Source organism: Equus asinus, chromosome 3, assembly GCF_041296235.1.
Source record: "Equus asinus isolate D_3611 breed Donkey chromosome 3, EquAss-T2T_v2, whole genome shotgun sequence".
Lineage (NCBI taxonomy): Eukaryota > Metazoa > Chordata > Mammalia > Perissodactyla > Equidae > Equus > Equus asinus.
This window is the reverse complement of record NC_091792.1, coordinates 67,962,117-68,034,205: the sequence shown is the minus strand read 5'-3', so window position 1 is coordinate 68,034,205 and position 72,089 is coordinate 67,962,117. Positions and strand designations below refer to the sequence as shown.

Sequence of the window (72,089 nt, the reverse complement as noted above, 5' to 3'; positions counted from 1 at the left end):
TTTTCTGATAATTGGCAGATTCATGTACTACTATTCTATTCCAGGTTTTTGACTGTGTATTTTGTCAAAGAGATTGTTTTGCAGCTGTGTTTTCAAGTGGTCAGATGTCAGAAAGAATAAGTGTCACTTGGTGAAATGAATCACCAAGTAACGTTCCATTGTTTTCTATAGTGTAGTACATTTTAAATAGTACAGGAAGGGTCTTTCCCTGAAATCTCAACAGCTTTATTACTTAGTAAAAAAAGCTTCTAATGGAGTCTATAGGATTTTCTACATATAAAATGTCATCTGCAAACTTCTTCCTTTCTAATTCTGATGCCTTTTATTTCTTTTTCTTGCCTGATTGCTCTGGCTAGGACTTCCAGGACTATGTTAAATGGGAGTGGTAAGATTGGGCACCCTTGTCTTGCTCCTGATATTGCAGGAAAAGTTTCCAACTTTTCACCATTGAGTATGATGTTAGCTGTGGGCTTGTCATATGTGGCCTTTATCATATTGAGATACATTTCTTCTATACCTAATTTTTTGAGAGTTTTTATCATGAATGGATGCTGAATTTTTCCAAATGCTTTTTCTGCATCTATTGAGATGATCATCTGATTTTTTTCTTTCGTTCTATTAATGTGATGTGTCATATTTATTGATTGTGTGTGTGGTGTAAGTGCCTGACAGTTGGCTTTTTTGATTGTAGTACAAGTGCACAACATTAAGCTTTCGATTGCTGAGGCATCCACTTCAAAGACAGCTGTCTTGAGTAGACACCCTGCCAGCCAAATGAGGAGCCAGGCCCACCCACCCTCAAGTTTCCTTTGTTTTAGAGATCTCTGAGTGACTTAGATAACTGACTGACCACACTTTTTTCCTTTCCAGTGCTTGAATTCCTGCTCTTATGCTTTAAATTCACCAACAGTGAACCCATGAAAATCTAGGCACCCCACTCTTGATCCCAATAAAAGTAGAACCCCACTCTCTCTCTCTCTCTACCTTGAACCTTACTACGTGGTCCCAGGTATGCCGTGTACTCTCCAGGATTTGTGAGTAATAAAATCTTGGTTTTTTTTTTTTTAACCAAAGTTCCCAGGTGAGTATTGCTGAAGTGCATCTTGCAATCACAATAAGAACCCACAAGGGCCTATCCAGCCATGGCGTTGATTCTGAAAGGGGAAATATCTGTGGGGGCTTGCTGCGGGCCCAGGTGACTGCCGCTGGGCATTTCTAGCCATTATATCACCATAGATAGCCTGAGACCAGCACAAAACAGTATGTTGAACCATCCTTGCATCCCAGGAGTAAATCCCATTCAATTATGGTGAATGATCCTTTTAATGTGCTTCTGAATTCGGTTTGCTAGTATTTTATTGAGAATTTTTGCATCTGTATTCATCAGGGATATTGGCCTGCAGTTTTCTTTTCTTGTGTCCTTATCTTGCTTTGGTATTAAGGTAATGCTGGCTTCATAAAATGAGTTTGGGAGTGTTCTCTCCTCTTCAATTTTTTAGAAGAGTTTGAGAAGGAATGGTGTTAATTCTTCTTTAAATGTTTGGTCAGATTCACCAGTGAAGCCATCTGGTCCTGGGCTTTTCTTTTTTGGGAGATTTTTCATTAGTGATTCAATGTTCTTGCTAGTAATTGGTCTGTTCAGATCTTCCATTTCTTCTTGATTCAGTCTTGGTAGGTGTATATTTCTAAGAATTTATCCATTTCTTCTATGTTGTCCAGCTTGTTGGTGTGTAATTGTTCATAGTGGTCTCTTATGATCCTTTGTATTTCTGTAGTATCAGTTATCATGTCTCCTCTTGCATTTATAATTTTGTTGATTTGGGTCCTCTCAGAAAATATTTTAATGGTGTGAATTTCCCTCTGAGAACAACTTCCCCCCTAACTTTTTCTTAGTTATATAGTGCTTGTATCTTGTTATTTTTCCAAATAATTTCTGATTGTGGTTTGTATTTACAATAGTGCATAGAAAATTGCTCCAAAGTGTTTTCTAGTTTCTAAATTGGTTCCCCTTATGAATTAAAATGGTTGCTATAATTTTATTTCTTTTTTAGAAATGATATTGTGGTTATAGATTTTCGTCTAGATCAGGGATAAGCAAACTTCTGTAAAGGGCCAGACAGCACGTCCTGGCAGGTGTATAGTCTCTGTTGCAACTTCTCCACTGTGCCGTTGTAACAGGAAAGCAGCCATAGACAGGATGTAAACAAATGAGCTGTGTTCCAAATGGTCATGTTCCAATAAATCTTTGTTTACAAAAGCAGATGGTGAACAGAATTTTGCCTGTGGGTCATAGTTTGCTGACCCCTGGTGTAGACTACTTTTTTTTTTTAAAGATTGGCACCTGAGCTAACATCTGTTGCCAATCTTCTTCTTTGTTTTCATTCTTCTTCTCCCCAAAGCCCCCGAGTACATAGTTGTATACTCTGGTGGTAGGTCCTTCTGGATGTGCTATGTGGGACATCTCCTCAGCATGGCTTGATGAGCAGTGCCATGTCCGCACCCACAACCTGAACGGGTGAAACCCCAGGCGGCTGAAGCGGAACTCTCGAACTTAACCACTGAGACACGCAGCTGGCCCTTAGACTACTTTTGATCTTTTCATTTTAGTGACTTTTAAAAAATTTTAATGTATGATTAACTTTCTATAAATAATCCCTGGTCACTAGAAAAGAAGTTGTATTCTGTATATGTATGGTACAGTTTTGATCTCGTAAATCTCATTGCATATAATTTAGGCCATTTTAGCCTTTCTTTTTTGTCAAGTTTCTCGGCCTTTGACAAATTTCTATCAAATATAACATTTCTATCAAATATAACAAATTTTATTTGGTATAAGTAAAATTGTTGCCAGTTGTCCTCCAAAGAATTCCAGGAGAGTACTAAAATGTCTCTCTACACAAGGTTGTGAACTGGCAATTCATCCATTCATTCCAGTTATTTTTGTTTGGCCTTCACAGTTTTTTATTTTTTGCTTGAATTAGTTGTCAACATTTAGATATATGGAGATTTTATATCCCATGCTCCATAAAGTCTGAGATGCCAGAATTGATTTTAAGATATGCCATTATCTTATATAGTAGCAATGAAGAAAAAAATTGCTGCCAATTATAATTGTAAGACACCATTGATTGTAAGACATATCCTGATTTTAAAGATGTTAAAATGTGAAAAAAATGTGCATCCTAGACTCAATGAATTGTGGTAAATATTTGAATTTGTGACTTCCTCCATGCATGGGAAGATCTAGCAGCATTGGGAGCGCATTGTCACATCACAGCAATGAGGATGGAGTTGGGTACTAGCTGCTCCTTTTGAGGGCTCCCAGCTTTGCATGTTTCACAGTCCCCGCCTGGCCCACTAGTTTATGAAGTTACCTGTAGGTGTGACCCCTGCTCTAGGTGATAGACTCAATCAGAGGTCTGCTTTCCCTTCCCCATGGAAACAGATGACTCCTTGCAATATTAGAGAGACTATTGGACGTCTCATTCTGCAGCATTTGAATTGTGATGACTGCCAGCATCTGGAGCTTCCTCGGTTACAGAATAGTACTGTAATAAAGTACCTCAGCGTGATGACGGAGACTCACCTTGAGGCGCCTCCGAGAACAAAAAGTGTCTGCCCTTTAGCTTTAGACAGATTCAAGCTTTCAAATAAGAGTCACAGGAAGCGTGGTTCTGGCCTCATATTCACTATCCTACCCATTATCCTCTGACACAAGACAATAAGACCCTTGCTGTGACAACTTTGCCCCTATTTCCTGCTACTAAGTGATCAGAAACGTTGACATCCTTTCTCAGTGTAAGGCTGGAATATTTCTTTAAGTGATTAAAGAAATGGACATTTAGGTGTCTAGTAGGCTTTATTTTTAATAAAGACAAGAAGCTAAAATATTTTACTATTCTCTTAATACTAAACGCCTAGCAATCCCATTTACATGCTCATTGTGGATACTACCCTTTAGCACCATAACGTCAGCCTCTTTGGAATGCTATGCTTTTGGTGATGAATTCTAATTTGTCTATCATGACTATAGCTATCCCTACTTTATTTATTGACACTTACTTGGATATCTTTGCTGGTTCTTTTATTTTAGAACTTCCTGGATCACTTTGTTTTAGGGTTATACCCATAACTGATGCAGGATGGGCAGCATGGCATTTCCCAGCATGCACTGCTTGTAGGGTTCTCTGCTCTCTCTCCAGTGTGCAGTGCTTCAGGCTCACTCCTGGCAGGCGGTGACCTGCTGCCTCCCTTCTTTCAGACCACTTATTTCTATCACACATCTTTTCCTAGTTGTTTCAAAAAGTGAAGCCTGGTTTTGCCATGATGAAAAGTCTTGATTGGGTATTTCCATCCCGCTTCTCCTCAGTGGAACTCACTGGCAGAGTCTGATATCACATTGTCTCTGAGTCTTAGTGTTTGGAGTAGTAAGTTTTCATATTTCTCTGTCCCCTCAGTGATGTTTTCGTGTGAATCTGGTAGAGACAGTCATCATTTTAACCAAGAAGGCTTGTTTTTCATCACTGATCCCTCCACGGCTAGAAAGGGAGTTACCAGCTGTGGGTTAATGTTTCTGACTTCAATCTTTTTTTCTGTTCAGCATGAATAATTTGGGGGAAAACAATTTTATTTTTTTTCTTAGTATTTCCCTTTCAAGAAACATCAAGTACTTTATGACCATTACTTAGAAACAATGCATAGTTTGTTTGGGTCTTGTGTGTTGGGTATGAGTGTGTTTTTCTAAACAGATGTTGAGCAAAATCTTCAGGTCATGTGTGAGGCAGAATACTCAGAAGAATGCTTCAGAGCTCTGCCGACTTTAAACAACTTGTTAAATCCATTGTTTATTAAAGTGAAACAATGGAAAAGAGGAAGTGGTGGAAAGCTGCTTGGTTAATATTAAATGAAAGTCATCTCTCTCCTCCACATAAGACATTTCAAACCACAATGAATTATAAGCTAAATGAAGTTTTGAGAGCTGGTTCAGAAATCTTTGAACCAAACCAAATCAAAACACGGCCCTAATGGCATGAGTCTCATGTGAAATGTTTTGCAGGTTGTTTTCTGCAGACCCACAGTGAGTGCACAAGAGGCGGGCTCTCAGGGTCGACCTCGGGCCTCGTGTGCCAAGCAGGAGAAGAGGTGTAGCTGGCGCGAGCCTCAAGAAAAACGGATCTAAGAAGGCGGCAGATTTTCCTGCTGAGATGGAAGATCTGGCTTCACTTTGGGTTGACTGAGTGCTTGTTTTTTAACGTTTCTTCAAGTAAAGTCAAACATCCACTCCAAGCAGGCTGCAAACTCCCCAGGACGCTGAGGCAGCAGGCAGAGGAGGCAGGGCTTGAAGGGTAAGAACGATACAGGGCTCCTTACTGTGATGGTTAATTTTACGGGTCAACTTTTCTAGGCCACAGTACCGAGATATTTGGTCAAACACCAGTCTAAATGTCACTGTGAAGATATTTTTTAGACGAGATTAACATTTGAATGCATAGAACTTGCATAGAACAGATTACTCTCCATAATGTGGGTGGGCCGCAACTAGTCAGTTGAATGCCTTAATTGAGAAAGATTGAGGTCTCTGAGGAGGAGGGACTTCTGCTTCCAGCCTGCCTTTGGGGTTAAGTTACAACATTAGCTCATCTCTGAGTCTCCAGCCTGCTGGCCTGCCCTGAAGATTTCAGACTTGTCAGCCTGCCATTGGCAAGAGCCAATTTTAAAATAAATCGCGGTCTGTCTACCTATCTATCATCTATCTATCCTACTGGTTCTGTTTCTCTGGAGAATCCTGACTAGTACACTTACCAAAGTATAAAGAAGATACATTACTCCATAGGCTACTTAGGCAAGTGCCAACTCATCCTTTCTCTGGTAATAATTCAGCCACCCTCCCAAGCCATGTGATCAGTCCACCCCCGAATCTGAGAAGTCCCTTGAGTGGCTCCCCAGTACCCACAAAGTCAAGTCCAGACTTCTCAGGCTTTGAGTTAGGACCTGTTAAAATCTGGCCTCATATTCACTATCCTACCCGTTATCCTCTGACACAAAATCTCTGCCCTAGGCTGACGGTTTGTCCTACTCTATCTGCATTTGTCAGAAGAATTTCTTCTGGCACCTTGACAGTCTGTTTCTCATGCTTGGAATGTCCCGTCTTTTCTTCTTCAAGTCTTTCCACTCTTTCAAAGCACATCTCAAGTTCTGCCTCCCCCACGCAATGTCCTCTGACTGTACCCGTCTCTCAGCTCCACTTGTAATCTCATGTCTGCCTCACATTGCAATACCTGTTCTCCAATAATCATTCAAGTATGTGTATTAGCTCAGCTGTAGGCTCCTGGAAACAAGACACTGAGTGTTTCACTCATTCTGCTTATCCCATGGTGCCTATTAGAGTGCTGAGTATGTGGAGGCATCACACAGCCCTTGACAATTAATGGCTGAGAGAACGTCATCTGGGGTTATGCAAATTGACCTTATGTCGCCTAGACCCAAAGCTACATGTTAAATTGTACAGTCTGCCACATACTTGCTCTTAGGAGGAAATGGTCCTGTTGTGATGTGGTTTAAATGGGAACAGTGCTAATGACTTCCAAGCAGTTATTGTCCATCTCACTCACTAGTAAATTGCCGTTTGCTGCCTTGTGCTAACTGCTGGTATTATTCTCTTTTGAGGCATTGTTTTCTTATCCTGTGCTCTAATATTTCATCAATTTATATCTCAGAGTTCAAGACTTACTATGCCCCAAGGTGCCCGGCACACAGTAGGTGGTCCATGATCCACGCCGTGACAGAGAGCACGTGGGGTATGTTCTACTCTTTGCTGTGAGGTCTACCATGTCATCCTCATGCCTTTGTTCGCATAGCTTCCTTTGCTTGCAACACTCTTCTTCCTCTTCGCTGTCTAGAAGCTCCATCTTATCCTTCAAAGCTCTGCTCGAATATTACTTTTCTGTGATGGCTCTTCACTCAGGCTATATTAGTTACTCCTTCCTAGAGGTCCCCCATAGCCCAGAATCCTATTGTGAGTTGTGGTTGTCTGTTTCTTTGTATTTCTCTCTGTGTCCCAGCTCTCAGGAGGACATCAGGTTCTTGAGGGCAGAAACTGCATTTTTCATCCTGATATCTCAGACTTTGGCACATAACGGATAATAAATTCTTCATGAATGAATAAAAGAATGAATGCTAGTCAAAATAGTTGAATATGCTTTTGAAGTCTTGACTTGTGCAGAGGGCAGAAGTTGATATGGTACAGTTTGAGGAAGTCTTCTCTCCTCAATGATGGTCCTTCAGTAGGGGACAATGACCTTCATTTTGCTATTCCAAAGAAGACTTAATATATAATTACCCTTGGGAGAGGTCACAAACCAACTGTCACTCACCTTGAATGGTCCTATAATGAATACTAGAATTTTTCTGTATGTAGACTTTGGTGAATGATGGTGAGGAAATCGAGGTGGAGCATTAGGGTTCTGAATGCTTGATGAGTTGGGTAAGACATCATAGAAAAGGATGCTGGAGATTCCAAGATGGTCTCATTCAGTGGTGCTAGGGACACTTCTGTGGCACTTTAAGATCACTGGGGGAGAGATCTTAGTACCCCTTGTAGGTAGGTGTTGACTTGTCTTGGTTATACTAACTCTGCTACCTTCTATATACACAGTCTCATACAAAGTATTGAACCTCCCCAAGTCTCAGTCACCTCATATCTAAATGGGGTTTAGAATGTACAACTCAGAAATCAGTTGGAGGGACTAAATGAGATCATGTACATGAGAAATGGAACAGACTAGTATGTTATTTTGTATTTTTTTCCAGTAAAAAAATATTTTTCTAGTAGCGTGTCTGGCGTATAATGGGCATATTTTTTGAATGTCACATATTGCACGTATGTAGTGCACAACTAGTGGCCATGGTTAGAATTTCTGGAAGCCCGTTTCATGATTAAACCAGGAAAAGGGTTTGCAAGCAGAATGCCTGAGCCACCTTTTCTTTCTCCCAGTGAGTATTATATTCCCCACTTCTGACGACCAGACCCAACCCAGTTGACCTCATTTTTACCTTTTTCCCATTAGTGCACACGCCTTATTTTTAGAACCCTCTATTGTCACCTGTTGGATAAAGGAAACTTGGCATTGTTTACTCAAGTCCTCTGCCTGATGACGATGCAGACTAGAATGACCATGGCCAGGGAGGGCTTCTTGGAGCACAGTTGTACAGCATATATTTTCATCAGCCTTTGGGGACTGGCTATGTTGTGGCCTCTTACTACACAGGAGAGTCCCCTGACCTGACGCTGTGCCTGCTCTTGCAGCTCCTTTCCCATCCAGACGTGGTTCCACTACTCCTGAGCCCATATAATTATTCATTTTTTAATGCTCAACTGATTTTTGAGAAATTTTCCTCTTTTCCTGAGCTATGAGAAGAGGGGGGAGTTGAGTTTAGGGACGAAGAGCCAGTATTCAGGGATAACAATGGGCTGGAGATAAGGTCAGAGCCTATCCTTCTGCATGAGCCCTTGGACACCATGGAAAGGATCCCACACTGAAATCAGCCATCTTGTCTTGGGCATGTGCCATTCTGCCCCACCCCCCTGCTAGCTAGTGGTCTCTTGTAGCCAGTATCTCTGGAATATGTGTTGGGCAATGGTCACAAGGTGGCCCACAGATTGTAGATAATCACATTGAGAAAGTTTCTTCAGGAAGGAGGGGATCCTACAAAACAGGAAATGCATGGTGGCAGGTGTTAGGGTCTGTTAGATTTTTGGTACTTTGTCTCTGTAACTGAACGGCATATAGATGTGGTTGGTGCCCTGGTGTGATGGTTAATTTTATGTGTCAACTTGACTGGGCCATGGGCTGCCCAGATATTTGGTCAAACATTATTCTGGGTGTTCCTGTGAGGGTGATTTTCAATGAGGTTAGCATTTAAATTGGTAGTTCTAGGAGAGCAGATTGCCCTCCTTGATGTGGGTGGGCCTCATCCAACCAGTTAAAGCCTGACTAGAACAAAAAGGCTGACCCTCCCTTGAGTAAGCGAATTCTTCCTGCCCATCTGTTTTTGAATGGGATATCTGCTTTTTCCTACCGTTGGCCTTGAACTGAAACATCAGCTTTCCTAGGTCTTGAGGCTGCTGGCCTTCAGAATGGAAGAAGGCTATCAGCTCTCCTGGTTCTCAGGCCTTTGGACTCAAACTGAGACCAAACCACCAGCTCTCCCAGGTCTCCAACTCGCCAACTCACCCTGCGGATGTTGGGAATAATCAACCTCCCAAATCAGGTGAGCCAATTCCTTATAATAAATCTCTCTCTATATATACATCCTATTGGTTCTGCTTCTCTGGGGAGTCTTGACTAATCAACCTGTTGTCTCTGCACAGTCCTGAGCTATGCCTGAGATCTGATGATGGGCCAGGACAATTGAAAAGGACGTAAAGTTCATGGAGAGGTTATTCAACCAGCTCGTGTGGCCCTGTCTGGTGCTGGGTTACTAGCTCCTGTCTTGTGTTTCCAGTTTGGCAGGATCAGAATTTCTGGTTCACAAGCATGGCCTGACCTAGGGCCAGCTCCTGCTGTGTCCGTGCCTCCCAGAAGGGGATTTTCTAGACCACTGGAGATCCTGAGGCCTCTCTGACAAAAGGGCTGGAGACACTCTGCCAGATGGGCCTGGAAGGTGGCACATAAGTATAAGATCAGGACTATCCTGGGTTTGAAGGGAACCAGGACAGCTTTGTGACATAACAGGAGACCCACTGGATTTTCTGAAGTGCAATTTCACCCCGTTTACACTTCTTGGTGTGTGTCCGATAAACAACAATAAAATGTTCTTTTTGACTCTGAGTCAGTATTCTTAAGTGTGAGAGGTTCAGAAACTTTTGCCAGCTGTGAATGGGGAGAGAGTAAATGGAGAATTACTTGTTGAGTGCCGTTTTCTTGAATCATGAGGGTACGCGCCTATAACAAGTCTTGGCTAGCATGGGGGTCAGTGGAGTAGCTCCTACTTCTATTTCTACATTTAACTCAGGGGATGACCTTGGGAAAGTCACTTACTTGCTCCTGGCCTCCTATGTCCACTTGCCTGTGAGAAAGTGGTCCTGTTAGCAACTCTCAAGTGTGTTAACTATACTGTTAGCTTTAGTCACCATGCTGTACATTAGAGTCCCCAGCACTTACTCATCTTACAGCTAACCTGATTGTGGAAATCATCCCGTAATATATACATATATCAAATCATCATGGTATATACCTTAAACTTACACAATGTTCTATGTCAATTACATCTCAATAAAGTTGGGAAAAAAAGAAATGTGAAAAAATACATCAAAATAAAAAAAAAAGTGGTCCTCAAACCAGTAGTCTCCACATCGCCTGAATGCTAGTTAGTGCTTCGGAAGCTCACGCCCTGCCCAGACCTACTGAACCGGAAGAGCACTTGAACAGGATTTCCAGACCACCTATTTACGTGTTAAAATTTGGCAAATACTGGTATGGAGGAAAGAGCACCACATTTTGGACTTACCTAGAAACTACTGTTTTCTTGGTCTGGACACTTCTGTGTGACTTTTGACATGTCACTGGAATTTTCCGAGCCTCAATTTCCCTATCTGAAAACGTGGGATAAAAATATCTGCCTACCAATCTGATGGAGTTTTCACAAATATCAAATTAATATAAAATGTCATGCACATGTACTGAGTGACTTCTGTGTGCCTGGGCCTGTGCTAAACACTGCAGGGCAAAGAGAGAAATAAGACAGTTCTGATGTCCAGGAACCCAGCCTCTAGCACAATGGGAAAAGATGTATGAAAGTACTGTGTAAATGCAAAAGGCTACCTAAGTGTTAGCTATTATTAGTATTAATGGAGATAATAATACTTGCCCTACTTATGCTGCATGGTTATTATTAAGCTCAAGTGAGATAAAGCATGTCAAAGCCATTTGAAAAGCTGAAAAGTACTGACGTAAGAACTTATTATTAGTATTATTATTGCCATCACTGAGTGAATGATAATTAAATCTAATGGGGGCAAACCTAGATTTAATTACATTTACTCAAGCTGCAGAGGATCCTGGAGTTTAATACCAAACTTGGGACTCTTAGTTGAACACCCAAGGGGATTCTCATTTGCTTTTGGTTCTTTTGTGGAGTTGCATCGAAAATTAAAGGTCTGTAAGTACTTCTGCTATTTCAGGCTATCTGATCCTAGAAGCAGGGATTTCTTTGCAGTTTATTGGCGACTCACTGAAATGCATCCACCTGTGGTGGAATGTTCTATCTGATGGGCAACCCGACAATAGCACTACCCTGCCGATAAGAATGTGGTCAAGTGGAAAAAATACAGGAGGCCTGTGCTCTGTGAGGCCCTCTGTCTGGGCACAGGCTCAGGGGCAGTCTCCTGCTCTGGGTGTTACTGTCTGCAGAGCCCAGGGCATCCTGCTGAAACCCTGGGTGCTCACGGTGGGCAAAGGATGTTGGAAATCCTTCAGTCTTCTTCCAGCGAAGACACTGGCCTAGAGAGTCCACCTGGCATATATAACTTGCTCCAAACCACACTTCAAGCTGATGGAAAAGGAACTTGAAAACTCTGTTCTCCTAACTCCCAGTCCAGTGTCCTCTCATTACCTCTTGATGCACAAGAAGATGATTTTTTTTTTTTTGCTTTGAGTAGCGAACACACCGGCAGGGAGACATGTCTCACTGCAGTTTTGATTCGGATGTGGCTCACATGTCTACCCTTTGCTCTTCATTCTTGATAGTGTAGATGCACTCCGTCCTCTTCTTCCTCACTGGCTATAGATCTTCTCTCTTAATACCACCTGTGACATGGTCAGTGCAAATTTTAATGAGGCAGAGAAAGGGCAAGAATAGCATTTCCCTCCTCTTCAATCCTCATGAGTGTTGTTTATTCTTTTTTTTACATACTTACCATGGTCTGCTTGGATTTTGAGTTATTCATTTATGTGTCTACCTTTCCCACCAGATTATAAGGCTCTGGGGCTCTGGAGATGGCAGCTCCACTGTTGAAATCCTGCTTTGTCACTTGGTTGCCCTGTGATCTTGGGCAAGTGGCATTATCACTCTGAACCTCTATAAACTGAGATCAAATCACATCTACCTTATTGATGGTGAAAATTAAATAATACGTGTGAAGTCATTGATCTGTTGTAGTTACTGCTAACTCCATCTCTGCTGTTCTCAGATGTGGTTTGGGGGGTTGGGGGGGGGACAATGTCTGATTAACCTCAGCCACCCTCTCACTTCCCCATGCTACACTCATCCGAGTGGACTCTTAAAACGACAACTGCCGGAGCTCCCAGCATTCCAGAGCTTTCAATCACCGTGAGGTCACCTACTCTATCGGTTCCTTTCCGAGGAGTCTGGATTGGCTTCTTTGACCTTTAACTACCGTTGCCTATGATCTTTTGTTATTGCTTTCCAGCTCTGATGTCTCTCATCCTGTCACTGCCAAGCTTGCTCTCATTTTGTTTTGAAGGATGGTGATGATTCGTTTGGGAGAAAAATATTGTCTGTTTACCTACACGTGGAGTAATGTGTGCTGAAGTGAGAATAGATGAATGTCACCTGGCTTGGGACTCTTCCCTGGGCCCTGGCTCCTTATTCATGGCACATTTGCAATCATACGCTTTCTCCTCCTGAAGCTCACAGCAGGAAGTGACCTTTTCCTCCTCTGAACCTACCCACCCAGACTATGGGCATCTGAAGAGGAGGCGTAACTTGTACTGCTCTAGCCATCCTTAGCACCTTGCATCTAGTAGAAACTTAATACGGAGTTGCTTGATTCCTACTTCATGAACTTGATGCTCCTCCTTTAATTAAAAGATGTTCCCCTTAGCAGCAGGTAATAGAATTCCTCTGAGAGAGTGTCTCAGCTCCTCTCCTAGGAAAATGCCTGTGCTAGCCCACTTGGAGTAGAAACTGAGCCTCCAGGGCCTGGCTGAGCTGTTGGTGCTGAGGCTTCCGAAGGGGAAAGATACTTTGCATAACAGAGAGAAAAGAAATTTTGCTGAGAAATGGGGTATTCGGGAGAAAGGTGGTGAGGAATGGGGAAAGGGAGAGATCTCAGCAGACAGGATGAGCATGATGGCAGAATGCTGTGTCCTTGATGTAATGACCCCTACCCAGATCTGAAATAATTGGAGAAGCCTGGTGTGACTGGCTCTCCTGTGGATGCTGGGGAAAGGCTGATTCTGCCTGTGAGTGGTTGGGAAGGCAGAACTCGAGACTATACAGCTCTGTGATTTCACAGGAACCTGGGGAGGATTATAGCTAAGAAACAAACTTTGGACTTCTCCAGACATTGGAAACTGAGGTCCAATGCAATGTGTGTGGGGTGCTGTAATTCAAGTAATTTAAGTCTAGAATGCAAGGGGCAGAGAGCCCTGAGTTGACCTCTAGATTATACTCATGTTGAGCCTGGCACAAAGTCATCCATTTAAAATGATATCCTGCCAGGACTTTGTGTTTCCTTAGAAAGGGGAAAATTTCAAGGTGAAACTGTTGCTATCAGAAGGCCACTTTGGGTCATCTCTGGGAGTCTGTGCAAGCTCCATTATGCCCAGCCATTAAGCTGACTTTAGGCACTTGGGCTACTGCTGCTCTCCCTCCTGCCCTCTCTCTCAACATATACAGGTGGCGGCTACCACTGGCGACCAGGTGCTTGGGGCCTCTTAATCTTGCTTGTGTTGTAGGCGGTTATGGCTTGCTCTGGACACCACCACCTCCTCTTCTCTTGAGAGCTGTGGAGGTAGGCGGGCAGTGGATCTTGCAAACCTGAAATGGGGTCACTAGAGCATCGAGTCTGTGCTCAATTTCCTTACCCGCATGATCAGGAAGAGGAGACAACCAAGCAAACCCATGTGCATATTTTAAGGATGAACAGATGAAGGTTTCTGAGATTCCCAGATTATCCTTTCACAGAGCACCTCAGTAGGCTTTCCTGTGCTCCTGCAGCTGTGCAGCGGACAGCAATTGCTGCAGGGGTACAAGATTGTGAGAGGTGGATCAATATTTTTTTTCAATATGCCTTACCCACAGCTGTTCACATATTTGGTTTCTTCTAATGTTCTTTCTCCCGGACTTAACCAGAGGAGGATTTTCGTGAACCATAATGCAGTATAAATTAAAATTAACAGTAAAAGTTTTAAATTAAAAAATGACCTTAAATAATTCTTGGTTTAACAGGAAAAAATCAAAAGTGCAATAACAGACTCCTTAGAAAAGAACCAACAATGAGAATACTGCATATTAAACTTATGCCACTGTTGTTCTCAAGGGAAATGTCACTGCGCTGAATGCTTTCAGAAATAAACAATAAGAATTGAGAAGAATTAACCTGGGAATTGCAAGATGTTATAAAAAATATACACCTGAGGAAAGCAAGAAGAAAATTATGAATGTTGATATTATTAAATTAGAATACATAAAGCTAATATAATGGATTTATAAATCTACTAGATATTTCTTTTAATATTATAAGATAGAACAAACTCTGGATAACGTAAATTATAAAGGTAGTGAAAATACAAATGTTTAAGATGAGAAGAAAGAGGATAGACCCTAGAGAAAGAAGTGATTTAAAGAGTGAAGGAAATATTATGGACGACTTTATGTTAGTAATTCTGAATATACTACATAAATAAATGATTTTCTTATATCTACAATTCACCAAGTTGACTCAAGAAGAAATGCAAACCCAGGACAAAACAGTAGCCACAAAATAATTGGAAAAACGTTTAAAGACCTACTTCTAAAAAAAGGTCCTGGTATGTATTGTTCTACTATGTTTTTCTTTTAATTTTTTAAGGAAACCCAATAATGATAAAAGAAAAATGGACAGATTTGACTACATAAAACCTAAAAATTTATTATGGCACAAGATATAAAGAAAGTTCGGAGCAAAAGGATAAATGAAGAGGAAACATGAGATTATATAAAAAAAGGGTTACTAGTCTTTGTATGCCAAGAGCTCTTAGAGATTAATAAGAAAAATCGCCTAAAATAAGTAGAGTTTATGAACAAACGAGAAAAAGAGATACAATTTGTCAATAACATGCAGAAAGATACATACCTTACTAGGAGTTAGGGAAAACAATTGAAACACTGTATTTCACCCATCAGATTGGCAAACTGGAAGACATTTAAACCATTAAAACATCGTTTGCTGACAGGGGAGTGGGGAAATAGTACTGTCACACAAGTTGTCAGGATTATGGACGATTACAACCTCTCTCGAAAGTAATTGGCAATCTTTCTTAAAAGTGCAAAATGTTGATCCAGAAAGACTAGTTCTGCGAATCTGTTTCTGAGAAATAGTTATTCCTTTTTAAAAATAAATGTATACGAATATTTATTACACCATTGTCTTAAAATACCAAACATTCTGAAAACGACCTGAATGTCCAATATAGGGAGATGACTGTATGGATTACTGCGGCAGTCATACCCAATTAATTTCTCAAGCCCAAATGTCAGTCTTCAATTTTCATGTATATGCCATATCCAATTGATCAACGAATTCTGTTGGCTTTCCCTTAAAAATGATTCCAAATCTGAACACATCTTTCCACTTCCACGGCTACCCCTTGGTCCATGCCCCCACCGTCCTGTCAAAGACTCAAGAAGGCTCCTACCTGCTACCCTTGCTTCCACTCTGCTTGTCCTGCTGTCTCTGAAGCGCACAGCTGCCAGATGAGGAATTTAAAATGTAAAACAGGTGCTCAAAACTCTCTCGTGTCTGTCCTCCCATTGCACTTGCAATGACAGCTACGGTCTGACCACAGCTTCCAAGGTGTTACTTGATCCCCTACTTGGCCATTGCTCCACCTCACTTCCTCCCCTTGCTCTCTTCTCTACCAACAGGCTCCTTGCTGTTCTGGGTCACGTACAAGGACCTTTGACCTTGATGTGCCATCTGCTTAGAACCCTTTTCCCCAGGTTACTGGCACAACTCTTCTTCACTTCCTCTGCATTTCTGTTGGACTTTGTCCTTCTCAGACCATCCTGTTTAAAACAGCGACTCTCCTCTGATCCTATCTACCTGCTGACACATTCCGAGGAAACGCAAGTCCCAAATCTAAGAAAGCACTGAAGAGTAGTTTAAATCATTGCTAACTTCTCTCAAACAGCTCCTAAGGGTGGGTGACAGCAGTGTCCCCTACACCAATTTAGGTTCTTAAGCACCAAGCACTTTGCACAGATTGTCTCATTTCATTTTCACCAGCACTCTTCTTATTAGTGTTCCTTATTCACAGATCACCAATCTAAGGACGAGCGAGGGTGAACAACTTGCTTGTGATTTTCTGCAGTGTAAGTGGGGGGCCCGGGGGAACCCTGGCAGTGGGGCTTGGCCCCAACAGCCTGCACTGCCTCCCAGGGCACTAGGCATTTCTTTCCTTCTCATTCTTGCACCGTCTCACAAAGCACAGCAGCTGTCTTTAATCTCATGTTTCACTCTCTCAACATTTCCCCAAACTTCTTCCTAAAACCCAGCCCACACTGGCTGGTTGCTCTCCCACACTCTCTTCCCTCCGACCTGGGTCTCCTTCTCCTTGGCCGTGTCCAGTTAAAACAGTCTGGAATCTTGGCTTCCTGAGCTCTGTATCACTATCCACTTTGTCCTTATTTGCACAAAAGACAGCCCAGGTGTGCCATCCCCTCCTACAAAGGGAGGCTGGGAGATCCTTGTCCCACTCGTCTTCAAGCTCCTAGGATTGCCTCTGTGGTCCTTCAGCATTGAACACACACTTGCTGAAAGACTCCGAGTGGACACGATTTCACCTCCCTCCCAATTTCCATAGGACATATTACCAATTCCATTCGTTTCACCCTTGTATTTAGCAATCAAGGCAATTGGTGGCTGTGCTGCCTTGAGCAAGTAACTTTACCACTTTCGATCTCAGTTTCCTCCTCTGTAAAATGGGGAAAATTATATTTACATTTTGAGCTCATTGTAGGGATCAAAAAACAAAGGATACCTACCTGACGTGTAGCTGATACTCATTAGATGTGAGTTGATTTTGAATCAGAATCAGGGTAGACTATGTCTCTTTCCTTGTTCTTGCAATGTTGAGTCATTGTATTAACCCTGAGGAAATCACTGGAAAAGAAACCTAAATTTCACAGCAGAGGTAATGATTTGATCAAGATTACATGGTATATAAAAAGCAAAACAAGCAAACAAACAAAATACATACAAGCATGCTTCTAACCCTCCTGTGCCTGACTCCGGGTCAGACGTTTCTAATGGGAGCCTTCTGCAGAGCCCTTTGAGCAGTGAACGCACATGCATAGCGTGATGGGTAAAGAAATGGACCAAGATAGGGGAGCTGAGTTCTGATCCCACCTGCCTCTAATGACCTGTGTGATCCTACTGAAGGCATTTACTTTCCTTAGGACTCAGTTTTTTTTGTTTTAAAATGGGAAATATCCAAAAAACAACCCACCAACCACCAACAGAAACTTTCTCTGCTTGCTTCACAGAGTGGCTGGGTCAAGAAAGATAAGTATAGTAAAGGTACTTTGTCAATCATAAAATACTATAAAATAGAGATTATTATGATAATTTTATAGTCTTCCTTTCAATTGAAAAAACAGTGCAGCCATAGATGAGCATTTCTCCCCAGCATGGATTGCCAGGTACATTTTGCAGATGCTGAGCAGCTTCCACTTCTCTTTTTGGGGAGATGCTGCTCTAGGGAGCTGCGTCAGCATCAGGATTAGGAAGGGCGTGATCAATCACTGGATCTTGAACTACAACTGACCTCCCTAGGCCATTCGATTGCTTCCTCTTCCTCCGATAGCACTGTGCTCAGCTCTGGGAGCGGGAAGGGGAAAATACCTCTTGGCCATGAAATTATCTCAAAATTTCTCTTTCTCTCTCTCTTATCTATCCATATCTATCTATCTACTTATTTTTTTCAACCATTGGTTCTTGATCCAAACTCTTCTTTTTGTTGGCAAAAGCCAGGTTTATTCATTGTCATAAAATAGGAATGCTCTAGCATGGCTGCTTGCCACACACATAAGGACATATATCTCTCTATTATATTTGTTTCTATTTATCTGTCTGTCCATCCATCTTCCATCCATCTTTCTATCCATCTATCATTCCAAGCTTTTCAACCCATCTGTTCAATACTACCTGCTAGAGTTTATTGTTTTCTTTATCTTTAGCCTCTTTATCTGTTGTCTTTGGGGCCAACCTGGAACGGGAATGATGGCTTCCATCCAAGGAAGCTTCATTCAACTTATTCTCAGCCAAGTGGTGGTCTAAATTTGGAACCCCACGAGGTTTTGAGAATGTCTTTCAACCTTTGGGTGATTATCTGAACCCAATCTAAACCTTCATGCTTGAAGACTCCCCTATTGTTAAGTATGGCTCCTGTTCACTGCTGGTCAGTCACCTGGCTGTTTTCCTTTTGTCTGGGAAATGACCTTGTACAAATTCTCTGGATTGTTTAAAACCAGCTACCTGGCAGAGGGTGGTGGATGATGGTTGAACCATAGAATGTTGATAGCTTTCAACTCAGCTTTCCCTGGACCAGGGCCCAAAGCTCCAGGCTTTGCATAAACTCAAACGTGATTTACCTGAAGAGGAGCTTTCCCTAACAATTGTTTATGGTACAGTCTGAGCCACAAAAGCCTCAGACAACTCTGGGCCAGAAAGCACAGGGATAGGTGTGGCCAAGAGCAACAGTGGGGATAGGATAGCTGATTATACCACACGACCCACCTCGCCCATCACTGGTGTAGCTTTGGTTTGGCGGTTTGATTTTAGCACATCTTGATTTAGTCTCCTCTACACTGAATTCTAGTGGGGGACTTGAGAAAGAGCTTTTATTTCATTCTTGGCTTAAAAAAACATAAAGGCAATATGTGCTTTTAAAAGAGAAAACAGCAAAACAGGTTTTGCAAGGGCTGGATTTTCAGTTCTGGAGTTTCCCAGACAACTTTGAAAGGCCTTGGCCAGGGCTACCCATGGCTATTTAGGGTAAAAAAAGGTAAAAATAATATGTTATAGTTGTGTAGCACTTTATACTTTAAAGGCCTTTCCATCGATCATTGATTGCATACATAATCTCCACTAGCCCATGTGCTAGGGGAACAAAGGAATACGGCAAGGTCCTTACTCTCAAGGTGCTTCCAGCTCAGCAGAGGGAGATCAACACTGACGTAAACTGACGTGATAACCCAATGGTCCCGCCGCCATACCACGCGTCTCTGCAGGGGAGACGAGGGAGGAGGCGATTCTGCTGTGATGAGGGTAGAGCCTCTAGAAAAGTAGGACAAAAATACTGTAAAATATTCAAGGTTGAAGGGAACATAGGTTTTATATAATCTTACATACTCATTCTAAAGATGAGAGAACTTAATACCAGATCTGAGGTGCCTTGCCTGAGGTCATGCAGCTAGATTAGCAGCCAAGCGGGTCTAGGATCTGCCCTCTGGGTTCTCAGGGCAGTAGTGTTTTCTCCCCCACGACAATGTCTTGTACCCTCAGGAAGGGACCTGAGCACTTGGGTGGGGCGCTGGACTGTGCTGGTGAAGACCCCTTCCTCCTCTGTCCTGCATGTAGGGCATGTTCCAGGCCAGCCGGGCCTCCAGCCTTGCTCTCTGCCTTTCGCCCTCTCCTTCAGGAACGACCAACTTTGATGCTCGGGGTGTCTCCAGGAATCAGCTGTTCTCACACACTCTACTGTTAATGGGTTCGTTTTGTGATCTTTCTCAGAGTACAGCATTTAGCAGGTCTCAGGAAGAGTAGCTAATAGAAGATTTTCAGGCATTTAGCACAGACACGCTTAGGGGACAGGAGAGTTTACCTACCTCTGTCAGTCACACTGCACTGAAGACCACTCAGCGGCTCTCATTTTAGGGGCAGTGAAAGTGTTGGGGAAAAACCTCTGCTCTGTTGGCAGAACCATTCCTTAGGCCACGGACGTGAACTGGGAATCCATGCCACCATTCACAGGTGAAACTAGGTAGAGGAGCTGCTGGGGGTTTACAGGAGAAGGCCCAGAGAAGCGAAGTGAGTGACAAGGTCACACGGCTGGAGTGGGCCCTCAGTGCTCACGCTCTGGATGGAATGACTGCCTTCCCTCTTTCTGGCCTCTGGCGGGGTGCCAACTCCGCGGGCGTTGCGAGAATGGGGAGGCCTGAGAACCGGGTTTGGAGGCGGGGGCTCTGTGCGATTGTGCAAATCCGTCACTCTCTGTGCTCTCGCTGTTGCTTCCTCCTTCTTCCCTGCGTTGGTCTCAAAAAGAAAAACAAACAGAAGTGTGCTCCCTCCCCCCCACCCCTCCCACCCCCCCAATATTTGACAAGCACTTTTTGTTGTGGGCTTATTTTGTTACTTAATTCCTGGTCCTTTTTGGCTCTATATGCAGAGCGTTAGCTCTTGGGATGGCTCTGTGAGTGTTTTCATCTCTATATGTCAACACACGAAAATATTAAAGTCCCTCAGTTTGATGCAGGCATCTGAGTTTGGTAATATCTGGTTTCTGAAGGCTTGGATCCCAGAGTATTCTAGACTACAAGTTTTTCAAGTTGTTCAAAATCACAGAGTCTTTATTTAAAAAAAAATCCCAGAATTGTGGCTAAGAATTATACTTATCTATATCTATATATCTATATCTGTCTATTTATCTATATCTGTCTATTTATTTATATCTATATCAGTATCTATATCTATATATATCTATCTATATCTCTCATTAAAAATATAGTGTCTGTCTGTTGCTTTTTGCCATGGGTGTATTGCAACTGGCCCCTACTATATTGTGTGTAAATAATGCTAGAAAGGAATCAAGGGTGAGGAGTAGGTATAGGAAGGGGGAAAAGGAGGAAGACATATATATTAATTTTTCAAGAGAGAATAATTGACTCCTGATTTTTTCTAAACAAAAATTTTTATTTTGCGTACCACATACATGAACAAACATACACATATTTAAAGTATCGGCTAATAAGACAGAATTTACATCAGTTGACTGCAAAGATCTGTGTCGAGGCCATAGGTCCCTAGAGGTCATGTGCGTCGCAGGGAGCAGCATGGAGTGCTGGATGGGAGAGGGGCTGCTGCTAAGGTTTCAAGCAGCCAAGTGCTGCCACTTACCAACACGATAAGCTTGAGAATATAACTTCCTATGGGCCTCAGTTTCCTACTCCGTAAAATCAGGGGAAATGGCATTATCTCAGAGGATTGTGAGAATTAAACAAAATCTTAAATTGCTTGGCACATGGCCTGTGTTCAATAGATGTTGGTTCTCTCATAACCTTAGAACCCTTTCTGTTTACTAAGCACTTGCACGTTATTATGGACTGAATGTTTGCGTTCTCCCAAATTCGTATGTTGAAACCCTAACTCCCAATGTGATGGTATTTGGAGGTGGGGCCTTGGGATATAATTAGGGTTATATAAGCTCCTGAGGGTGGGGCTTCCATGATGAGGTTAGTACCCTTTTCAGAAGCGATACCAAAGAGGTCTTTCTCTGCCATGTGAGGACACAGCAAGAAGGCGGCCATCTGCAAGCCAGGAAAAGAGTTCTCACCAGGAGCCAAATCAGCAGACACTTTGATCTTGGACTTCCAGTCTCCAGAACTGTAAGAGATAAATGTTTGCTGTTTAAACCACTCAGTCTGTGATGTTTTGTTTTAGCAACCCAGGCTGACTAACGCATACAGGATGGTATTTTATTTCTGTAACCCTCAGTCCTGGGAGTGGGTGGGACTTGCATGGTTCCTATTCTGTGGATGAGGAACTAGAAGACTCAGGGAAGTCATGAAGCCCAACATTTACGAGAACAGGTCAGATTCAGGGTTAGATTCCATGTCTCTAGTGTCTAATTTAGCGTTCTTCAGTGATACCATGCTACCTTTCTGAATAACGATAGGGGGCTGTGGCGTAAGAACTGGAGCTGGTGTGGGGTTTAATTTTATTTCATTGTTTCTGATTCGATTCCTTATTTGGATGGCATCAGTGCTTCTCAACTTGGGGTGATGTTACCCCCCAGGAAATATTTGGCACTGTCTGGAGACATTTTTGCTTGTCCCCTTTATGACTGGAGTGGAGGGTGCTACTAGCATCTAGTGGTTAGAGACCAGGGATGCTGTTAACCATCCTGCCGTGCGTGGCACAGCCCTCACAGCTGAGAACCCTGGGTTATGGTGATACCATGGGATGCATCCTTCATCTGTAGATGACAGCACTTGTGTTGTTTGCCTTCTGCCTGGACTCTGCCGAGTTTGGGAATCAACGTCTTGTTGTGAAGTACAATATAAAGCTAGAGGAGGAAAATACAGTCAGTCTTACAAATAAAAGTCCTTGAACACTTTTAAACAATGTTATGGCATAGGAAAAATCATATTAAAATAACAGGAAACATCTAAGGTAAAATATTTCCCAATTTCATGACCTAATTAAATCATACCGTATATACTTAAAATGTGAGACATTCATAAGCATCCAAATCCTAAACTTATTAGTAAATATTTATCTGATTCTAGAAAATGGCTGTGTAATCCTGGAGAACTGACAAAACATGTTCTAGAACCCTCCTCACAAGTCTGTTATTAAAGAAAGGAACTGAAACTTGGATTAATTAGATCCCTGGCTATTTGGAACTGCCATAATCTTGTATAACAGAAAAAATAGAAATAGCGAGAAAAATAAATTCACGAGGAGATTTAATTGTGAAAGGAATTTCCAGGGCATTTTCTGGGGTCAGTACAGATTCCCACAACCCCTCCCCCTGTAGGTACTGGAACAATCTGGTATAGGATGTAAATGCTACTAGGGTCTTGTGGTGCTTCAGTTTTCCTGGACAGCTTTAGCCTGACTTTGCCAAGGCAGGAAAGTAAACCCTGAAAAAATTGCATCGGCACGAAGGATTGGAGGAGAAATGCTGCAAAAATGTTTTCTGGGGGTTCCACGTTAGTTGCCTGGAAAAATGAATAACCCAGTGCTCTAGTTAATAGGGTTTTATTGCAGAACACCCTGGATACGTGAAAGATTGAGTTGACAAGGATGCAACGGAGGTACACGCCAGCACATACATCTTATAGAAGCTAGAGTTTACTGCAAGACGCTTAGGAATCCGTTCTCAAAAGAGCACCCGGGGGTGTTAGGCTGGGGATGTTTGAGGACAGGAGCCTCCGTGATCCTTCCCCCAAAGCACACTCAGATCGTGGCAACAAAATTCTGCCTTTTGAAGAGGAGGTCATGGAAATCCCTGAGTGGTGGCTTGGCAAATCTCTTTTTTAAAAGTAAATTATTTTTTTCTTTAGAAAAATTTGAAATCCACTGAAAACTTAAGGAAAAACCATATAATGTTTTGAAAGCTGTAATGAACACTATGTACTCCTCACCTAGATTTTCCAACTGCTTACCTATTGCGACACCACCTCCATGTCACTTTCTCTCTATAAACACACGGCCTTTGTGCTAAACCATTCAAATCGTTCATCAGTAGGCTGCAAACATCATGACATTCACTCCTAAATACTTCGGCATGCATCTTCCAGGAAAAAGAGAGTTCTCACACAACCACATCATAAACAAACCTAAGGAAATTGGCATGGATTTAGTATCATCGCCCAACACACAGTCCACAGTCAGATATTCCCCATTGTCTTAACAATGTCCTGGATAACTTTCTGCTATGGCATTGCCTTATATGTCTCTTTAGTTTCTTCTGATCTAGAATGATTCCCAAGTGTCTCTCTGTTCTTCATGACACTGAAGCTTTTGAAGGGTCTGAGATTGGTCTGATAGTTTCCTCATTATTAGATTCAGGTCAAACAACTATGGCACCGTAAGTGCCATGCGTAAATAATGTTGTATGTATTCATTGTATCACACGAGAAGGCATAAAATCTTAGCTGTCCCACTGTTGGGCATGCCAAACTTGACTATTTAAACTAATGATAGGGTAGTGACTGCCAGATCTCTCCACTGAAATGCAAATCCCACCCTCCAACTCCTGCCCCTCCCAGTTAATAAGTAATCTGTGGGGTGATACCTTGAGATTTTGTTTTTAACATGCACTGATGATCTTTGCCTGAATCAGTTATTACATTGGAGGGGTTTCTAATTTTATTAGTCCTTTTACATTTACTAGTTGGCATTCTTCTGCAGAGAGGGATTTCCCTTTCGTTCTTGTTTCTCTCTCCTCCCCACCCCTCCCCTTCCTTCTCTCTCTCTGTTTTTCAAGTGTCGGTATGGACTTATGCACTTTTCAATGTTGTAATTTACTACCGTTGTTATTCTTTCCCCAGTTGCCCCAAGTTTGGACAATGAGAGCCCTCAGGACAGCTCCTGTGTTCTCCATCAGTCTTTGAACGCTTGCTTACTTGGCACAAAAGGTGTTAGGCTCATCTTATTCTTTCCCTGTCTGGGCCTGGAATCAGTGTTTCTCAAGGAATTCTGATTCCTGCTAGTGGGGAGTGGTCTTCAGAAATACATAGACACAAACTTCATACTTATATATCCAATTCACGTAGAACATCGTAGAATTTTTCCTGAGCTTCTCTCATTCCATATTTGCATCTCCCTTCTCTCACAGTGAGAACACTGGCTTCCTATAACATTAATTTATTTACGCATTTAGTCAATATTACATCACAAACAAAATAGTTTTAAAATTACCACACTAATACCACTAAGAACAGCACGCCTAACTGTAAGTTTCACAATTTCTTTGCAATTTTTCTTCTTAGATTGTATCCCCTTGTATTTGAATTACTTGAAATAATTATTTTTCATCCTATATATGTGTTTTAAATTTGATATGTAGTGAGGATCGCTTGTTTCTATTTGTATTCCATTTTAGAGTTTGCTTTTTGCATCATTTGTGATTTTTATTTTTTGGATATATAAATCTTAAGATGGTTCAAAAGTCAAAACTATATAAAAAGATACACTCGCAGAAATCTCATTGCTTTCCATATCGCCTCCACCCATTCACACCACTTTCTATAGGCAATCATTTTCATTACCTGTTTTCATTTTCATTCTAGTTTATCCTACCTACTTTTCCTTTCCACAAAAAGAAAATAAACACGTAGACATATTCCTGTTTTCCCATACTTCTTTTACAGAAACCAGCATACTCTATAACCTCTTAAACAGGTTAACGTATAACATGCAAAATGCACCTCTCTCTTCCCTCCCCACTGTACTTATAATTTTTGGAGCTATCCACTGCTCCCAATTTGCCATCTGTCCTTCCCTGAAGAGTTCTAAGTGAGCAATGGGTTCTGTTTAGAGAGCATCTCTGGGCACCAGATTGGAAGCCGTGTGTGATCTGACTGTTCTTCTGTCCTGTGGTGCTTAGAGTGTTTTCAGTAGGATCCAAATTAGTCTCAAGCTCCCCGTGCCTGCAGTGGTTCCTCTTTCAGAAGTCTAGGTTGGCCCTTAATTTTGACACAGCTGTCCATTACCTTGCAATTCAGGACTCTCTTGTCAGGGGTGCTGGGTGAGAGAAAGGCTTGTTAACACAGTCCTCTCAATTAGGATATTTTATATCCCATGCCTTCTAGCATGATGGTGGGGAGAATGACACACACGCATTCCTCATTTACAATGCATGGTTTCCAAGGGGGCTTGTGATAGTTAATTTTATGAGTCAACTTAATTGGGCCAAGTGGTGCCCAGATTAAATATTCCATACTCACGTGAGCCAATTCTTCATAATAAATCTTTTCATACACACACACAATCATGTGTTGCTTAACTATGGGGATACATTCTGAGAAATGTGTCGCCAGGCGATTTCGTCGTTGTGCAAACATCACAGAGTGTACATACAGAAACCTGGATGTATAGCCTGCTCACACCTAAGATATATGGTAATCTTATGGGACCACCGTCATGTATTTGATCTGTCATTGACTGATACGTTGTTATATGGTGCACAACTATGTGTGCTGGCTCTATTTCTCTGGGGAACCTTGACTAATACAGTACTGAAAGTTTACGTTTGGTTATAAATCTAACAACTGGCTGAAATCACCACTATGAACACTATGAATACCTTGAACGACAGCTTAACCTCTGTTAGAAAGAGGCAGGCTAGGTAGATCCCATTAATGCTGGAAAACCCATTTAGAGATACAGAAAAGCGGATAGGCTGAGTAAGTTTTTGAATTTATAACCCTATTGCCTATAAAGGCAGCTGTCTACTAACTCCTCTTTGTCCCAGTTGTATGAGGCATCTCAAATTTCACTTGTTTTCTCCAAGCATAGGCTTTATCAATGAAGCAATAAAACAAACAAAAAAACCCCTTTCACGCTCTGAGCACCCTCTCAGCAGAGGTGCCAGAGCTGTGGCAAGAGTGGCCTCCTCAAGAGACAGTTTACTAATTCCTCAGAGAGAAGTACAGGGTCAGGATGGCTGGATAAGGAAGGGGCTGCTTTGTGAGGTTGGAAAATGCCACATGAAAGCATGGCCCTTTTCCCTAGGGGCTCTTGCAGAGGAAATCATAAACATTAGACTTTGGAGCATACTCCCCTGGAAAACTATTTATTGCTATAGCTTCATGGACTTGGCTTGGGAATCCTGTCTCCAGCACAGCTGTACTTCCAATTTGTTCTGCCCTGCCCAAGCAATTGGATCATGTCCTCACCAGGGTGTTGGCCACTCAGATAACTTTTAGAGACAAAGACAAGCTATTAGTACAAGTCTCTTCTGGCGTCCTATGTATAGAATCCACGTCCTTCCGCAGTGCGCCTGGATGTCAGCCAGAGTCATCATATGCCCTTCTCAAAACCTTCACATCTTGTTCAACAGGGAGCCAATTTAACTCTGGGTCCCAGGCCGAATGGGTCTTGTGATAGCAGTATACTTTATTAGGATGAAAGCCAGAGAGGTTTTGCATGAATGTTCAGACTGAAGATCTCCTGCGACATCGCTTTTATCATCTTCTTCCTCCAAAAACAAAGCAGAATTACTTGATGATTATGAAGGATAAGACAGAGGGAAAGAGTTTATCTTTTTCCAAGCTCCCGTGTACAGAGGCTGGAGATGGTGGCAAGAATGATCATCTCCATTCTTGATGGGGGTGGATGTGTGTTCTGTAGACCACACTTCCACTTTTCCCCAGATCTCTTTGACTTCCTCAGTGCCCTAGAAAGTGGGAGTGGGATTCAAGGACAAAAAGCAATGGGAGAAAGAGGGAGAGGAACTGAAATTTGTTGAGTGCCTCCTATGTTCTTCAACATGCTTTCTTTGTGAAAACCTATCAATAACCCTGTAAATTAGTTAATCCTCTCTATATTCTACAGAAGAGGAAACTGAGTCTCCTTCATACGGAATGGCTTGCCCCAAATCACACAGATAGTGAAGTTTGACCCTAGGCTTACCAGCCCTTTCTGGTAAATCCTATTGCCTCTCTACACCAGCATCACAGCGAAGGGTCCTTAAAGAAGTGAAAATGTTGGGAAGAAATAAAACAATGCCCAACGCTGTGAGCAGAGGCAATAAAAGATACCCTCACTCCTTTCTCTCCATTCTCTCTTTCCATTATCGCAGGATTAGAGGAGGAGAGCGGGCAGCAGAGGGTGGTACTTCTGTGGAGAGAAGTGAAGGGGAAAGAAATCAACGACAGCTTGAAGGAGGACACTCTTGTGAGAACCTGGGGAGAGTCAAAAGGCAATTATCTTTTTCTTTCTCTTTCATTGTTAAGACTCAAGCCCAGGATGCATTCAGCTTAAAAGACACTTCTGACTATTGATAGCTAAGAGTAGTGATTCTCAAACTTTTTGGTCTCAGGGCCTCTTACTTCATAAAAATTATTGAGAAACTCTAAGTGGTTTTGTTTATGCTGGTTATATTGGTTTCTACTAAGGCAGAAATTAAAGTAGAGAAAAATTTAAAATATTTATTAGCTCGTTTAATAACAACAAAATGTACCTATTACATGTTAACTTAACACATTTTAATAAAAAAGGATTATTTTTTTAAAACAATGTAATGTGTAGAGTGGCTTTTTTTTCTTTTTGCAGATGTCTTTCATGTGTGGCTTAGGGGACAGTGGCGTTCTGCCATCTGCTCTTGTGTTCAGTGTATTGCAGTACACTGTTTTGGTTGAAGTATATTTGATAGGAGCTTCATATAGACATCTTGTTGCAAAGGGGAGTATTTTAACAGCTGTTTCAGGTAACTGTTATTATTCTTTGATACTTCACCAAAATGTAACAAACAGTAGTTTCTTAAAGGTTAGCACGATGTGGAATGTGAAGCCTTACTCGTACTTCTTGTGCTTCGTAAAATTGAAATCTATTGGTCTATCTTGCACTTTCAATATATCTTTAATCATGCATGATTTTGTAATTTTCCTGCACTGGTTATTTGGAAGATATGAGTTCACTGAGTCATGCAAATCTTCCAAATGTTGATTGGTTTTATTAAAAAAAATCATAGTCATTAATCACTAACTTCATCAGAAAAGTCTCTAAGTATTGGAAAGCTGTCAAGCTCATTGCAGGGGTACAAGCTTTCCAATATTCTTATTTTTTCTTAAAAGTTCAAATTTTACCATTGGCAACAAACACTGATGCCTGTTTCTCTTCAAATGACAGGCTCACTCTGTTTATTTTCAAAAAAATGCCTGCCAAATAAACAAATCTAAATAACAATAGTATTATGGCTAGTCATTCTTTCAAGTAAAAATGGCGCTCTGCGAAACAAGCAGATAGCTCAGCTCAAGCTCAAGCAACCACGGGAGTGCTTGTCCTTGAGACGACCATTGCACTTCAGTTTGTACCAGAAGTGCTTTATGCATACTCCCCATTTTGTCACCCTGAATCTTAAAAAGACGTGCCCTCTGAGGCCAAAATTTAATAACATTACTACTTTTTTTCCTGCTTGCTCAAGGACATTCTAAAGAGAATTTGGCATTTTTGTCCCCCTGCACATATATGGGGTTGAAGAATATGACAACTAGTAGAGTTTGGTGCCGCTTCCTTGATTTATACAAGTTCTCAGCAGTTTATCCACTGTCGCCATTGCACAATCACTGCAAACGTCACCATAGTTGGTCCAGGATAAAACATGAGATATTTCAACATTATTTAACATTTTGAATATTTCAATCCCACTGTGTTTGCTGTCAAGCAGTCACATAAAACATCCTTGGGGGCCAGCCCGGTGGTGTAGTAGTTAAGTTCAGGTGCTCCCTTTGGTGGCCCCAGGTTTGCAGATTCGGATCCTGGGTGTGAACCTAGTATGGCTTGTCAAGCCATGCTGTGGCAGCATCCTACATAAAATACCCTGATATTAGCTCAGGACCAGTCTTCCTCAAGCAGAAAGAGGAAGATTGGCAACAGATGTCAGCTCAGGGTCAATCTTCCTCACAAAAAACCCAAAAAACTTTGATCATCAGTTGGTGCTAATACCAGACAAATTCAAACAAGACTACAAGTCTAGTCATATCTTTAGGTTCATCTATAACAAAACAAAAGTGCAGTTCTGCAGATGAGATACTAACTCAGTTTTCCTGTCTACAGCTAAATAATTTGTCAAGTTATTGTATTTTTGGAAAGTGGTGGTGTCATGATTCCTTTAACCAACTTTCATCCAGCAGATATTCAGCAAATGTCAAATGTAGAAGCTTTATTAAAGTCTTAGTTATTATGTTCACTTCTCCAGCCAATGCTTTAGGCATTGAATCTCAACATGATGCCGCTGTTTAAGTGACACCCAAATGCTATCCAACAATGTTCTGTTGCATACGACACAATAATTTAGGTGGTAAATTATTATCATTTATAAAACTGAAGAAGAGATAGCTTTTGTTGTATTTTTTATTTGAAAATGTTCCCAGTTTCTTTGGAGTTGTTTCTTCTCTTCCATGAGTCGAAGAACTCTCTGATATGTCACTTTTATTTTTTCGGTATGTTGGAGGTAGATAGCACACCTGTGAGTTGGAAAGTAAATCTCTAATCTCCCTTTTTAAGCCAACAATCTATCCTAAAATACAAGGAAACATGTTCTTAAAACGTTTTTATTTTAGGATAAAATTTTATTAAATTCCAAAATAATGTTTTGATAAAATTTAGAACGTTTAAGAACTTTAAAAAATATTTTTCAAAAGAATTATATTCATTTTTTTTCTGGTGCTTCCATATAGGTATGAAGAAAATTTGGGGATTTTAAAATAATTTATTGGATGGTAGGAAATAACATGGATTATAGATGGTATAATTGAAGGCAGCTACAAAAATCTCAATAGAAGTCTTGAAAATAAACTGAGCTAATCTAAGTTTTTTAGATCCTAAACCTACAACTTTAAAAAATTTTGAAAACCCCAAGAATACACAAACACGTATTCATTAGCCATCAGAGCAGTGGCATTGTGACACATCATGAAGCATGAGGAAAATACCTCTATATACTTGTGAGAGAATAAGAGCGAAAAGGGTGAATAGTATCTTAGTGATATGATAAAAATAACTTGGACATCATGGACCCCCTGAGAGAACTGCTGGTTGTTTGAGAACTGCTGGATACGAAGGAATTGAGCAAGCATCAGAGGAAAGAATGAAAAAGGTTAACTACTTAGGACCTTTATTTGATCTTTAAGGGAGAGGAGGAAGGGGGACCTGAGGCTTTCGGCCATCGGGCCTGGCTTGTCTGAGTAGGCAAGCAGAGCGGAATTTGGAGACAGCAGCCGGGTCAGGAATAGAGGATAATTTAGCCGGAGTGTATCTTGCTGTGTGATTGATTCTAGGTTGACTCTGTGTAGAAGATTGCTGGCCGGGACACAAGTCTCCTGCAGTGTTGGGAACCCCTAGTAGTCATCAATCAGTGTGAGACCTTTTAAAGGTGAAAAGGGGAGAAACAACAGAAAAAAGTGCATTTGAAAGGATTACCTTCCCCCTCTTGAACCTTCAGATCTCTAGTTCTTACTTGTCATTTTCAAATCATACTTAAAAAATTCAGGGAATATTTATTTCTTTACCAATGTTCTTCCATAATAGTTTCTGATTCTCGTGGCTGCATGTTCATTTCATCGCTTAGGGTGTGTATTAGAATTGCAAAATGGTACAGAAACTGTGCTAATCCAAAGTTAAATAAGGGGTATCTCAGTCTGTTCAGGCTGCCATAAGAAAATACCATAAATCGAATCTTGTAAACAAACATTTATTTCTCACAGTTCTGGAGGCTGGGAAGACCAGGATCATGGTACCAGCAGATTCAGTTTGGTGAGGGCTTCCTTGTTTATAGACGACCATCTTTTTGCTGTGTCCTCACATGGTGGAAGGGGTAAGCTAGCTCTCTGGGGTGTCTTTTATAAGGACACTAATTCCAAACATGAGGACCCTGCCCTCATGACCTAATCACCTCCCAAAGGGCCCACCTCCTAATACCATCACTTTGGGGGTTAGAGTTTCAGCACATGAGTTTGAGTGGGGACACAAGCATTCAGATTATAGTATTCTACCTCTGATACCCCCAAATTCGTGTCTTTCTCACATGCAAAATATATTCATTCCATCCTAATAGCCCTAAAAGTCAACTCTATCCAGCATTAACTCAAAATCTAAGCTCAAAGTTTTATCTAAATACCATCTAAATCAGATCGTGAGGCAAATTGCTCTCCGGCTGTGAGCCTGGACACTGTGAAATCACACATGTTATGCGCTTTCAAAATACAAGGGTGGGATAGGTATAGGACAGACATCCCATTCCAAAAAGGAGGAATAACAAAGAAGGAAGGCGTCAACAGGTTCTGAGCAAGTCCAAAACCTTACGGCCCACTGGAGTAGGACCTGTCCTCACAGCTCTGCTGGGGCATTACCCTTGTAGTGGCTCCCTGTCTGGATGGTACCTCCCAGGGTCTGGGTATCTCCTTTCTTTGAAATCTAGGCTTGTGCACCCTTAGTGCTAGTGCAGACAGCACCATGAGGATGCTGCTGAGGATGATGCCAAGGTTTAGTGCCTGTGCCCTCTGGGGGGGGGCGGTCACCTCGGCCCTCCCTGCAGCCAAGGGGCAAGGTGCCAGAACACGGACAGCAGAGCCTTGAAATTGTTCTGTGCCACAGGCCTTGTACTGTGGGCCTGTGATAGGAGGGGCAGCCCCAGGAGATCTCTGAAACGCATCAGGGTCGTTCTTCCACTATTTGGACAATAGGTCCTGGTTTCTGTTTAGATGTCCATTGTCTCGATGAATAACTTCTAGCTTCAGTTGAGGTGGTCAGTCCGAACTAATCTCTTTATTATTTTGGCCACACCGTTTGTATTCTCTCTCGAGCAAACTTTCTCATTTTTTACAATAGGGATAGGCTGAGAATTTTCCAAATTTTTAATTCTGCTTTCATTTTGATTAACAATTTCATCTTTAAGTGATTTCTCTCTTCTTATATTTTGCTATAAGCATTGAAAAGAAACCAGGTCACTCTTTCAACATTTTGCTTAGAAATTTCTTCAGCCAAATATCCAATTGTATCACTCAAAAATTCTACCTTCCACAAAACACTAGGACATGAACACAGTTCAAGCCAAGCTCTTTGCCACTTTATAAGGATTGCCTTTCCTCCAGGTTCCAATAACATATTCCTTGTTTCTGTCTGAGACCTCATCAGAATGGCCTTTAGCATCCACATTTCTACCAACATTCTGTTCACGACCATTTAGGTATTCCCTACAAAGACCAAGGCTCTCTACAGCTTTCCTCTTCTACTGAGTCCTTACCAGTTTGCCTCTAATGGTCTCTTCATGGCAATGTAGGCTTTTTCTAACATGAACCTCCAACACTCTTCCAGCCTGCCCGTTACTCATTTCCAGAGCTCTCCCACATTTTGAGACATTTGTCACAGAAGCACCCCCGCTTTTCAGTACCAACTTTTTATCTTAGCCCTTTTGGGCTACTATAACAAAAATACCACAAACTGCATAGCTTATAAACAGAAGAAATGTAGTTTTCACAGTTCTGGAGATTGTAAGTTCAAGATCAGGGTGCCGGCAAGGTTGGGTTCTGGTGAAAGCTCTCTCTGGGTTGCAGACTGTCTACGTCTCTCTGTGTCCTTACATGGTGGAAGGCGAGAGCTAGCTCTCTGAGGTTTCTTTTATAAGAGCACTAATCTCAATCATAAGGGCTCTGCCCTCACGACCTAATCACTTCCCAAAAGGCCTACCTCCTTATACCATCACCTTGGGGGTTAGGTCTCAACATACAAATTTGGAGATAGACAACATTCAGACCATAGCAAGGTCTGATGCTGGCTCTTCAGTGCCAGTGATATTGTCTGGAAAGAAATGGTATTATTTAAAAAGAGCAGGTGCCCTTCTGATTCATTCTCCCCCCATCAAATCCTAACTGGTCTGTTCACCATTTCCACTACTTTATATTTCCTCATCTTCCCCCCTCCATTCTATTAGAGAATTTAAGATGAATTAAAAACAAAAATATAAACAAGCAATAAAACTCTACAGCAGCACAGTTTATTAGAACTTTCTGCAATGATGGAAATGTTCTATATCTGTGCTTTCGAGTATGGTAGCCAGTAGCCACAGTTGCTATTGACTCTCTGAAATGGCTTAGTACAACTGATTAATTGAATATTTTAATAATTTAACTTAAATAGCCACATGTTGCTAATGTCTACCATATTTGATAGCATATCTCTAGAAATATCTGGCCCCAACCAATCTTTCCAGTTTCATTTCTTATCTCTGTACTCCTAAGCTCCTTGAGTTTTGTGATATTATGACTTAAAATGGGGGTGAGGGAAGTGCTGGTTTTCTCTCTTCCCCATACCACTTTAACATTTCCCCCACTTCCTGATGCATGGTCATATGACCAGGGCTGCAACTACAAGGGCTAGTAGCAGAAATGACTTCTAAGCAAGAAACCGTAACTACCTTTTTAATATTTTTGTCAGAATTCTTAAGGGCCTGTTGGGGCAGGATGTGCCTTCACTTCATTAACAAAATTTGGATTAACAGTGAATGCAGCTATGTTGCCTGGGAGTAAAGATAGGCCACTAGTTCTGTACCTATATAGCCTTACCCCATGTGAACAGGGGTGGAGGCACTTGCTAGACTAGTATCGCTGCCTGCAATCTAGACTAACACGGTGGCTGAACCTAATGTTCCTTCCAAAGGTGGAGAAGTTTGGGTATAAGTGGAGAGAAGGAAAAATGGTAACTACGGGTACAGGAATGAATAAGTGAGTTATGTAATCTGGAAAAATCCAATATTACATTAACACCTTGAAAGAGGCTCAGCGCAAGAGATAATACTGTCTCTTGGCTCTACTATACCAGATGCCTGAAAGGGTGAAGCCGTATATTGCTGAGACCACTCCTGCTTTTGGAATCTGACAAAATCAAATGGAACCCTGCAAATCTGAGTGGCCTCACCCTGGGAGACATTTTCATTTGATATGATGATGGATGGGATGGTTATTAATGACCGAGTGGGGTTCTAGTAACATGCAGATATCTTTGGACTTTTATGATTGTTTTGTTATACGAGATTGTGTTCAAAGACAAGGGGGTGGACTGTGATATCATGATTTGTAGTAAGAAATATATATTTGGTCTTCATCTCTGTTTCTGTCACAGAGCTCTTAAAACCCTTAGAATTTCCCAAGTGATACAAATGTCTTTTGTATGTTAATGAGCTGACTTTTGGACTGCACCTAAGGATGGGGGCTGCTTGCCAGTGGAGCGGACCGCTCGACTAGGAGGTTGGGTTGGACCTTTCAGTTCTCCCTCCAACCCTGACCTCTGGGGAGGGGAGAGGGGCTGGAGATTGAGTTCAATCCCCAATGGCCAATGGTTTAATCAGTCATGCCTATGCAATGAAGCCTCCACAAAAACCCAAAAGGAGGAGATTCAGAGAGCTTCAGTGTTGGTGAATATGTGGAGATTTGGGGAGAGCCGTGGCGTCAGAGAGGGTATGGAAGGTCTGTGCCTTTTCATCACACCTTGCCCTATGCATCTTTTACGTCTGGCTATTTTGAGTTATATCTTTTTACAATAAATCAGTAATCCAGTAAATAAATGTTTCTCTGAGTTCTGTGGACCACTCTAGCAAATTAATCAAACCCAAGGAGGAGGTTGTGGGGACCTCCAATCTATAGCTGGTAGGTCAGAAGCAAGGTGGGTGGGGAGTGGCAGTCTTGTAGGACTAACATCTTAGCCTGTGGGATCTGATGCTGTCTCCAGGTAGACGGTGTCTGAATTGTAGGACACCCAGCTGGTGTCGCAAAATTGCTTGGTGGTATGGGAACTCCACCGCCACCCCATGCACACACATGTTATAATTGGGTGTTAGAATCATGGATTTAAATAACTTATCTCTCCGTTGGCATTTATTCATATTGTTTCCTGCATCTGAAATGCTTTTCTGCACTTCTGTTTGGTAAAATCTTATTTGTTGCTTAAATTACAATTTCAATGCCATTCATTTTGCTAAATTTCCCCAGCCTTTTGAAGCAAAATTAATTGTTCCTTACTCTGTGCTCACATAGTATTTTGTTCATGCTACTAATACTTGGCACCTGCCTAGTTGTCCTTTTCCGGTGCTGTTTGTCTCTCTCCTGCATAGTCCAATACAGATGCCAGTGGCCACTCATGGATACTTAAATTTGAGTTAACTAAAATTGAATGAAATTAAAAATTCATTTCATTAGTTGTACTTGCCATTTCAAGGATTCAGTAGCCACATGTTTCTACCATATTGGATGGCACAGATGTAGATTTCCATCGATGCAGAGAAACCAAATTACCTGATAGTAAAGACTGTTCATCTTTGTGCCATGAGCATTCTCACAGTGTTTGGAGGGGAATAAGCATGCATCCTCTCAGGGCCATGTCAAGGGGATAGGGCTCATGAGCACCTTTAATGCTAGTATGTGAAAGATAGAACTAGAAGCCAGTTGATGGGTTAAAGAATCAGTATGTTGGGAAAAGATTGTAAAACACCAAAGCCTATTGGGACAGTAATAATGAGGGCATTACCAGGGAGTTGGATATCAGAGGAGCTGGCAAATCAGGGCCCCAAATCAAAGATTTGTCAGATAAAATGTGGGCACTAAAGATTTTCTGGGACAGGTTTTGTCTACATCTCCGTTAAATGGTTAGACATCTTAGGGCTACACTAAAGGCATGGTTTCTATCAGATGGGAGACAATGCTCACTAACTGCTTGTGAAATAAAACTGGACAAAATGTAAACGTAAGTTATATATTTTAGATATAAAATATATGAATTATAAACCACATATACACTGAAGAGAAATACATAGTGCAGGGTGAATCCTTTCTGCCATAAGGAAGTTCACATTCTTAGTAGAGAAACAAACACAGAGACGACTAGGTGGAACGATATGATAAGCTATAATAATGTGAACAAAAGATGGAGCCCGCTGGTAAGAGTGATTAAGTCTGCTGTGGTTTTATAGTCACATTCTTCCAAATATGAACCCACCCTTTGGTAGTGCTGTGCGGCACAGAGACGTTTGTCAGATGGGGGAATGGATGACCTCTAAGTGAACGTACTTTACTTCTGGTTCTTGTAATCTGAGCCTCACTTTATTACAGCTCATTAAGATGTTTCCAAACTACTAACTCTAGACCAATTTCACTCTTGAATACTTGGACAACTTTCCTTTCGTCAGTAGACAATCATTTAATCAACATTGGTGGATCATCTGCTGGGCGCCCTGCAAACTGTTGGGTGCTTTGGAAGATAACATGTAGGTCCTTGTCCTCAAAAAGCTTAGAATTTGAACAAGAACAATGCACTTAAAATCTTGCCTCCAAGCTAACAGAGGGTACTTTAAGTATCAGATGAAGGGTATAGACATTAAGTACCAGGCCAGTTCAGAGGAGAGAGGGAAGTTTTCCAGCTGTTGTGATTAATCAGCATGAGGATGCCCAGGGGGATGGGAGCAGGGTCTGTTTTCTGAGGCCTTTACTGCTGACTTAGCCATTCCAGGAGCAAAGAAACTGACTCCACTGAAAAAGTCTCCATCTGACTTCTTTTCCAGAAAAGTCTTGGCAAATGGATTCTCCATTGCAATTCAATGACCAGCAGCTTGACACAACTGTCACAGGTTGTCCTGGGGTTTTTTGGAGCTTCTCCTTGACGTGAATTAGGGCCTTTGCGAAGCTGCCAAAATTTTTTAAGTTTACAAAAGTACAACTCTGCTGTCCAGATCTTTTACGTTATAAAAGCTCCCCTTATCAATTGTGTACTTGGGAAAAATCTGGATTCTCATAATTTATTTATAATTCATGGCAATGTGAAGTAAGATCTGGGCTTGAATTCAAGTTTTGTCACTTCCCAGTTGTGTGACCTTGGAGAAGTCAATCTCTCCGGTCTTCCCTCATTTTTCACCCCCACAGATTTCTACATTTAACCCGGAGTGTGTAAGTGTTAAATGACATCACACATGATCAGCTTATCCAATACTCACTGTTCCGCTTAATAAAATCCAGGATTCAGTTTATCCATTTTTCTTTTTTTTCTTAAATTATTCTTTCTGTTTCTAGCCTCCCTTTGGATATAGATTACATCAAACTATCACCAATATAATTACTTAAGAGGGGAGACAATCAAACTTCCATTAGGAGCACCCAAAATGAGATCTGCACTTTTAAGCATTCATAGGAAGACATCCCACCTAAATTATTATCTGTTATGGCTGTCCTGTGGCATAGAGATACACACTTTGTGGCACTGAAAGATTATCTAATTGGAGGTGGGGCTCTTCATTTATTCCTTCTCCAACATTCTTCCTTTTGTTATATAAATCTTTGTTTCTGACCTGTGTTATTTTTCTTCTCCCTAAAAACCTTCTTTTTATTTTTAAGACTTTACTGTTTTAGAGAAGGTTTAGGTTTATGGGAAAATCGAGAGGAAGATACAGAGATTTCCCATATCCCCCCTGCCCCTGCGCATGCTTAGCCTCCTCCATTATCAACCTTCTCCACCAGATGGGTACATTTGTTACAATCGGTGAACCTACACTGACACATTATCACCCAAAATCCAGAGTTTACCTTAGGGTTCACTCTTGGTGTTGTACATTCTATGGATTTGGACAAATGTATAATGACATGTGTGCATTACTATAGTATCATACAGAATAGTTTCACTGCCCTAAAAATCCTCTGCGTTCCACCTATTGATCCTTTGCCCCTGTCCCTAGCCCCTGGCAACTGCAGATCTTTTTACTGTCTCCATAGTTTTACCTTTTCTAGAATGTCTTAGAGTTGGAATCATACAGTATGTAACATTTACAGATTGGCTTCTTTCACTAGAAATATTCATTCAAATTTTCTCCATGACTTTCCATGGTTTGATAGCCCATTTCTTTTTAGCTCTGAATAATATCCCATTGTCTGCACATACCACACTTTATCCATTCACCTATTGAAGGACATCTTGGTTGCTTCCAAGTTTTGGCAATCATGAAGAAAGCTGCTATAAACACCCATGTGCAGGTTTCTGTGTGGACATGCGTTTTCAACTTCTTTGGATAAATACCAAGAAGTGCTGGATCATGGTAAGAGTATGTTTAGTTTTGTAAGAAACTGCCAAACTGTTTTCCAAAGTGACTGTGCCATTTTGCATTCCCACCAGCAGTGAATGAGAATTCCTGTTGTTCCACATCCTAGGAAGCATTTGGTGTTGTCACTGTTCTGAATTTTGGTCATTCTGATAGGTCTGTAGGGCTAGCTCATTGTTGTTTTGATTTGCATTTCCTTGATGACTTATGATGTGGAGAAGAACTTCTTTTAATAATTCTTGCAGAGCAGGGCTGTTAGTAGTGAATTTCCTCAGTTTTTGTTTGAGAAGTGTTTATTTCTCTTTCACTTTTAAAGGATAATTTTGCTGGATATAGAGTGTTAGGTTGGTGGGTTTTTTCTTTCAACATTTAAATATTTCACCCCACTTTCTTGCTTGTCCTCTGTAATTCTTATCCTTGTTCCTTTATAGGTAAGGTTTTTCGCCCACTCTGCTTCAATAAAGATTTTGCTTTGTCTTTGGTTTTCTGCAGTTTTAATGTAATATGCTAAGGTGTAGATATTTTTGATATTTATTCTGCTTGGTGTTCTCTGAGCTTCCTGGATCTGTGGTTTGATGTATGTCATTAATTTTGGAAAATTCCCAGTCACTATTACTTCAAATATTTCTTCTACTTCATTCTGTCTGTCTTCTCCTTCTGGTATAATAATTATCTGTATACTACACTTCTGAAATTGTCCCAGTTTTTGGATGTTCTATTCTTATGATTTTAATTCTTTTTTCTCTTGGAAACAGAGACAGTTCGAAGTTTCTATTTGGCCTATCTTCAAGTTCACTGATTCTTTCCTTGGCCATGTCCTATCTACTGATGAGCCCATTGAAGGCATTCATTGTTTCTGCCACAGCTGTTTTTGATTTCTAACATTTTCTGTAGATACTTTCTTAGAGTTTCCATCTCTCTGCTTACATTATCCATTTGTTCTTATATGTTTTTTTCACTTTTTCATTGGAGCATTTAACATATTGATCATAGTTGTTCTAAATTCTCTGTCTGGAAATTCCAAAATTGATGTCATATATGAGTCTGAGTCTGATACTTACTTTGTCTCTTCAGACTTTGTTTTTTTCTTGCCTTTCAGCATGACTCCTAACTGTTTTGTTGAAAGTGAGACATGATGTATTGGGTAATAGAAACTGAGGTAAATAAGCCTTTAGTGTGAGATTCTGTATCAGTCTGGCTAGGAGCTGGGCTGTGCTTAATGTTGCTGTAGCTGTAGGTTCTGGATGCTTTAAACTCCTCTAATATCGTTGTTTTTGTCTCTCCTGCTGTCATTGAGCTTCCCTAAGAACTCCTCCTCAAGGAGAGTTTCCATCTTGAAGTTTGTGCACCTATAATCTACTGTTATTATATTGGAGTTCTGTTGGTATGGAGAGGAAGCATTTTATAATCTTAAAATGAAATCTCAGTCTTTTAGTGGACCTGTGTTTCTGGGCTGCAGCCCTCACAAGTGTTTCTTAGTCTTTTTTCTTTTTTTTTTTTAACTGTTCAGGTGAGACTGAAAAATTAAAGGGGGCCAGAGTTGAGAAATCTAGTTCCCCCAGGTGGGATAAAGCTCTGAAAAAATATTTTCTCCTGGAGAGTAGGACTTTGTTATGAAGATTGTTCTGGCTGTATTTCATAATGGTTACTTTTCCTCTCCTGCTATAGCCAGGAGGGAATCCTTCTTGACTCTTCCCAGAGAGAACCTGGTAGAACACCTGGAGGTATAATCTATATAACTGTAGGCATCCATCTAAGACTATGCAGCCAAGAGTTTCTCACTTTCAAGCTAGTGCACACTCAGCCTTGACTAGTTTATCAAAATTACCTTTTTAGCGTTCCTAACAGATTGTGGCTTCAGTGGCTTTGCTCTAGGTAAACATATCTTGGCCATAAGTCTCTGAATTTGCCTTTCTGTTCAGATTTCAGGTGTTAGAGAGACATGCTTTGACTATTGTATTTGAATGGACTCATCTTGTTAGCTGGATTTTGCAGACGTGTCCTTCTCACATGCAAATCAAACTTGGCTCTAAATTTACACTTGGTTTTCAAGCTTTTTCTTTAAGTTTCTTCTAGGGAGACACTGGTAACAGAAGGAAAGGTGAACTTTGCATTATATTTTGCATTTAATGAATTCTTCAGCTTCTGTTTTATGTCTCGGGATTATGGCAACAAGTTTTTGTGCTTACAGAAGAACATCCTGAAAAATTTTATAGTTCCTTATGACTGTAATTCTCAGTTTACATTTGAGATTGAGAGTATAGGAAGAAAGCTTATGTTGCTTTGGGTGTTATTTTTCCAGCCTCCTATTTGGTGGTAAAAACTCTTTATGTATTTTGCTACTTTGCCTGTTTTTTCCATGGGATGAACTTAAATGACAGGTAAGTGATTGATCTCTTACCAAATCTGAATAGAAGGAAGAGAACTGCCCCTTTCTGGTTAGGTCGGTGCTGGCTCACGAGACCTGAAGGATTTCATGTTCCTTCCCTCAGGCCTTGCAGACATGTGTGTTGCAGACACGCGTGTTGCAGATATGTGTCACAGCTGCATTTGTTAAACTAGATGGCCGTCCTCAAGGGCACACCACACAGTCTACCACCAACTACCACTGTGTATGCTACATCTTAGAAAGCAAATCATTTTTAATATAAAATTATATAAATGATATTTTTATTATATTATATTACAAAAATGAAAAATAGAAGAAAATCACAAGCCACTTTATTTCACAATTCATTTTCTCTTTTCACATAGTTCCTTCCTTCCTCTTTTTTCCTATATATATTTTCCATATGCCTACAGTTACAGTTCATATAACTATATAATGTAGTTAATGTAACAAATAACATTGTGTAAAATTGTCACAATTCTGATGTGTGTGGGTTTTTCCACACCACCAAGAATTTCTCTGACACCAGCTGGACGTCCTACAATTTTACTCAATTCTGACACTGTCTACCAAGAGATAGCATCAGAGTCCACAGGTTGAGGGCTCAGTCCCTCAAGACTGCCCTCACTTCAGATGTCAATCACAAATCCAGATTGTTACCTGTGCTCCTGACCGACTGGCTGTAAATCAGAGGTTCCTATGACCCCTCCTTGGGTTCTACTGATTTGCCAGAGAGGCTCACAGAACCCAGGAAACCAGTTTACTCACTAGATTACTGATTCACCGTGAAGAACATTAAAGGATATGAAACAACAGCCAGATGAGGAGCTGGACAGGGCAAGGTCCTGAACAAAGGAGCTTCTGTCCTTGTGGAGTTCAGGGCCTGGCACTGTGGCACATGGAAGCATTCTGGTTCCCCAACCTGGAAGCTCTCCAAAGTGCCCATTTTTTTGGCATTTCTATGGAAGCTTGATTACATAGGCATGATCAATTAAGTCATCAGCCATTGGTGATTGATTCCCATCTCCAGTCCCTCTCCCCTGCCTGGAAATAAGGGGGTGGGACTGAAAGTTCCAACCCACTATGCATGGTTGATCCCCGTGGCAGCCAACCCCTCCAACTTTAGGGGATTTCCAAAGTCACCTCATTAACATAAACTCAGTTGTGGTTGAAAGGGGCTTGTTATGAATAACAAGACACCCATTTCATTTTGGTGGCCCTGAAGTCATTTCAGGCACTGAGGACAGGAGAGCAAATATTATAACAAAAGATGCTCCCGTTGCTCTTATTTCTTAGGAGATTCCAAAGGTTTTGGGAGCTGTGAGCCAGGAACTGTGAACAAAGGCCAAAATATGTGTTTATTATAAATCACGACATCACACATGGTTAAAATTAAGAAAGCAGGATGCGATTTGTCATGGACTGAATTGTGTCCCTCCTAAATTCAAATGCTGAAGCCCTAATCCACAGTGTGACTGTGTTTGGAGATGAGGCCTTAAATGATGTCATAAGGGTAGAGCCTGGATCCAACAGGACTGATATCCTGTAGAAGATGCAATGACACCAGAGAGGGCTCTCTCTCCAGCACGCAGTGAGGAAAGGGCATGTGAAAACACAGGGAGAAGGTGGCTCTCTGCAAGCCAGGAAGACGGACCTCACCCAAAACCAAGCCTGAGTTTGGACTTCCAGCCTCTAAAACTATGAGAAAATCAATGTCTGTACCGCCCACTCCATGGTGTTTTGTTACAGCAGCCCTAGCAGCCTAATATGTCTGAGCTGCTATGTGGTCTTGATAGTCAGTATTTCCATGGCTGCAATATTGGCTATCATATGAGAGCTTCCCAGGAGATTGTTACATAGAATGTTGGTCATGCTGATGAGAGATAGTACAATCAAGGAATAAACAAATAAGCAGATTATGTTCTGTGGTCAAAGAAGTTTGGGAATCACTGAGCTAAGCGACGTTCATTTCCTTATGGTGTCCCAGAGACTTTCGACACTAATACTCATTGTCAACCTTCAAGAGGCTAGACCGCATGTAGAATATTTCTCTGAACTAGTATTCTACGGCACATGGTTCTAAAAACTTTTCATTTCGCACATATTTACTGAATTATTTTTCTATTTGGCATCTAAACTGCTTTTATTGGTACACTATGAAAAAGCAATAAATGAATAAATTATTTTGTTCTCTTTTCAGTATAAATTTGGGTTGGCGTTTCACTTGCAGTAAGTGTGCAAGCTGTACGGAACCCATCTAAGGGTATTCATCCTTAATTGAGCTTTCCAAGATTATCATTTACTGAACACCTGTTCTTTTTTTCTGGTTGTCCATGAGCTTAGGAAAGGGCTGGAATAAGTGGGGAAATAGATTAAGACTTCCATGAAGAATTTTTAATGCTGGAACAGTTTAATTTAGATATGTTCTTTGGGGGATTATAAAGGAGAGTACATGGGTGTAGCATTAGATGGAGAAAAATAATCTAGGGTTGCTCAACGATTTGAGTCCAAGAATATATTTGCGTATGCATTTTTTTAAAAGAATTTGTGTGTTTGCGGGTGGATAATAAGGGATAGTGGAAGGGTTGTTGTGAGATCTGTGAGTGTGGCTAAAGTGTTGTAGACACCCGTTCCTCTCCTTTAGTCTTCTGTTAGGTGATGGGCGCTTAATAGTATCTGTTCCCGTGAAACTGAAAGCCCTGTAAGGTCAGTAGTGCACAAGGTGCTCTGCTTCCCTAGGTTCACCTGTTTAGGCTCTAGAATTTTCTAGAATTTTGCCCACAGGAGGTAAGTCAGACATCTATATCTATATCTATGTCTATATCTGTATCTATATCTATATCTATACTTATACCTATATGTATACCTATACCTATATCTATATCTATCTCTGTATCTATACCTATATTTATATCTATATATTTACCTATGTCTATATCTATCTCTATATCTATATCTGTATCTATACCTATCTCTATCTCTATCTCTATATCTATATCTGTGTCTATACCTGTATCTATATCTATATCTGTATCTATACCTGTATCTATCTCTATATCTGTATCTATAGCTGTATCTATATCTATATCTATCTACATCCATATCTGTGTCTAGCACTTCCATTTGGGAGATTATGCAGGAAGCAGTGTGATTAAATCAGGTGATTCAAAGCACATGATGAAATGAGAACTATAAACCTTCTAGTATACAGTTAACTTAAACATAACAATATCCATACTGACAATGAATAGAATGGGGTCTATTCCTTTTTATTTAGGAAACTTTTACCACAAGTGGCTAAGAAAATAATTTCTGTTTCAGTTTGACAGGAGATTTTCACCCATTGAAGAATATGGGGTAACTATTCAGGTTCAAAAACAGATTCGGCTCGAACTGAAGCAGCCTGACTTACGTCCCACCAAACGCACTTCGTACCTCTGCTTTACCCACTGAAGAATGTGCTCCCTTAAGAGGATAATGCACACTTCCCCTCCTGCGCCCTATTGGCAACACTCATATTAGTCCCTCTTCCTGATGTCAGAGTCATGTTGACCCGCTAATTTGCAGCTGAATATCTCTCTGAATATTTGATGAATACATATCCTGGGCTTGTTTAATGTGTGTTCTTTGTTCTAAAAAGGTATAAGACCTTACTGAAAACCATGCTTCTTCAGGACTCTTCCGTTCTTTCTGGAAAAGGCCTTTCCAGGTTACAATCTTCACCCTGGCTCAAGTAACTCACCTTCTCTCTCTTATGAATAGAATGGTTTTTGGTCATTTTGCGTTAAGTTCTATCCAATTTCTCTTCTTCTTGCGGGGTCTCATAAATGTGAGGGAAATGATCAATAACCCATATGCACAGTTAATCACGTTTCACTCCCACTTCCAAATCTTTTTAATTGACTCCTTCAAGAATACTCTCCATACACCTGAGCTCATGTGTTCATTACTGTGGGATGACTCTTTCATTTCTCTCTGACATGCTCATCATTGAGTATCCTGTGCTTTGTATTTGGGTATTTGTCTTCTTCTCCACTTCTTTTTTTTTTTCTTTAGGAAGATTAGCCTTGAGCTAACTGCCGCCAATCCTCCTCTTTTTGCTGAGGAAGCCTGGCCCTGAGCTAACATCCATGCCCATCTTCCTCTACTTTATATGTGGGACGCCTACTACAGCGTGGCTTTCGCCAAGCTGTGCCATGTCCACATCTGGGATCCGAACTGGCGAACCCTGGGCCGCCGAGAAGCGGAATGTGCAAACTTAACCTCTGCGCCAGTGGGCTGGCCCTCCACTTCTTTTATTTCACTGTCTTTGACAGGAAGAATAACTTCTTCATGGGGCTTTTAGCCGGGCAGCAATATGAATCCCCGTTTCCTAGCTGTCCCTTGGAGTGCCTGTCTACCAACACCCCGTGCTGAGGGATGCTGCCTCATCCCAGGCCTGAGGGGCAGCATTCGTGTTTCATCGCATGCACTCTCATCCCTCCGGCCACAGGTGATTGGGAACATGGCCCAAAGCAGAGTTGGGACACAAAACCTGGTGTTTTGTGAGGGTAGGGAAATGATGTGTCCTGAAGATAAACAGCATGGGTGATTTTCTGGATGTGTTTCTGTGACAAGCTGCCACACAATGGGAACAAGGAGGAGGTTCGGCCGGCCTGCAGTCTCGTGCAGCAGGGTTTTGACAGGACTCTCAGTGAGGTACGTTGCTTCCTTAACGGTATCTAATATTGCTTGTTAATAATTTCTTTGACGATACCTGAACGGTTTTTGTTTTTTAAATTGTGGCTTTATGATGACATCATAAAAGCTTTACTGAGACTGACTGGACCTACGTTGACTGTCCAGTTAACCCAGCATAGAGTTGTAGATACAACCACAGATAATGTAATGTGGTTCTGCAGTTAACACCAGGGTCCTGCATGAGAATGAAGAAACCCCTCCTCAAGTGTGACAAAGAAAATGTCTCTGCCCTGGTTCTGTATGTATCCTCTTTTTCTCTTTTTTTGCTTCTGGAACATTCTGCTTCCCTTTTCCAGAGCCCGTGATAGTCTGAGTCCAAGGCAGGTTTGCCTGGGGATATTTATTACTTTAAATTAGGATTTTTATTCAAATCATCTCCTGATATGCAGTTGTTCTAAATTCAGAATTTAGGTACAGATAATTTAAATTGCCGCTTTGAAATCGGGCAATCTGGGTTTGAATTTTAGGATCTGTCATAAAAAACTCCATGACCTTGGATATGTCTCTTTCTTTCTTGTTAAACCACTTTGTTGAGATATAATTGACACACAAAATCTAAACACATTTAGTGTGTACGACTTATGAGTTTGGAGATAACTGTGCATTCATGAGATCATCACCACAATCTATGCCATGCACATATCCATCACTTCCAAAAGTTTCTTCCTGCCTACTTTAGTATTATTAATCAACTAACTTTTTTGTGATAAGAACATTTCACTTTTGGAGGGAGTCACCCAGAGGAGGTGACAGCTGGTTGACCTGTAAGCTGGACCCCGCGGAGGCTCCTCATCCCCTCCCCTGCCCTTGGCTTCCTCTCTTGTTTTGTTTCATGGCTCTGTTCTGAATTTTTGTTTTGTTGTTACCATGAGGTTTGTATAAAAGATCTCATAGATGAGATAGTCGTTTTTCTACTGATAGTGTCTTACCTCCATTTGCCTATACAGCTTCTGTCCTTTTCCTCTTCTGCTATGTTTTGTTGTCACATATTATCCTTTTTTGTATTGTGAGTTTGTTACCAAATTGAAGTGGTTATAGGTATTTTTGATGCTTTCTTTCCTTTAGCCTTTATGTTATAATTAACCGTTTTTAACCTATTCTGGTATACAGTTGCAATTGTCTGCTTCTCTCTGTCTGTTTATCTCCTTGCTCAAAGCTTTGTAAACCTTTGCCTTTTTGTTTCAGGCAGGAGGGCTCCTTTCAATGTCTCCTGTAAGGCAGGGCTAGTGGCAATGAACTCTCTCAGCTTTTGTTTGTCTGGGGGAAACCTTTATTTCTTCTCCATATTTGAAAGACAACTTTCCTGGATAGAATATTCTTGGCTGACAGTTTTTGTCAATATTTTGAATATGTCTTTCCACTCTCTCCTAGCCTGTAGAGGTTCTGCTGAGAAATCTGCTGATAGCCTAATGGGGGTTCTTTTGTAGGTTGCTGTTTTCTTCTCTCTGGTGGCCCTTAATATTCTTTCTTTGTCATTGACTTCTGACAGTTTTAATATAATATGCCTTGGAGGATGTCTTTTTGCATTGAGATAATTTGATGTTCTATTAACTTCATATTCTTGTATATCCAGTTTCTTCCCCAGGTTTGGGAAGTTCTCAGATATTATTTCATTAAATAAACTCTGCTGCTTTCTCCCTGTCTTCTCTTTCTGGATATCCCATATCCTTAAGTGGCTTTTCCTAATTAATTCGGATATTTCTTGTAGAATTTCTCCATTTTTTAAAAATCTTAGTTCTCTCTCCCACCTGAAACATTTCTAGGTTTCTATCTTTGAGCTCACTAATTCTCTCTTCCATACAGTCGTCTCTACTTCCAGTGCTTTCTACTTTATTCATCTCATTTACTGTGTTCTTCAGCTCCAGAATTACTGCTTGGTTGTTTTTTAGAGTTTCAATCTCTTTGGTGAAGTATTCCTTCTGTTCATTCATTTTATTCCTGAGCTCGTTGAACTGTCTTTCTGAGTTTTCTTGAAACTTGTTCGGTTTCCTCATGACAGCTATTTTGAATTCTCTGTCAGTTAGATCACAATCTTCCATGACTTCGCTTAGTTTCTGGAGGATTATTTTCTTTTTGTGGTACTGTGTTACTGTAGTTTTTCATGGTGCTTGATGAGTTGTTCCTCCGATGGCACATTTATGGTGGTAAACACCTTTCTTATTTGGGTATGGCTTTGGGTACTTTGATTCTGAGCTGCTTCTGGTTATATTTGAGAGTCTGAATTTCCCAGGGGCATCGTTGGTGCCCTCCTTGTGCTGCTTGTGCCTCTGAGGTTGCTGCTGCCTTGCTGCTTATGAGGTCACTGCAGTCGTGGGTGTTGCCACAAGGGTCACTGGGCTGGGAGGCACTTCTGCTGCCTCTGGGTCACCAAGGTTGCATGTTCCTCCATGGCAGCAGGGGGAGGGGGAGAGTGGGGCAGGAGCTGGTGTCATGGGCACCCCCACCATGTCCAAGTTTGTTGGGTCTGCAGCTGCCATCGCTACAGGTTGTGTTGGGGGGTGACGTTGTGTGTGACCCTGCAACTGGAGATGACTGGGATCATGGGCCCCACTGTTGCTGCTACCCGGCTTTCTATGGACTTGGGTGCTGCTGCCACGTGCACTGCCTGCGCTGCTGCTCCTGGGTTTTCTAGGGGTGCTGGCATCACCACTGCTGGGGTTGCTGGGCTTTTGGATGTCACTGCCACTTGGCAGTGGGCCAGGGTTGTGGGCAACACTGCCACCACGATAAGGGAGGGGTAACTGGGTGGTGAGCACTGCCAGGGTTCCTGAAGCCTCTGGTCTCAGGTGCCAGTGTGGTTCCTGGCACCTCAGGTCATGAGTGCCACCACCATTGCCAGGGAACCAGGGTCTTATATGCATCCCCCACTGCTGGAAGGAAGGGCTAATGTCAGAGGCACCACCACCAGGGAAGGAGGAGGGGGCTGAGTCGCGGGCACCACTGCGGTTCCTGAAGCCTTGGGTGATGGGTGTCACCTGACACTATGGTGGGAGGGTGAGGGGCTGAGCCAGAAGTGCCCCTGTGGTTCCTACCGCCTCTGGTCTTGGGTGCCAGTGTGATTCCTGGGACCTCAAGTCACAAGCGCCACCACCACTGCCAGGGGTGTCAGGGTCTTGGATGCAGCCCTCACTACTGGGAGGGCTTGGGTTGAAGTTGCTGTTGCCAAGAGATGGGGAGAAGGCAAGTTCACAGGTGTCATTGTGGTTCCTAGAGCCTCCAGTATTGGTGTCACTCAGAGTGTGGGCTGCTTGGGTTCCTGGGGCTCCATTTGTGGGTATTACTGTTGTTCCTGGGGCCTTAGGTTACAGGCGCAGTTACAGTTCCTGGAGCCTCTGGTCTCGGAAGCTGCCACCGCTGCTCTGCTGTTTCCATCTCCAGGAGGTCCAGTCCACCCACCTTCAGATGTATAGATACATGGATCTCTCAGGTGTCCTGGTGTGCTGTGCAGAAAGTCCTTTGTTGGTCAGTGGATGTCCTACAGTTGTAACTTGGAGGGGAGAAACAAAAGGAACAACTCACTCTGCCATGATGCTGACATCCCCCTCCCCTGTCCTTGGAATGTATGTTGGGTCCACCATTGCTACACTAGGAGCTATTTCAAGGCCTTAGCCTTGAGAGATGCAGGTGCTGTGGAGACTATCTGGGTAGTATATGTGGCTGTATCCCATTAAGGCCTCAATAAAAACTTCTACAATTCTGGTGGGTGGAAGTAGAGATTTACTCATCTTGCGGCTGCTCAAGACAAGCTTCCAGTGTAAGTGCCCTTGCTTATTCGACCTGCCACCTACCAACCTGCAGAGGGCTGCCTCCTTCTCTGGTCTCTCCTCGCCCTCCAAGGGCCAGTTTCAGATTTCACCCGGGAAGGTCCCAAGGTTTCAAACCGACATTAACAGAAGATCGAGTAGAATGTGGTTTCCAGGGGCTTGGAGAGGGGAAAATGGGGAGAAATTAATCAAACAGCACAAACTTTTAGGTATATAAAATGAATAAGTTCTGGGTATCTACCGTATAGCGAGCATAGTTCCTAGAGCTAACAATATTGGGTTGTATACTCAAGAATATCCTAAGTGGACATGTTTCTGTGTGTACCTCACTCTCTTTCTCAAATGGACATAAGGATAGTCTAGTAGTGATGATCAAACGAGACAGCGCCATGTTTCCATTCCGTATGGTTTCAGTAAATGTTAGCACTTAACAGTAATAACACTCACAGTACTTCTCGACCCTGCAGTGGCCACTCTGTGCAACGCTGGGCTCAAGGCAGTCAGGTTCTTTTCCAGTCTCTGTAAGGCGCCTGCTGCAGCTGCCTAGACCCAGGAGAGACTTCTCTTTCTGTTGATTTGCATTCTGTGGCATCTCAGTGGGAGAAATCTTTTATTCTTCTTACTTTTGGTAAAAAGAAGACATTTTCTGGGTTGAGTAAGAAATGGAAAAGACGCTTTTCTGTCTCAGCTCTCCCCATGCCCACACCCTGCAGTAAGTCGCTGACTGTTTTTCTCCACGTTGCACCGTCACAAACTCCCGCGTGGATGAAGCGGGAATTTCATTTCCTCATTGCCTCACACTGCATGCAGTCTCTGTTTGTGCTGCCCCAAACAACTATTCATTTGTCAAAATAAATCCTTCAATGAATTTCTTCATTGACTTAATTGACATTTAACTACTTACTAAAGAGTTTTTGCAATTAGCTGTATCCAGGCAAAATTATGGAGATGATAAATCTTGTATTTATCCTTTCCCAGATCCTTTGTCTGAATTTTCCTGTCTTTTTCGGCATCTCTCCTCCACGGGTTCCAATAGCTGGGTGTCATTAAAACCGCACACATTTAGTTTGGCAGGTATTTTCAAATTCCGCTAACCACCTCCAGATATATCATATTCTTACGAAGGACAGAAGCTGAGCTGCAGGATCATTTATACCCAGAAGTTCACAAATTTCTCTTGGTCCTTTCCGGGAAAATTTTCCACAAGAAACGAAAGAAAATGGCAACCACTTAATCTGGACAGGAAAGTGAATCAAGGAAAGAAGAAGACAGGCATCTAGCGAGTGCCTCCCCTCTAGTGATCAAAGTGCTAAATCTGCCCACCTGCATGGTCTCCTTACATCTCTACTCTTAGGGAGAAGTGTGATTTGACTATTCTACAGGCAATAAACTAGACTTAGAGAGATGAAGGAACTTTTCCAAGGTTACCCAGTTCATAAGTGGTAGGCTAACGTCTGCTGCCAATCCTCCTCTTTTTGTGCTTGTGGAAGATGAGCCCTGAGCTGTGCCAATCCTCCTCTAGTTTTTTGTGTGTGAGACACCTCCACAGCATTGCTGATGAGTGGAGTAGGTCTGCACCCAGGATCCAAATCCAAGAACCCAGGGCCACTGATGTGGAGCACGTGGAACTTTAACCACTCAGCCATGGGGCCTGACCCGAGTTTGCCTTTTTGGAGAGATTTGGCTGCGCCTAACATCACATGAGCTGGACAACTGACCTTCTTTTCTGAATATGTACTCACACTGGTGCTGGAGGCTTCAGAGGGTTTGATTCAAAGGCATTTATTTGATGTGAAGTCATATTTTCTGATGGCAGTTATGGGAGATGAGATGGGAAAGGGTTAACAGATAGCTTGCCGTTCCTTCAAGAACCCTGCTGACTTTTGTACAGTAAAATAATAAAGTTCCAATTCGTGAGCAAATTTGCTACTGTGACACTAATACAGCTCCAGGCTGTTAGAGGATTAGATGAGCACAAAGCTTTATGAGCCATCAGCTGTGGCACTGGAGGGTGATTCGGCATGTCGGTTGCTGGGAGCATGGCTGGTAATTGGAACGAGACAGACAAGGAGCCCTGGTTTGGCAGATCGAGTTTAAATGGGTGGATTATCTGACAGAGACTTTTTCTGTTCTCTTTTGGCTTTGGTTCAATGCTTATAGCCAGACTGTCCTGCTCCCAGCTGGACTTTGCTTGCCTTGAAATGCCTTTTTTTCTTGTCAGTATGTAGCTCCAGATTTCATAAAGGCTAGGGTAGGTGAGAGACAATGGCAGTAGGGCCAACTTCATCATTTGACTCTCTGAATGCTCTGGAACCCTGTTTTACTTTCCAGCTCCTTCGTTCTGTGCTCAGCCTTGTCCTAGGCTCCTTCCCTTCTAACCACAGAGCAGGCCTCGCTGCGGGCTGGTCTGCAGCGCTGTTCAGTTCTGCAAGGGTTTCTAGCTACCTCATGAGATGGAAGGAGCAGAAGATGTGGCAGCTGAAAACCTGAGTTCAAGAACTGCTTTTACTACTTAGAGAAACAACTTACTACTCAAAGCCTTAGCCTTCTCTTTTGTAAAATGGAGACTATGAAAATAATATTCACCTGGCAAGGTGGTCTTTAGCATTTAAGAGTCTCCTATGAAACCAAGTAGTAAAAACTCAAAGAAACTGGTATTCTCTCCGCATTTATGAAACCCCAGAGCCACAGCTCCCATGAAGCCTGTGTTATTCCCTCAGGCGACAGTCTCCGCCTCCTTCGAGTTCCTGAGCCTCGTCTCTGAGGTCCCCAGGCAGAGGTGATGGAGAGCAGAGCACAGGTTTGGAGGCAGACGGCTGCACGACCTCGCGGAGTGTTACTTCATCTCCCTGAGGCTCAGTCTCCTTCTGTAAATTCACGCCTGTCTCGCAGGTTGTTGGGAAGCACAGAAGCCACAATGCCTGTATGGTGCCTTCCAGAGAGCCCTGCTCGCAAAGGGGTCATAATAAAGGGCTTTCTAGCTCTTCCACTCCCTGATTTTTATTGTCCTGACTCGCTTCCTCTCTACCAGAAGGGTTTACAAAATACTTCTTAAAAATGGGATGAATTGATCCAGTTTCCTCCCCTTAAGTTTTTCTTTTTTAAAGTTAATACAGTTTAAATTTCACATTGTTTACAAAGCCAGATAGCACTGTCAGTCTTCTAACGAACAATGGCCCCCTCTACCTGTGACGTCCAGTCCCCAGAACTATTCTAGTAACTCTTCTGACGGTTCCCTCCTGCGTTTATTACTGTTTTCTGATCTTTCCATTTTAGACAAAATCTATTGACTTCCTACTGGAGAAGATGTGAATTTATGTCTATTTCATCTCTTTTCCCATACATCCCCTGAATTAATGCCCTGTGGCTGCTGTAATAAATTACCACACACTTGGTGGCTTGAAATAACAGAACAAATGTATTCTTTCATAGTTCTGGATGCCAGAAGTCTAAAATCAGTATTGCTGGGCCCAAATCAAGACGTTGACAGGGCTGCACTCCCTCCAGAGGCACTGGGGGAGAGTCCGTTCCTGCCTCTCTCGGCTTCAGGGGCTGCAGCACTCCTTGGCTTGTGGCCACATCACTCTGATTTCTGCCTCTGTTGTCACATTGTGGTTTCTCCTCTGAGTGTTTTTGGCTAATCTCCCTCGGGCTCCCTTTTACAAGGATGTATGTGATTGCATTTAAGGCCCACCTGGTAATCCAGAATAATCTCATCTCAAAACCCTTAATTTAATCACATCAGCAAAGACACTTTTCTTTTTCAAATAAAGGAATAGTTACAGGTCCCAGGGATGAGGGTCTGTTGTCTTTGGGGGACATTATTCAGCCTTTCCACCCCCTGCATTCATTATGGATGTGTTGGATGCTTCTGTTCAACTAGGATTTTGTGTCAGCATTCTTATGATTATGTAAATATTGTTTGCAGCTGAACCAGGTAGCACACTGTGAAGGCATTTTCTATCTTGTGCATGTTCCTATCATGTGTTTTCTTTGGAGTAAAGTTTTGATTTTTGTTTTTTATTCATTTTCTAGGTGCTGGTCACCAAGTCAGCCTCAATCTTTCCAACAGAATCGTAGAACTCCCCTCAGTCTGGATAAGGACATCGAGGAAGCTATCACTCTCCTCTTTTTTAATTGGATGCCTCTCTCCTCCTGCTCCAATCTGGACTGGCTGCTCTCTCCGGTGGCATAGCTGTCATCCAAGATTTCTCTCCACCACCTGAAGCTTCTGTCTCCTGGATCCCATGTCTCCTGTCTTCATGGTTTTCTCCCTTGTCTTGGTAGAAGAACTCATGCGGTAGCTTTCTGGGTACACAAGAGATAACACTTTGGAGATCATTTATTTCTGAAAATGCCTTTATTCCACCTTCATCTTTGATTGATCGTTTGGATATAGAATCAAGATCATACCAAACAAATCCCAGAATTCTCTGAGGGCTTGTTTCTTGGGATCACTCCTGGTACTAATTCCTATATCAGCCAGGATTCAGTTGGAAAACAGAAATCACATTACTTATTTTAAAGAGGGAATTTAATATACAGAAGGTTAAATGGGTGTTGGAGAACTGAAGAGGGAAAGGAGATACGAAGGTAACACAAAGACAATAACTGTGGGAAGCAGCTAGCATATGGGCAACAAGAGAAGGAGCTGGGATCCTTTGAACCCTGAAGCTTGAAGCAGGAGCCCCATGGTGCGAAGATCCAGCCCTCAGGAGAAGAGGTGTTGCAGCCAGTGCTGAGATCTCTGAGAGGTAGCATGAATTGGTTCTCGAATTCTAGAGAAATGAAATACCCAAAGCCTAGAGCCTGATCCACTGCCTCAGCCAGGGGAAGGGCTGTTACAGAGATGATGCTGATAGGCACAGAAGGAAACAGGAAAGAGCATGTCCTTGTCCCTTCTCTAGACTTCTAGTCTCCCTTTAGGCCACCTACTGACAGACTCTAACAGGAAACCAGCCATCAAAGGAGAAACTTGGTTGGCAGAGTCCCAGTGTGGGTGGACAGGGCTGAGAGGAAATGGTTTAATAACTGGCACAGAGTTTTCCAACTCCTAGTGTTCCTAGAAGTTTTAGGATCTTCTCTGGAACCTTGGTGTTATAAAATTTCCCATGAGGCCATGTGGGGTGGGTTTTTCCATCAGTGATTTCAATGAGTTAGGCCTTGGTGGGTGTGTTAGATCTGGAAATGCTACTTAGCTTTAGGAAAATTTCTTACATTACTTCTTTGGTAATTTTAACCCCTCCATTTTCCTTGTTTATCTTTCCAGGACTCCTACAATATATCTCGTGTACCTCTTGGATTGATTGTCTAATTTCCTTATATTCTTGCCTGATGTTTCTTATCTCTTTTTCTTCTTGTGACGCTTACTATGAGATTGTCTCAACTTTCTGTTCTAACCTTTTACGTTTTTAAACTTCTGCTAGCATGCTTTTAAATTTGCAAGACCTCTTTCTTTTTTTTTTTTAGATTGGCACGTGGGCTAACAACTGTTGCCAATCTTCCTTTTTTTTTTTAAGGATTGGCACCTGAGCTAACAACTGTTGCCAATCTTTTTTTTTTCCTGCTTTATCTCCCCAAATCCCCCCTGTACACAGTTGTATATCTTAGTTGCAGGTCCTTCTAATTGTGCAAGACCTCTTTCTTAAATAGCACTCTATTCAACAACAAATAGCAGTCTATTTGTTTTATAGATCTTGATCTTGTTTCATTGTTTGTTATATCTGTTATGCTATATTGAGTATGTTTAAACTTTTTCTTCTACTACGTTTATTATCTTTCTTTGTCTGTCTTTTATGTTATAAGCATTCCTCAAGTCTCAGTGTGTGTTGAATGGCCTTATGAAGGATGAACTGCTCGAAGGCTGAGTGGAATAGCTGTGTGTGGGCAGGGCTCTCTGATTGCTGGACGCCACTATAGGATATTCAAGTAAGAATCTGGGTGATTTCTTGGTGATCAAACATCAATATCTCTAGGTGTTGTTTGGTCCCTTCCCCCTCTTTGGACCTCTCAGCTTCCTCAGAGAGGAGCTCTTTTGTTTCCAGGCTGTACGCCTGCTTGCCACTTTTCTGAGAGTTAACTAGGGCAAGGTGGAGGAGTGGTGCCCACCATTCATTTTCTAGACTCTTATCCAATGCCCCTGTGTTCTACGCAATGTCTCATTCCTGCCCATAGCTGTGCCTGGTATTCCTGTTTCCGGAGCTTCTTCATATAACCTGTGCAGAGAATAGTTCTCCCATCTTCTGCCAGGGTGGGAGATGGCAACATTTGGCTGTGCAGGCTCGGGGAGGAGTCCTAGGTGTCCATCTACCCACTACACAGATTTCCAGCCAGTTCTTCTCTTTCCCACCCCCACCCTCCCTCTGGCCTTGGGGGTTCCTGCTGCCACCAACTGCTGAGGCTTTCAAGCATCCTTCTCCCTCACGCAGAGAGACATGAGGGCTCATCTCTTTTGGGCCGTCTGTATTTCCCAGGCGGGACTGAAAACCCCTGAGGCCTAGCAACAGCATGACACAGGCCTGTTTTGATTGGAAAAGACACTGTGGAAAGTTTGCTAAGCACTTGTCCTAATGCGGTGAGAAGGATTTGTGAAATAAGCACTCCTGGGGCCCCCCTTTGACTCCTCTTTACACTGTCACTCAGGACAACAGGGTGTGGGCAGGTCCTTGACCAATTATGTGCTCCCCATCACGTCCTTCCTGCCCTGCTTGAAGGACCCAGATGACCTCATGTCCTCCACAAAGGCTTCCTGACTAGTGTGGTTCACACTCCCAACTTCCTTTCTGGCTATAACCGTCCAGGGTTCTGATCCCTGTGCTTCCCTGGGACATCTCACCTTGCTGTCTAGTGGAATTTATTCATCTTTTTCAGAGCTTACCCCTTTTGCCCCACATGGATGATGGCACTGAATTGCACTTGTTCATGTCCCCCTGTTCTGTGCAGAGTGTCTTCTCTTACACACACACACACACACACGCACACTCACAAAAATCCTCCCATTACCTTCAACCAGCAGTTATTTGATTATGAATGAATAATTACTGAAGGGAAAATGAATATCTTTATACTTTTTTTAATAGTTTATTTTATTTTATTTTTTTTGAGGAAGATTAGCCCTGAGCTAACATCTACCGCCAATCCTCCTCTTTTTTGCTGAGGAAGACTGGCCCTGAGCTAACATCCGTGCCCATCTTCCTCTCTTTATATGTGGGATGCCTACCACAGCATGGCTTGCCAAGCAGTGCATATGTCCGTACCCAGGATCTGAACTGGCGAATCCCGTGCCACCAAGCGGAATGTGTGAACTTAACTGCTGTGCCACCGGGCAGGCCCCTCTTTATACTGTATTAAAAAAACCTTTGCATGTTTATGCCACTTAATTCTCACAACAACTGGGGTGGAGGATGTGTTGCACCTTTTTGATAGCTGGAAACGCCGAGGCTCAGAGAGGTGAGGCAACATGCAGGACTTGCAACCGGACGTTCTTTCTGAGAGCCACGTAGTCTTTTTATTTTGCACAGAATATTCACAGCAGCTTTATTTGTAGTAAGCCAGAATGGAAACAGACAAAATATCTACTCATCCAGAGGTGAATTTTGACAAGTAAATTGCAGTAAACAAAAAGGATCAAACTATGGGTACGCACAACACAGATAATTCTAAAAATACTTATACTGAATGCAAATCCAGACAAAAAAAACAGTACATACTGTAGGATTTCATTTATATACAATTCTAGGAAATGCAAACTAATGTACGGTGACCATGGATCGTGTGATGGCACGGGGATGGCAGTGAGAGTCGAATAGCCTTTGCCACAAGCTGTAGCTGACTCTGTCCCCAAAGGAGGCTGGCAGGGCACACACTCCAACCCACTCACAGGGGAGAAGCCTGGCCCCCAGCAGCATGGCCAGCAGGTGAGAAGAGCTGCGACAGGACTAGGCTGAACCCAGGTGTCTAGTCTCCCAGGCTACTTAGACCCCACTTCCTCTCAGACGAGTATGGAATTGTTTTGTCATAAAAATGCAAGTGTAGTCATAAAACATGTCTTTGTGGGGGGAAAAGTCCCCAGGCCTAGGAATGTGTGTTCGTATATGTGAGACAAGCTGAGACAGGTGTCTCTCTCCCCCTCCCTGGCCCCGAGGCCAGCACGGCCAGGTGGTCCCATGCTAACCTACAGCACGAGGGGAGCCCCGGCCGGCCAGCAGCATCTGATACCCTCCATATCAGGCTTAGGACGCTTTCCAAAAGGCTTTGCATTCCCTGGGTCAAGAGCTCTTTTTTGTTTTTTGTTTTTTTTCGAAAAACATGTGTATTTCAGCAGAAATTTAATCCCTGGGGTTCCAACTCCTTCACACTTACATCAGTTAAAATGGCATTTCTGAAGAGACATGTGATCCTGCAGAAGCCCCAGAGACTCAGCTCAGCTGGGTGTCCCTTCTTGTTTCTTGACCTCAAACGAAAAAAGAGGAAGTCACGTTTCTTTTTCAAAATGATCTTGACAAAGTCTTTCCTTCAAATTGGCCTGCACTGAATCCTTCTCTCTCACGGATTCTTTTGCCACATTGTCCTATTGCTTTGCCTGATGGAAACAGCTGTCAAACCTTAGGCTGTGGCCTGTGGGCCACGTCCCTGAGTTCAAGCTGCCGGCTCCTCGGGAGAGCTGAGCCGAGGGAGGCTGGGCCTCTGCATGAGGCTTAGACAAGTTTTAGTTCTGGAAGGACCCAGAGGTTATCTTTCGATTCCTTATGTCCCCTTCTAGAGATGAGGAAGCTGATGTCCAGGGAGGACGTGCCTCCTAGGATCACACAGATAACCCCTAGGGATTCCCATCTTTTGAGAACCTAAACTGCCAGACATTGTGCTATATGTTCTGCATGTACTGTCTTACTTATCTGCTCAGTTATTCATTAGTGAGTCCTTGTTATCCTCGTTTCGCTGATGGGAGAATTTGTCCAAGGCTGTGCAGACTCCGTGGCAGGATGGAGAGCAGAACCCTGTGCCCATGTTCGTTGCTTTCAACAAGCGTACTATTCTGCTCCTGCAGGAGGTGGAGGGGGGTTGGAGCCAGGAGCCAGGGTTCCCAACACCTGTCCTCTAATGTCTTTTGTGACTTTGACCTTAAGAATATTTTATATAATCACTAGACTTCAGTATGTATGTCTAGTCCTAAAACCTTGAATCTCTTTTCTCCCGATTTTGGTGTTCTGAGAACCAGTGCTAGGTGATGTTGATTTAGCTTTCAACACAAGTGTTTTCTTTCTACTCCACCCTGGCCTTTCCATACTTCCTCCCTCTTTGTCTTCCATCTCTTGCTGGCACCTGATTCTCTCTTCCCTTTAGAAACAGTTTTCAAGAAAAGATCTACTATTGGTGATTGATAACTCAGTATGAACTTAAGCCCATCAGGACCTCTTGTAGGAGAATTTGTCTTACCTCTGATGGTGGAATGGAGAGATTTTAAGGAAGAAGGAAAAAAAGCAAGGAAACCATATTCACTGGCAGGTATTTTGTGTCAGGTATTGTGCTGGATTCTATTATATAACTTATAAAATGCTTCCCCACTTTCCTCCCTCTTTTTACAGGTCACTGAAGCTTACAGACGTTAAATAACGTGCCCCCAGTCATCATGCAATGACTTCTATCTGTGGGATTCTTTCCACTATACCATGAACGAAAAGGGGAGGATTTGAGGGTGACAAGGTTGGGAGGGAGGGGCTTCTCTGTGTCCTTGAATCAATTGTGAGAGGCTGACCTCTACTGGATCGTACAGCACTTGAACACCAAAAGGAAGAAATAGTTTTCCTAGCCTCAAATGATTTTTTCTCACATTTTGGAGAGGAATCTGTTTAATAGGTATGCCAAGTGCCTACTACTCAGAAAATACTGGACTAAATGCCAAGGTAAAGCAAATATAAATTGATTGGACTGTGTAAGTCACAGCAGGGATGAAAGGCACACCTCCTACGCCCAGTGTGGTCAGCTTCACCAGGGAGGTATCTCCAAATAGCAAAAGACAATGTTCTCTTCCAGAGGAACCGGAAGACCCAGGTCTTGAAAGAAGCAGCCCTTCTCTGGGTTTACACTCCTCATATTGTATCCCATGTTTTATAATATGCACATCTGCATTGCGTCATTATTTTTGTCCCATTGTCCATTTGTTTTGTGCAACATTGGTTCTTTAAGCAGCCATGTTCACTGAGACTCACATAAAATGGGTCTGAGATGTAGAGAACTGCCTCTTATGAATGTTTTATTTACTTATCTATCATTCTTATCAGTGGCCTTCTCCCCTGTCTCTGGTTACCTTTTTCACTTAGCTAGCCAACTGAGAATTAGATGAAGGATGGAAATAAATTGGCAGTTTGCCTTCAGCTGCTAGACAAGGGTTCTTTCTTTCTGTGGTTTAGTTTCACAAAGGGTTTTGTAGGCATTGGAAGTTTTGGTACAAAGCAGCGCGGCCTAAAGGCTGCAGCCCAGAAGGGCGAGCGAGGAGGTCAGTGTCCTTGTCTTCATGCTGCCAGCTTTGGATGTGATGAAATCACTTATATCTCTTGTTGCCCCTTTTTTGTATTTAGAAAATTATTTTGAATTATAGTAGATTATTATTATTTTACATTTTATTTGAAAATAAGTTCTAACTTGAGAATGTGTCTACTGGAGCTGTAAGCTCACAGCCTGGATGGCATCATCTGGCAGCTCACAATCATGTACAAAATCATTCTGCATATAAAAGAAGCAATTTGCCATTAATTTATAATGTTTTTATTGTGCTTTTCTTATTGCAAAAGTATTTCATGCAGAAAATTTGAAAAATACTGATAAGCAACAAATAAATATATAAAAACCACTTGAATCTTGCCACCTAAAGATATCCACTGATAACATGTTATATTATTCTTTAGGCTTTTTAAATGCATATTTTCACATAGGCAGTATTATGCTGTTTACAGTGTTTTTTGAACTTCTTTTTCTCTCAATAATATGTCTGAATATTTTTCCGTGTCATAACAATCTTCTAGAATATCATATTTCATGGTTGTGTAGTATTTTGTCATGTAGATATATCATAATTTATTTGACTGTACCTTTTTTTAGGGACATTTAATTTATATCCAACATTTTATCATTTTAAATACTTCTGTCCTAAAAATCTTTGTTGCTAAGTCTTTGTGCATAATCATACTTTATTCTTTAGGATCAAAGTCTAAGGGTACAAAAAATTTAAGGGTTTTGATATTTGTTGCCCACTTGACCCCAAGAAAGTTGTCTCAACGTATACTTCTGTGCATTGAATCGCCCCTGGGACAATAGCAGATGATAGATTATTTTAATGTTTTGCCAATCTGATAGATTAAAAGTGTCACATATGTATTTAAATTTCCTTGATTATTGACATTGAACAATTTTTGGACTTTTACAATATACTTACCGATTTTTTTTGTCTATAAAAGCTCTTTATTTTAATTTGTATGTATTTACATATTTAAGTGTCTAAAGCTCTGGAGACAAACTGCCTGGGTCGAGCCCGAGCTCTGTCGGTTTTGGTTGTGCTTACAAAGGCCTACCCCCAAGACTACAGGAAAGTTAACTTCTATTTTTTTCAGGTGCTTTTAAGTCCGATTTTCTACATTTCTACGTTTAAAAACCTACGATAGTGGCCGTGCTGGTTATTCTCCCCTTTTCCCTCCAGATCCGCTTCCTATCCTTTCCAGCTGCTCTGTGCCATAAGAGACTGAGGAATGGACTGCCTCAATGGGCTGACCTGCCTTCTGGCTTTTGGTTGGGTCCAGGCAATGGCTAGCAGTGAAAGGAAAGGCGGAGAGTGGAATATTAGACTATACAGAGCGGCACGTGCTGGGCTGGAGAGTTCGGAATTAATTCTATACCTAGAGGGAGACTGAGAGGGATTTGACGTAGGGAAGGAAGATCAAAGATCAAAGTGCAAAGTAGGACAGTGAATTTGATGGCCCTGGGAAGCCTTGAGGAAGGCTGAAGACAGGAAGCCCCATGGGGACTGCTGAGGTTGCAGCTATGACGCTGAACTGGCAGATGTTGACTGTGAGTGAGGAAAATAATAGAGACCTGATTTAAGACACATTTCCAAAGAAAATGAACTGGTCTTCGGGGTGAATATTTTAAGTGTAAGGAAATGAGTAGTGACACTACTGTGGTATCATTTCTAGCCCTGGCGATTGCCTTTCTTGAGTGACATCCCTCATGGAACTTTGCAGGGGGATCCCACTTGGCAGCTGGTAAAGAGAACAACCCCCTGCGTCATCATATTACTAAAGCCACACAATATTTCTGCCCTTTCTCTTTTCTTTGGTTTCCAGGCCTTGGAATATTATAATTTCTTGAAAAGTTATACTTAAAATAACAACGACTAACTTCATTGAGTACCACTCCCCCTCCTTTTTTTCTTAGTACTTACATATTATCTCATTTAATATTCTTGTTCCTAGTTAGCCTAAATGTTATTGCCTCATTTTCAACTGAAAATGCTAGTTGGGAGGGAGCATGGAATAGTGAAGAGCACGGGCAGGGGTCAAGCAGAGCTGGTTCCAAGCAAAATGGGGCAGCTCTGTATGTATTTCCTCCTAGAGATTCCCTAGCCTGCTCATGTGTTGTCCTTTGGTAACTTCCTTATCCCCTAAATACTTTCCTTGAAAATCTGATTTCATCTGGGTAAAGTATATGAGAAGGTAGGAAGGAGGGAGAATTTAATTACTTTGAGAGAGATGGTGGATTTGGCTGTCTTTACTGTTGGTGTTACTTTCTCTTAGGCATTTTTCAAAATAATAATTTTGGTCTAATAATTTAGCAATGGTGATTGTGTTGACTGCTCACAATGGAAGAGACTTCAGGTACTATATAATCCAATCTCTTCATTTTGCCCACAAGGACACCAGAATTCAGATCCCCCTCTCTATCCCCTTGGTCTGTTCAACACCGGAAGTCTTTTGGCTTCCATTAAATCTATTGGTGCCTGGTAAAAGGTGACAACCCTCATCATGAGCCCCGGGGCACTCCTCCAGCCCGCTGGTGATTTCTGCATGTTGAAGCACCTATTCAGATTTTATATTTGCTTTGTTGGGTGTTGATTTTGATGAGGACTAGAGCCTGCTGCAGGCTACGTAGGGCGCAAAGATGAGCGCAAGTGATCTTTGCTCAGTGGGTTCAATAGGCGAAATGGAGGAAGTACAGCTGTGACCTGTGGGACAACAAGGCATGATTTTATCTGGAAAGGTCTCCACAAGTAGCAGAAATTCGGCAGGATTAACTCATTTTCAGTAGAAAATGCTTTCAGGACTGGAATGCTATTCACTTTTCCTTGGTTTTAGATTTTCCTCTTTGTCTTTTTCTCCATTCTCCAAGTTTTCTGTCATGAACGTCTTACCTTGGTCTTCAGAGAAATTTATTTTATATGTATTTATCTGTATCTATATCATAATTTCTAAAAGAAATAAAATGCCTGGAGGAAGCAGCTCTGAAAACTCTGTGGGGAATTTTGTGGGGAAGATTGTAAGGGAAGCCCTGAACAACATTTCCTAAAGTGCTCAGTGGGAAGCGATCTTGGAAAAACCCTTCCTTGGCCAAATACACTTGGAGTGATGTGCTCCAGCCCCTTCTTGGACACTTATAATGCCCATTAAGGGCTCTGGAACTTTCTGCAGGAAAATAAAATAAAACAAAACATAAAATTTTGTCTTAATTCTTTTAAGTCAGTGTTTCTAAACATATTTGATTTGAGACTACTTTTTGTGTCTGAACATTCCAACAAGACCAGTATTTTGTGAAACATACTTTGGGAGAGTGCCCTAAAACGAGTTCCACAGAAACTCTGTTGCAGCCCTCGGGTCTCAGGATAAACCTTCTAGAGCCTGCGGCAAACCAAACAGTGATGTCTCTTCTCTCCTCTATTGGTGTCCAGGTGAACACCACTTAAAGTGAACATTAGAGCCTGGCTTTAAGTGGAAAAGAAGTCCCAAAACCCTGCAACGTGGAGTAGAAGAGGAGGTGTCTTAATGGGGGAGGCCAGACTTATGGCCTCTTGGCTGGGGCTGCACTTACATTAGTGTAGCTGGGAGGGCCTCTTCGCTTCTTGGCAGACTTCCCAGGTTGCTGATCCGGAGGCTGGCTGCGGCTGTTCCCCTAGCCAGGAGGGGGCACCTCTCTTCTCTACTGGAGGTGCAGAGAGATGGAATCTGCATGTGCTCTGAGTCCATGCACACACAGCATGTGTACAGCACTCTTCAGGGCACCCTGGGACCACTAAAGGAGACAGTCTCACTCTTACCTTACTGAGCTAACAATCTAGTTGAGGAGATAAGGCACATACACATGGAATGTCAGAAAATGTAAGGTGACGATTGTGGACTTTGTCATGTGATATAGATTTTAAGGAATTGCAGGCATTTAGAGGAGAAGAGGGCATCAGTCAGCCTGGGGTGATCAGGAAAGCCTTAGCTATAGTATGGGAGGTAGGGCCGGAGGAATGAATAGAATTTGAAAAGATAGGGACCAGAGGGGAAGGCAGTCATGCCGGGGAAAGGCCTGAAAGAAACACATGATTTGTTCAGGGACTGCATTGCCAAGTCCCTTTAGGAAGCCTCAGGCCACTCTGAAAGGTGCCACACTCAGCAGGATTTTTCAGCATTGTAGACCTAGGCATCTCCTCCATGAGTTCTCCACTAGCTACCCTGGTCTCTGGTATGGCGGCCATCGTTGAGTAGCCCGTCCATTATGCTCAGTTACTGGCTTGCTCTTATGTCCTATGAGTACATCGTGTTTCCTAGTTAGGCCTGTGAGCTAACATGGCAGGCATGAGCACAACAGTCTTATTCTCTGCTTCCCCTTCCTTGCCTACCCATCTACCCTAAGCATGTCACCCAGTGCTTGGCATAGCTCATGTATTCAGTAAATGTCTGTTGATGGATCCGTTGGATTCTGAATAAAACTTTTGCTAAGATGTACGTCTATGACCTCATTATGTCATCAGTGAGTGTTAGTGTCCCCATTTCATTAGGCGTAGAAAAGGAGGACGGAGGACCAACACACTCCGACGTTGCGTAACCTCAGGTAGTTATAGGGCTTAGTCTAAAATCTAATTCTCTTTTCAGGCTTAAGAGTCCTTTGTTTGCGCAACTCAGTGTAACTGTAAACATTTGCTGAGTCCTGTCCTCAGTCTAGTTTGAGGGGTGTGTGTGTGTGTGTGTGTGTGTGTGTGTGTGTGTGTGTTTATAGAGGCGGGAGGGGAAGAGGAAGGAGAAACTGCAAAGACGATTGGGATGTAGTTCTACCCTCAAGAAGCTTACATTCTAGTAAAAGAACCAGGGAGAGCACTCTCACCTGTAAAGGAGTTGGAGGCCAGCTTTTCGGGGTGTAGGGTATGAGGGGACAATTCAGTTCCTTGCAGATTGTCACATATTGTTCACGAAAGATGAGTTGGGGTCTCTTCTGTCGCCGTTTTTCTTGTTGATCCTGACTACCCTGCCAGCCACCTCGGGGGTTGTTCCGCCTCCCCTCCTGCCCTGGGGCAATGACTGGCAGTTTCCCCAGCTGCTTGGCAATTCCAGAGCAAGCCCTGTAGCTCCAGGCACAGTCCACCAGATGGTGCAAAACAAATGAAACACCCGTCATTGTGGGCTATCCAGCTTATCAAACCCGAAATTGGACAGCTGAGGGGAGGACTTTCTGGGAATTTTCCACTTCTGAGTTCAGCCAGAAAGGAATGAAAATGTACCCTGGAGACTTGAATAGAAGGTTTGAAGTAGCTTTAGGGATTAAAACCCTGTGCATGTGTGTGTGTAAAGAGGTCTTATACATAGGCAGAAAGGAGGCGCTCGCCTCCACATAGTCTGGGCAACCTCCTGCCCTCATCCCAAACGCTCTTCTACCTCTCGGCTCAGGGCTAAGCTTCCACTCCAAAAAATTGTAAAGGACTTCAGGTGTTAATACCCTAGGGAGAAGTAATGATGTCTTGTGTTTGTTTAGAGCCTTGCATGTACCTTCAGACCTATTATTTCATTAGAACTTCATAACAACCCTGTGAAGCAGGTGATGTTGTTATAGTCATTTTAAAGATGAGGAAACCGAGGGTCAGAGACAGTCAGAGAGTCCCAAGGTTATACACCCGGGTCAGTGAGCTGCTGGATCAAAACGAGATCTTCAAGTGTTGAATCTCTTTCTCTTTTCACTCCACTAGGCTGAATTCTCTGTTTTAATGATTAGAATCCAAATTTTTAAAAAGTAGATGGTGAGGGCGAGAAGAAGGAGAAAAGTGGAGGGAGCTGAGCTCTTGATAGAGGAGAAAAAGGGCAGTGTAAGGCAGGACTTGGAGCTCACAGGCAAAATGTGCTTCTCCAGGTCCTCTTGGAGTGATTTTGTGTGTGTGTGTGTGAGAGAGAGAGAGGGAAAGAGAGGCATACTCACGCATACTGGAGCACAGAGTGAACATTACCTCATGTGGATACCTTTTTATTCAACTTGCTTGCACTGGACTCCTACCGTAGCAGCGAGATATACTAGAAAATCAAGTTTTAAACAGGAAAAAATAGAAAATAAACAGATGAAAGTGCCTTCCTTGTTAAATCAAGGTTGTACCAATACCCCAAGATGGTACAGTGCTGGGCCCAGGAAACATGGTTTCCCTGGCCTTTCCTGTCTCCTCTCCAAGCTGTCTACCCACTTCGCCTCTTGGTGTCCACAGAGTCAGCCTGGGGTGAGCCCATTGTCACATGCTCTGCACCTCTCATTCTGGCCTTCCCTTCGGCGGAACCTGAGAGAGCGTCCCAGCCCTCAGAGCCTGCCAAGTGACCAACAGATCCTTTTGAATCATCTATACTAAATACATTAGCAAATGGTAATGTTTTAATGTGTAGCTCCTTCTAAGAACACAGAAGCTAAGATTTTATTTTATTCAAAACTTTATACACAATTTAAAACAAAGCAATATGGAGGTTTCAGGCACTGATGTTGGTCAGGTCTTCAAGCTTCCCCAAGACCTCTCAGAACCCTGCACACCTCACCAGCTGTCTGCACAGCTGGCCGTGGAGTCAGCCCTGCAGTCTGCCCGTCGAGATGTTTTCTGGTGGGGGTCGTATCTAACCAGGCAAAGTCATTCCTATCTTCTTCCTTCTTTCTCATTTTAGTGCCCTGGGCTAGCTGAGACTCCCAGGACATCCAACCTCGATTATCGCACTAATCTTCTTATTGTCCCTTTCTCTCCAGCCTCCCTGTATTTTCATCCTAGAGGTGGCTGACAGAAAATTTTTTATAAAACTCAAATTGGACCATTTTACTTTCCTTCCTAGAAATCTTAAAATGTTCCCCTATTTCTCTTTTCTTAAACAACAGCTTTATTGAAGTATAGTTCACATACCATAAAGTTTGCCCATTTAAATTGCACAATTCAATGTTTTTTAGTATATTCACAGGGTTCTGCAGCCGTCACCACTGTATGGGCTAAACTGTGTGCCCCTAAAACTCATATGTTGAAGTTCTAACCCCAGTACGTCAGAATACGACTGTATTTGGAGATAGGGCCTTTAAGCTAATTAGATAAAATGAGTTCATATGGATGAACCATATCCAGAATGACCGGCGTCCTTATGGGAAGAGGAAATTAGACACAGACAACCCACAGACTGAGGGGCTAACACATCAGGGCACAGAGGCCAAGGAGAGAGGCCTCAGAAGAAACCAAACTTGCTGACACCCTGATCTTGGGCTTCCAGCCTCCAGAACTGCGAGAAAATCAATTCCTGTTGTTTAAGCCCCTCAGTCTGTGGCTTTTGTTATGGCAGCCATAGCACACTAATAGAAACACAATTTAATTTTAGAACATTTTCATCATCCCAAAAAGGAAATGCGTACCCATTTTAGTCATTTCCCACTTCTCTCCACTTCTCTTAGGCCTAGGTAATCACTACCTACTTTCTGTCCTATGGGTTTGTCTATTCTGGACATTTCATATAAATAAAACCATACAATATGTCTTTGTTTAAACTGACTTCTTTCTCTTTGTGTAATGTTTTCAAGGTTCATCCATGCATAGGATGTATCTATAATTCGTTTCCTTTTATTGCAGAATGCTGTGGACATACCACACTTTATCTATCCACTCATCAGTTGATGGGCATTTGGGTTGTTTCCACTTTTTGGCTACGAATAAATCTGCTAAGAACATTCATGTACACATTTTTTTGTGTGGACATATGTTTTTATTTTTCTTGCGATTTTACCTTGGAGTAGAAATGCTGGGTCATATGGTAACTTTATGTCTAATGTTTTGAGGAACTGCCAAGCTGTTTTCTAAAGTGGCTGTGCCATTTTATACTTTTATCAGCCATGGATGAGGTTTCCAATTTCTCCACATTCTTGACAATACTTGTTACAGATTGTCTTTTTGATAAGAGTTATCCTGGTGTGTGTCAAGTGATATCTCTTGGGGTTTTGATTTACATTTGTCTAATGGCTAATTTTTGTTTTGAATATCTTTTCATATGCTTATTGGCCATTTTTATACCTTCTTTGTAGTAATGTCTATTTAGATCCTTTAAGTTTTTTTAATTGGTTTCTTGTCTTTTTATTATTGAGTAGTAAAGGTTTGTTATATATTAGGCATATGTCCCTTATCAGATACATGATTTATAAATGTCTTCTCCCATCTTGTCTGTTGTCTTCTTACTTTCTTGATGGTATCTTTTCAGCACAAAGATTTTTAATTTTGAGGAAGTTAAATTTATTTTTTTCTTTTGTTGCTTGTGCTGTTTGTATTTTTGTCTTCTAAAAATGCGTTGCCTAGTCTAAGATCATGAAGGTTCACTCCTATGCTTTACTCTGAGAGTTTTATAGTTCTAGTTCTTGCAGTTAGGTCTGTGACCCATTTGGGTTAATTTTTCCGTGTGGTTTTAGGCAAAATGTTCTACGTCATTCTTTTCCTCTAGCATTCCCAGCACTGATTGCTGAAAGAACTTTTCTTTCTCCACTGAATTGTCTTGGCACACTTGGCACAACTGACCACAAACATAAAGGTTTATTTCTAGACTGTCAATTCTATTCCATTGATCCATGTGTCTACCTTTATGCCGGTCCCACACAGTCTTGATTGATATAGGTTTAAAGTAAGTTTTCAAAGAAGGAAGGATAAATCCTCCAACTTTGTTCTTATTTTTCAGTATGGTTTTGGCTAGTCTAGGTTCTTGCATTTCCATATAAATTTTAGGATCAGCTTGTCACTTTCTGCAAAGAAGCCAGCTAGAATTTTGATAGAATTGTATTGAATCTGTGTATCAGTCTGAGGAGTATTGCCATCCTGACAATATTAAGGCTTCTGATCCATGAACATGGGATTTCTTTCTGCTTATTTAGATTGTCTTTAACTTTTTCCCAGCAATGTTCTACAGCTTTCAGTGGACAAGTCTTCTACTTTTTTTGTTAATTTTTTACCCCAAGTATTTTATTGTTTTATCTTATTGTATATGGAACAGTTTTTGTATTTCATTTTTGGATTATTCATTGTTAGTTTACAGAAACAACTTATTTTTGTATATTAATTTTGTATGTTGCAACTTTGCTAAACTTGTTTATTTGAATAGTTTTTTAGTGGATTCCTTAGTATATAAGATCATACCATCTGTGAATATAGTCTTACTTTTCTAATCTGGATGCTTTTTATTGCTTTTTCTTGCCTAGAATGCCTGTCTAGAGCTGTGTGCTTCTGAAAAGCAAAAGAGGGTAAGCCCAAAGGAGAAGACAAGGAGAGATGGGTATTTAGCATTGTCTTTGAAAGTAGGCTCTAAGAGATGGGCCCTTTGAGTTTTCCATCACATCATCTAGTGTAGGCAGCTAGAACAGTAAGTAAAGCACTTTTTAAATCGCAAAATCTCTACTCACTAGGAAGAGTTTGAATTTGACTGATTATGTCCTTGTGTTGTTTTGGTCTGCCAACATCCTTGATCTTATTTTCTAATAACATCACCCTCTTTCATCTGGAGGACCATCTCTTCTTCTATTTCTCATGTTCAAGAGGAGCAGTGAATTGTAGTACTTACTCACCCGTTCCTCACAGATGTGGGCCTGTGACCTTGCTTGTTCAGTGTTTCCTGTATATTCTGTGAACTCACTACATTCATATGATAAGCATCATTTTTCCTTCCTTGGGTCAGTCAAAGTTTGTTTCTGTTGATCGCAATAAAAAAGTCCCTAGACACCCAGACCCAAGTGTGGATGTCTCTTTAGAGCTTTATTGTAGCTGATGGGAACCCCAGCATGTCATAATATAACTGGCCAAGTAACATTGATAATAAATCAGATATCTTTTAAATTCAAACACAGTGAAAAAGAGATTGATTCTAAAATCGATAGTTTGTTTGAGGGACCTTGATATTACTGATTCCTTAAATACTCGTACAGTGGAAATATTGAAATGGTAGCTGGACGACAGAATGACTAAACTCAGAATTTGAACAGGAGAGTGGAAGGAAAGTGGAAAGAGGCCAAACTGTTCCTTTAAATTACATTAAAAAGGAAAACAAAAAGCTAACTCTAACGCAGAAGCAGCATGAGAAAATCCTGCACACACCGTCACAGCAAGTTCTGTGTGCGCTGTTTCCTCTGAAGTCCTGCCCCCTGGACTGTCATGCACCGGCCTCTCCCGCACCCGATGCTGCACTTTGCAACAGGGCCTTGTTCTGCTGGCTGGAGTGCCTCCTGCTGGATGGGCTGGTGCTGCTGCCGCCAGTGCCGCCTTGTTGGTAGGTTCCCTGTGTCCCCACCCTGGTCTTTTCCTTCCCTGGCTGTCACCCATCACCCATCTTCCCCGCCAAGCTCCCTCTCAGCTGTCTTCATCCTCTGTGCTCTGTTGCTGGGCCCTCTGCTGAGCTTATGTGAGGGTTCTTTGGTTCCGTCCCCTTTCTGTTCCGTCCCTGCCCTGGTCTCTCCCAGAGGTGGCAGGACTCTGTCTTCCCCTCTAGCAGAAAAGGTAAATCCCTCACCCCCTCTTTCCACAACCCTCCCTCCAAACAAAAACAATCTGAACTTGGTTCGCAGATATGAGTCTGTTGGTTAGCTTTTTCATTCAGTGCTTCTCAGGGCTCGGCAAGTGGAGGCTCTCTGGATCGAAAACAGGTTCCAATTCCATAATGTCAGGCTTTCACCTTGCCTTTTCACCAGGATGAGAAGGGACACACTGGGTAGTTGGACCCTCCATGCAGAAGCACTGGGTGCAGTCCCACAGCCTTTTTGCTCCCCAGGTTTCTCAGTGAGGACTACCCTCAACTTCATGCTCTTACAGCTATAGCTCTGTAACGTGGGATCACAGCTAGAGCACGTGCTCTTTTTCACCCTCTTGCCCAATTCCTTTTATCTCAATAGTCTCACCTGTCTCTCAGAGGGAAATCCTCCTCACTCCTTCATTGAGCTTGCTTTATGGCTCCAGCTGCCCTCCCCTGCCCCAGACACATGCACTGAACCAAAGTCACGTCGTCACGGCTTCTCTCAAAATGAGCAATTCTAGACCATCAGGCTTTCATGTGACAGTATATTTTTTGGGATTTCATACATTGAGAAGACATATCAACCCTTTTATGCAGAGTAAGTTTGACATGTCTCCAACAAATAGATCTATTCATTTCCACAGACTCCTTCAGCTCTCAAGGTAAATGCACACGCCCCTCCTGGGAACAGCTGGTGTTTGGGAAACTGCAAACTTCACTTTTTCAGAGACATTCATTGACTTGCAAATGATGATCTGTGAGTTTCACAAATTCATTAGAGAAAAAGGGAGGGAGAGAAAGAGCACACAAGTATGAGGGAATTGAGAGAGGCATTTTAAAATTTGGGAAATAAGTCCTAGTACTTTATTTCATTGCTATTAAACCAAGATTAAATTCAAGAAAACAAGGGCAAAAATGACAATGGAAGACAGACAAAATTTGACAGGTTTTAGGAAAGTATAGTATTTTTAATCGTATAAGGCTGTATAAAAGGTCTTAAGGGAAGAAAAAGTTTTTGATAGTGAGGAAAAGTTTAAAAAAAAACAAAAAAGCAGCACCTTTTTAAAAAGAAAATTTTTATCAGAATAAATAACATGAGATCTCACATAAAACAAACCAAATCTGTGTTGGAAAAATCAAAATACTTCAGACTGAGGTTCAGTTGGTATTATTGAAAACTTATTACATATAAAGATTTATATCTTAAGCTTTCATGCATATGATTTCATTGAACACCCAAAGTAACCTTATAAAATTGTCATCTTTGTTCCCATTTTTACAGAGTAGCAAATTGAAGCTTGAGCCAATTAAGTTATTTCCCCAAAGTCAAAGTGGAGATTCAGATGAAATCGTTCCTAATGTTCTTCCTCCTGCCCAGCTTTACTTAGGCAAAATCGACAAGGAAAATTGTAAGATGTTTAAAGTGTACAACATGATAATTTAATGTACAGATGCATTGCGAAAGGATATCCATCACTTCACATATTTATCTTATCATTATTTTTTTGAGAACTTTTATATTCTACTCTCTTTGTAAATTTCCATTACAAATACAATGTTTCAACTACCAATAGAAAATACAATATAGTATTATCAACTATAGTCACCATGTTACACATTAGATCCTCAGACATTATTCGTCTTATAACTGAAATGTGTACCCTTTTAC

At 42.0% G+C, this 72,089-nt stretch overlaps 1 long non-coding RNA gene across 1 annotated transcript; it reads left to right on the top strand.

The window, feature by feature from the left end:
* Window positions 1–21,471: 21,471 nt before the first annotated feature.
* On the top strand, window positions 21,472–60,884 carry LOC106843672 (uncharacterized). Its single transcript, XR_006525401.2, has 3 exons — window positions 21,472–21,609; window positions 53,457–54,175; window positions 59,006–60,884. It is a non-coding gene; the product is annotated as an uncharacterized lncRNA (long non-coding RNA).
* Window positions 60,885–72,089: the final 11,205 nt, after the last annotated feature.